The 72089-nt window shown below is 40.6% G+C and overlaps 1 protein-coding gene and 1 pseudogene across 2 annotated transcripts in view; one reads left to right on the forward strand and one right to left on the reverse strand.

Moving 5' to 3' along the window:
• Positions 1 to 26361: 26361 nt before the first annotated feature.
• Positions 26362 to 45390, forward strand: LOC140193930 (eukaryotic translation initiation factor 4E transporter pseudogene; annotated as a pseudogene).
• A 20933-nt stretch (positions 45391 to 66323) lies between these two features.
• Positions 66324 to 72089, reverse strand: part of sptssa (serine palmitoyltransferase, small subunit A) — a 15148-nt gene continuing 9382 nt past the window's right edge. For both annotated transcript variants that reach the window (XM_072267473.1, XM_072267481.1), the window contains one exon: positions 66324 to 66993. In XM_072267473.1, coding sequence (XP_072123574.1) covers positions 66890 to 66993 — 104 coding nt within the window. In that variant the 3' untranslated portion in view covers positions 66324 to 66889. The remainder of the gene's footprint in view (positions 66994 to 72089) is intronic.

Below are 72089 nucleotides of genomic sequence, written 5' to 3' on the forward strand. Positions count from 1 at the left end.
TACATAGTCCAGCTCTCTTCAGCCTCCATAGAAAGTAGAGGCATTGGTGAGCTTTCCTGATTGTGTAGGATGTGTTCTGAGACCATGAAACGTTGTACTAGATGTGTCCTCCCAGGAGTTTGAAACTGCTCACTGCTGCTGATGTAAAGAGGGGAGTGGGTAGTGCAAGTTCTTCTGGTTAATAACCATAACCTTTGTCTTGTTAACATTGAGGAAGAGGTTATTTGCTGGGCACCAGGCCTCAAGCTCTCCCATTTCCTCCCTGTAGACCATCTCATCATTGTTGGTGATGAGCCCACCACTGCCATCGTGTCACTGCTCAACTTAACAATGTGATTACTTGGGCGTTTGGCAATGCAGTTGGGTGTGAGCAGAGTGTAGGGCAGTGGGTTCAGCACACAGACCTGGGGGCCACCTGTGTCGAGGATGTTGGGGAGGGAGGAGCACTTGTGCATGTTGACTATCTGAGGTCTGTTGGTTAGGATGTCCAGCACCCAGCTGCACAGTGAACCTGGCCCAAACACTGCCATACGCCATTCACATGAATAGGAGAGCCAGCCGCTAGCAGTGAAGTTATTTCTCTGTCACTTTTTACCTTATAATTGTTTTGAGTGCAAGTATATTTTAAAATTATGTTTATATTTTTAACAGATTTAAGAGATGATGAAGTATCCTAAACTCCAAAACCTGGTAAGATCCTAGCTTCCTTCACCACTTTCATTTCAGACTAAAGTCCTTCTTCAAAATCATGTCCCCTGTGCACAAATTCAAATCATCAATACATTGCTATGATCAGAAGTGGAACCTATCATTGACCATTCAATAAAATTGCATCCAGCCCTTAAGGTTCCTAGTGATACTCTTATATCACAACCATCTTTCTTGTATGTTAGTTACTTTTCCAGTCATACAAACTCTTATAAGGTATTTGAGTAAAATATACGTGCAGTACCTATGTCCATAAGACATAGGAGCAGAATTAGGCCATTCAGCCCATCCAGTCTGCTCCATCATTCCATCATGGCTGCTCCCAGATCCCACTCAACCCCATACACCAGCCTTATCGCCATATCCTTTGATGCCCTGACCAATCAGGAAACTATCAACTTCCACCTTAAATATACTCACAGACTTGGCCTCCACGGCAGTCTATGGCAGAGCATTCCACAGATTCATTACTCTCTGGCTAAATAAATTCTTCCTTATAACTGTTCTAAAAGGCCGCCCCTCAATCTTGAGGCTGTGCTCTCTAGTTCTGGATACCCCCACCATAGGGAACATCCTCTCCACATCCACCCTATCTAGTCCTTTCAACATTTGGTAGGTTTCAATGAGATCCCCCCTCATTCTTCTAAATTCCAGCCCAAAGCTGCCAAACGTTCCTCATATGTTAACCCCTTCATTCCTGGAATCATCCTCCTGAATCTCCTCTGGACTCTCTCCAATGACATCCTTTCAGAGCTATGGGTCCAAAACTGTTGGCATTACTTCAAGTGTGGCTTGGCCAATGTCTTATAAAGCTTCAACATTATCTCCTTGCTTTTATATTCTATTCCCCTTGAAATAAATGCCAACATTGCATTTGCCTCCTTTACCACAGACTCAACCTGTAGATTAACCTTCTGGGAGCCTTGCACAGAGACTCCTAAGTCCCTCTGCACCTCTGATGTTTGAATTTTCTCCCCATTTAGATAACTTCATTTACAATATAAATCCAATTTCCCAAATATTTAGCTTTTTTTAACAGATTTTTGTTTATTCATTTAAATTATCCTTGGCATTTTCAATGGTAAAATTAAGAATTTTATATAGTGGATTTTGGTTAACTGGTTAATTAAGTGGCTGCCCCAATTAGCCAGTTTCATGGAAATAATTAAAAAGGTGTAAAAAAGAGACTACTGCTTAACTGAGTAACAAAGTATGTATTTAATGAAATACACAACAAATTAGAACACTATAGAACTGTGTATTAGTTCCTCATAGTCTTCCAGTTTATGCTACCCTGTCCATGGAGTGGTAGCACCTCCGGTGAAGGGGCTTGTTATGTCCATTCTGGGGCAGCTCACTCGCCTTCGGTCACCACTGGACACACAGCTCTCACCTGTGGCTTGAAATAGCTGTTTGCATGTGACAGCAGCCGCACCTTGGTAGACTGCTTCAATAGGCATGCAAGTGAGGATAGCCAGCGGGCATCATACCCTGGTGAAGTGGGGACATGCCAGTCCTTGCACGTGAAGGCAGCTCCAGCGTACACGGCAGATGAGATGGACAGTGAGATGCAACGACCAGGAAGGCATTTCTACAACACTTTGTGGGGAGCAAAGGACTTGACAGGCACAGAAGTCATGAGGGTTACCCACTGCATGCAAGGAAGACCACAATTTGTGACGACTACTTGTACCACTGGACCTGGACTTCTGAGATCGAAAGAGTGCAGCCGTCACAGTGCAAAGGCTTTTCCACTTTAAAACTCTTCCGCACAGGTTTCGCTGTTATTGTCGGCTACAACAGACAACCAACACACTGCCATGTTCTATTGATTGACTGAAAATGGACAAAATTAGCACAGACACCTAGTGTAGATAATGGACTGCCCTCAAAGAATGCTTTTGAAGATTATAGCCTCCAAATCTTCATTGTAACATTCAAGGTGATTGTTGATACTTCATAGTTCCCAACTTGTTGAAGAAGTGAAACCATTTCAGTTTCACACCTGGCCGTTTCTGGCATCTCCAAGCCTGAATGCCTGGAAGTGCAGTGAGCAAAACAATTCTAAATGGTCTTGCTGCCTATTTCTTGCCAACTATCAGTGACAAAATCACTGCTTTTTGGACACAAACAAGGAATGCTATTGAAAAACTCTTTGCTCTAAGCACGATGTAATATCAAATGGCCACATAAGTTCACATGACTGACGCTAGTTAGAAACTGTTCGGTGACAGTCTCTTGTCCTCATTAAGCCGCATTGTGTCTCAGATAAATGAAGGGAATCGCACTCTTTTCTTGATTACTTTTGTTCTTTAAGAGTTGTCCCAAATAAGCAGCTGCCCCAACTAACCAGAATCCACCGTATCTCAAATGAATTCTAATTGTACATTCATAACTAAAATTAAATTACAAATCCACTTTGGCTGCAGTTAATTTTTGACCATTAGTTATAGATCCCAGTATTTTTACAAGAAATAGACTGGTTAACAGTTCACCTGATTCCCTCTCCCATCTTCCTTTAAATGGTAGAGACGTGCTAATTTTTAATGCAAATTTTCCCAACTCAGGAGAACTTTGGAAAAATTATAGCATGGCACCTACAATGCTCTAGGCCACTACTTTTAAAATTCTGGAATGGAAACCATTTGACAATGTTTAGACCACAAGACATAGGTGCAGACTTAGACCATTCGGCCCATTCACTCTACTCCGCCATTTTATCACGGCTAATCCATTTCCTCTTTAACCCCATTCTCCTGCCTTCTCCCCGTATCCTTCCACATCCTGACTGATCAAGACCTATCAACGTCCGCCTTAAATGAACCTGGCCTTCATAGCCAACTGTGGCAATGAATTCCACAGATACATCACCCTCTGGCTAAAGAAGTTCCTCCTCATCTCTATACTAAATGGACATGCCTCTATTTTGCTACTGTGCTGTCTGCTCCTAGACTCCCCCACCAAAGGAAGCATCCTCTTCACAATCACTCTAGCTAGGCCTTTCAGCAGGTCCAGAGCCTTCAGTTGCTGCTCATGTGATGTCTTTCACTCCTGGAACCATTCTTGTAAACCTCCTCTGAACCCTCTCCAATGTCAGCACATCCTTTTCAGCCAAGAGGCCCAAAACTGCTCACAATACTCCAACTGAGGGCCTCACAACGTGTCTTATACAGCCTCAGCATTACATAATTGCTTTTACATTTTAGTCCTCTTGAAATTAATGCTAATATTGCATTCACTTTCCTCAACAGTGATTCAGCCTCCCAGTTAACCTGCACGAGGACTCCCAAATCGTTTTGTAACTCAGATTTTTGAATTTTCTCCCTGTTTAGAAAATAGACTAGGCTTTTATTCCTTCTACCAAAATGCATGACCATACACTTCCTGACACTGGACTCCATCTTCCACCTCCTTGCCCATTCTCCTAAATTGTCTAAGTCCTTCTGCAGCCTCTCTGCTTCCTCAAAACTACCTGCCCCTCCACCTATCATTGCTTCCTCTCCATACTTGGCCATAAAGCCATCAATTCCATCATCTAAATCATTGACATATAACATAAAAAGAAGTGGTCCCATCACAGACCTCTGCAGAACACCACTGTTCACCGCAGCCTATAAGAAAAGGCTCCCTTTATCTCCACTCTTTGCCTGCTGCTAATCAGTCAATGCTCTATCCAAGCTAGTATCTTTCCTGTAATACCCTGAGCTTTTATCTTCTTTAGCAGCCTCATGTGTGGCACCTTGTCACAGGCCTTCTGAAAATCCATGTACACAACATCCACTGATTCTCCTTTGTCTATCCTGCTTGTTATTTCTGTCAGGCAAGATATTTCCTTAAAGAAAACCAGGCTGACTTTGGTCTATTTGGTCATGTGCCTCCATGTACCCTGAAACCTCATCGTTTACAAACGACTCCAACATCTTCCCAACCACTGAGATCAGGCTAATTGGCCTATAATTTCCTGTCTTCTGCCTCTATCCCTTCTTGAAGAGTGGAGTGACATTAGCAATTTTTCAGTCCTCCAGAACCATGCTGGAATCTACTGATTCTTGAAAGATCATTACTAATGCTTCCACAATCCCTTCAGCTAATTCTTTTAGAACCCTCAAGCAACACACATCAAAGTTGCTGGTGAACACAGCAGGCCAGGCAGCATCTCTAGGAAGAGGTACAGTCAACGTTTCAGGCCAAGACCCTTCGTCAGGACTAACTGAACGAAGAGCTAGTAAGAGATATTAAAGTGGGAGGGGGAGGGGGAGATCCAAAATGATAGGAGAAGACAGGAGGGGGAGGGATGGAGCCAAGAGCTAGACAGGTGATTGGCAAAGGGGATATGAAAGGATCATGGGGCAGGAGGCCCAGGGAGAAAGACAAGGGCAGGGGGGAACCAGAGGATGGGCAAGGGGTATAGTCAGAGGGACAAAGGGAGAAAAAGGAGAGTGAGAGAAAGAATATGTGTATAAAAATAAATAACGGATGGGGTACGAGGGGGAGGTAGGGCATTAGCGGAAGTTAGAGAAGTCGATGTTCATGCCATCAGGTTGGAAGCTACCCAGACGGAATATAAGGTGTTGTTCCTCCAACATGAGTGTGGCTTCATCTTTACAGTAGAGGAGGCCGTGGATAGACATGTCAGAATGGGAATGGGATGTGGAATTAAAATGTGTGGCCACTGGGAAATCCTGCTTTCTCTGGCGGACAGAGCGTAGGTGTTCAGCAAAGCTGTCTCCCAGTCTGCGTCGGGTCTCACCAATATATAGAAGGCCACATCGGGAGCACCGGACGCAGTATATCACCCCAGCCGACTCACAGGTGAAGTGTTGCCTCACCTGGAAGGACTGTTTGGGGCCCTGAATGGTGGTAAGGGAGGAAGTGTAAGGGCATGTGTAGCACTTGTTCCGCTTACAAAGATAAGTGCCAGGAGGGAGATCAGTGGGGAGGGATGGGGGGGAATGAATAGACAAGGGAGTCGCGTAGGGAGCGATCCCTGCAGAAAGCAGAGAGAGGGGGGAGGGAAAGATGTGCTTAGTGGTGGGATCCCGTTGAAGGTGGCCGAAGATACGGAGAATTATATATTGGACCCAGAGGTTGGTGGGGTGGTAGGTGAGGACCAGGGGAACCCTATTCCTAGTGGGGTGGCGGGAGGATGGAGTGAGAGCGGATGTACGTGAAATAGGGGCGATGCATTTGAGAGCAGAGTTGATGGTGGAGGAAGGGAAGCCCCTTTCTTTAAAAAAGGAGGACATCTCCTTCGTCCTGGAATGAAAAGCCTCATCCTGAGAGCAGATGCGGCGGAGACGAAGGAATTGCGAGAAGGGGGTGTCATTTTTGCAAGAGACAGGGTGAGAAGAGGAATAGTCCAGATAGCTGTGAGAGTCAGTAGGCTTATAGTAGACATCAGTGGATAAGCTGTCTCCAGAGACAGAGACAGAAAGATCTAGAAAGGGGAGGGAGGTGTCGGAAATGGACCAGGTAAACTTGAGGGCAGGGTGAAGGTTGGAGGCAAAGTTAATAAAGTCAACGAGCTCAGCATGCGTGCAGGAAGCAGCGCCAATGCAGTCGTCAATGTAGCAAAGGAAAAGTGGGGGACAGATACCAGATTAGGTACAGAACATAGATTGTTCCACAAAGCCAACAAAAAGGCAGGCATAGCTAGGACCCATACGGGTGCCTATAGCTACACCTTTAGTTTGGAGGAAATGGGAGGAGCCAAAGGAGAAATTATTAAGAGTAAGGACTAATTCCGCTAGACGGAGCAGAGTGGTGGTAGAGGGGAACTGATTAGGTCTGGAATCCGAAAAGAAGCGTAGAGCTTTGAGACCTTCCTGATGGGGGATGGAAGCATATAGGGATTGGACATACATGGTGAAAATAAAGCGGTGGGGGCCAGGGAACTTAAAATCATCGAAAAGTTTAAGAGTGTGAGAAGTGTCACGAGCATAGGTAGGAAGGGATTGAACAAGGGGGGATAAAACCGTGTCGAGGTAGACCGCTTTGCTGAACACCTATGCTCTGTCTGCCAGAGAAAGCAGGATCTCCCAGTGGCCCACATTTTAATTCCACATCCCATTCCCATTCTGACATGTCTATCCACGGCCTCCTCTACTGTAAAGATGAAGCCACACTCAGGTTGGAGGAACAACACCCTATATTCCGTCTGGGTAGCCTCCAACCTGATGGCATGAACATTGACTTCTCTAACTTCCGCTAATGCCCCACCTCCCCCTCGTACCCCATCTGTTATTTATTTTTATACACATATTCTTTCTCTCACTCTCCTTTTTCTCCCTCTGTCCCTCTGACTATACCCCTTGCCCATCCTCTGGTCCCCCCACCCCACCGTCCTTCTCCCTGGGCCTCCTGTCCCATGATCCTCTCATATTCCCTTTGCCAATCACCTGTCCAGCTCTTGGCTCCATCCCTCCTCCTCCTGTCTTCTCCTATCATTTTGGATCTCCCCCTCCCCCTCCCACTTTCAAATCTCTTACTAGCTCTTCCTTCAGTTAGTCCTGACGAAGGGTCTTGGCCTGAAACGTTGACTGCACCTCTTCCTACAGATGCTGCCTGGCCTGCTGCGTTCACCAGCAACTTTGATGTGTGTTGCTTGAATTTCCAGCATCTGCAGAATTCCTCTTGTTTGCTCTTTTAGAACCCTGGAGTGTTGTCCATCAGGTCCAGGTGACTTATCTACCTTCAGACTTTTCAGTTTTCCAAGCACCTTCTCCTTGGTAATAGCAACTGTACTCACTTCTGCCCCTTGACATTCTCAAACTTCTGGGATACTACTCGTGTCTTCCACAGTAAAGACTAATGCAAAATATTTATTCAGTTTGCCCACCATTTCTTTGCTCCCGTAACTATCTCTCCAGCATCATTTTCCAGAGGTCCAATATCTGCTCTCACCTCTCTTTTACTCTTTATATATCTGAGAAAATTTTGGTATCCTCTTTGATATTGCTGGCTAGCTTACCTTCTTGTTTCATCGTCCCCCCCCCCACCATGGTTTTGTTACCTTCTGTTGGTTTTTTAAAAATGTCCCAATCCTCTAGCTTCCCAATAATTTTGCTTTATTATATGCCCTCTCTTTTGCTTTTATGTTGGCTTTGACTTCTCTCGTCAGCCACTGTTGCCTCATTCTGCCTTTAGAATACTTCCTCTTTGGGATGTATCTATCCTGTATATTCAAAATTGCCCCCAGAAACTCCAGCTATTGCTGCGCTGCCATTATCCCATAAGTGTCCCCTTCCTATCAACTTTGGCAGCTTCTCTCTTGGCCCTCTGCAATTCCCTTTACTCCACTGTATTAGTGCTACTCTGACTTTCGTTTCTCCCTCTGAAATTGCAGGGTGAATGCTATCGTATTATTATCACTGTTTTCCAAGGGTTCCATTACCTTAACTTTCCTAATCATATCCGATTCATTACAAAACACCAAATCCAGACTTGTTAATCCCCTGCCTGTGCAGATTGTGTGTCCTTGGATATTAAGCTCCCAACTACAACTGTCTTTCAGTCATGACCCTGTGATACCCACAATGTCATACCTGCCAATCCTTAACTGTGCTACAAGATCAACAGTATCTTATTTTGTATGCAGTGTGCATTCAAATATAACACCTACAGTCCTGGATTTGTCACCCTCTTCAATTTAGTCCCCCTTTTTCATTGCAACCTATCCCACTGACCACAATTTTGCCTTATCATCTGCCTGTCCTTCCTGACAGTCTCACTATACACTACCTCTGTTTGTAAACCAACATCCATACCCTCAGCCCTATCATTCCAGTTACCATCCTCCCACCAGATAAGTTTAAACTCTCCCAGCAACTCTAGCCAACTTTTCCACAAAGATATTGGTCCCCTTCGGGTCTGGTGTGGCCCATCCCTTTTGTACATACAGTTCATACCTTTCTCAGAACAGATCCCAGCCAGAAATCAGAAACCGTGCCCCCTGCACCAGTTCCTCAGCTACACCTTCATCTGCCAAACCATTATTGGCATAGGCAATAATCCAGAGACTGTTACACTGGAGGTCCTGTTTTTCAGCTTTCTTCTTGGTTCTCCAAATTCTTTCATTAGGACCTTCTCTCTTTTCCTTCCTATGTTGTTGGTACCAATATGTACTAAGATATCGGGCTGTTCACTCTCCTCTTTTAGAATGTTGTGGATGTGATCCGAGACATCCCTGGCCTGGCACCTGGGAGACAACATGGCATCTGAGTCTCTCTATCACTCCTCGGACTCTCCTATCTACTCCTCTAGCTATGGAACCTCCTATCACCTCTGACACAGTGCCAGTCTCAGTATCAGAGATCCAATCACTGCAGCTTCCCCTGGTAGGTTGTTCCACACCACCACTCCACCTCACACACACACACACACACACACACACACACACACACACACACACACAATCCAAAATGGTACACTTGTTAGTGAGGGGAATAGCCACAGTGGTACGCTGTATCAGCTGCCTATTTCCCTTCCCTCTCCTGACAGTCACCCATTCACATGCCTCCTGCAACCTAGGGGTGGACTACCTCCCTGTAGCTCCTACCTACCATCTCCTCAGTTTCTCCTCAAAGTCATCGAGTTGCAGCTCCAGTTCTTTAACATGTTCTCTGAGGAGCTGCAGCTCAGAGCGCCTGGTGCAGATGTAATTATCTGGGAGGTTGGAGGTCTCTCAGAATTCTCACATCTCACACAAAGAACAAAAAACATAGGCCCTGGAGCCATTCTTACTGCCTGACCATATACTTACAGATGAAAAACGTGCAAGAAAAAAGCTTATCAGATACTTACGTGGCCCACACCTGTTATTGCCCAAATCTGTTGAGACAAAGCCAAGTCTCCCCATTCCAACACCGTCCCACTCTGACAATAACCACTCAGCTAGACCCTGCCTTATATTTATTTGATCTTGCTAATTAATCCTAAATTCCAAATAGCGCTGTTCAAGCTCCGAACAGAAAACAGCTTCCTCCTCGACCTGGGTGAAGGCACTGTTACCTTCTGCTTCCAAACTCCGATTGGCTGTCGTTCAAGCTCCCTCCTTAGTTGTCTACAGTGCATTTTGTCCATTAAATTTATTTGCCGCACATTGATTTTGTTGAGGCCTCATGTTTATTATATATTCAGTTTCTTGAGAGATTTGCCATGCAACCATCTTCTATCATAAATAGCGATTATCTCATGTGCATATATGCATCATTTACAATATTTCTGTCACAACTGTTCAAGTGCTCATGTTACTTCTGTCCACTCTTAACTTTGAGTGTTGGTTTTGATGTTCATTGCAAGTTACTTTTCATTGTCCTGTCTCGTAGCTCTTTGTTTTTCCACTCTTGGTTTCTTCACTCGTTGTTTTTCCCACAAATGGGTATCTATGTTAGCTTGTGCCTTTCTTTTGTATGTTCCATGTTGTTCCTTATCTCCTTAGTTGTCTATGGTTTTGGGGGCTTCAGGAGCTCTGCCCTATAAGTTTCAAACAGATTGTCGATCACACTAAATAATTTTTGAATACTTGCCATTAATTGTCTGACATTCTACTCATTTTCAGATTTTCATGCTTACCATGAACAGCCTGTCTCATTGATTGGAAGTCACTCATACATAAAACTTTGATTTTACTAGTTTCTTCACATTTTCTCCTTGAGTACAGCAAAAAATGTGATCACATTATGATTGATATTAAATAAATATTCATGCATTTAGTTAAAAGCTAGCTCATTTCTCATCACTAAATCTTACACGACCTTCCTTTCTACCAGATTATACCAACTCCTAACCAGCAGTCCGCTAGAGAAGTCTCATCCACATGCAGTGTGCCTGCCACTGGGTTCTAGATCATCATGCTCTCACACTCAGTAACCAACTTACAGAGTTTGCTGGTGGTCAGTGGATTGGATAGTTACTTTAGGAGCAGTGTGGTAATGTACTGAGCAGAAGGGCCAGATACACTTCATACTTGAACACTTCACTTTAAGCCAGCCATTCAGATGAACAAATTCAGTAATCTTCACTGAAAAGAGAAGTGGTTAGTTTTACTTCATTTATTTTAAATAATAGCAATGTTTAATAGTGGTTTAGAATATTTTTTTCATTATTTTTTTAAATATTTTAAATTATTTTTTGTTATTTTAAACTTTGCATTTGGAAGGTCTTCTTATAGTGTGAGCCTTGTGGAACAGCATTAGCGGTGGTGCAGGCAGACTCCAGTACCCATACAGCTGAGAAAGGTAAGTATGGGCACTGGCATCCTGCAAAGGGAAAACACTGGTCTTATGCCATTCAACCCACTGTTTTAATCTTATTTCAAAGAACTCACCCTTCCTCCAGTCCAGTAGTCCAGGAATCATAGGGCTGTAAGCATAGAAAACAAGACCTTTTGCCCATCCTGTCCAAACTGACCTATTTGCCCATCTATACTTGCACGCATTAAGACCTTTCTCACTCATGCACTGAAATTGACTATCTTGTGAACACTAGTTAACTGGCTTTTTCTTCCGAGAATAAAATCAGGAATTGCTTATTTCCTTGTTTGATTAGAAGTATAATGCACATTTTCTACAAGAAAATCCACCCCCCATCTTTCATGATATGTATTAGTTTAATTCAGTATTATTTAGAATATTTAAAATCACCTACTGTATGTTCTTCCAGCATAGTTACCTTTAGATGTACATGGGTTCTTGTCATGTGATTGCCAATAATACATTGCAAAAATTCTACCAGCTTCTTCCTTTTTCTTTACTTTATCCCATTCTTACTGATCTCCACTTCCCTATTGTTGAAAATCCTGTTACCGGCCTTCACATTGTCTGAAATTATTTCCTGTTCCATGCCCTTTGGGCCTTCAGTTCTGGGATGATATATAGCTCTCTGACCTCAACAGTGAAGTAGGTTTCAGCTATCTTAGCATTCCTTTCTAACACCTATTTGCTAAACTGTCAAACACTGAAATTTTCTCTCCACCTTTAGAAATCTTCTCAAGAGCTGTTGGTCAGATGGCATAAATTTTGCATGGCAAATTGTTGTTTCTTCCTTTTATCTGTAGATATCTTCCTGCTCTCTGTAAAATACCCTTTTGATGTTTCCTTGGTCAGTGGATAAGCTGCTTTTGTACTTGATTTCAAAAGTCTTTGTATAAGGGTGCATGATGATACAATTTATGGCAGGGACTAAAAATCCCTAAAACTGCAGTTGCTTGCTTAACCACAGTCAACCATAAATATGCATGTGATGACACCCATTGACATGTGGCAGCTGATTTAATGAAGCAGTGTATATGTGGTGAGGAGGTCCATTTTACCCAACTTACTGAGATTTCTTTATCATTTTATTTATTAAACAAAACAATTAGATTGACTTGATTATTTGAAGGAGTTAGAATTTATTTTGCCACAGTTTTTATGGAAGTGTTAATTATTTGAGGTACTGACATTATTGAACATGCAGCAGCAGATAAAAGGCTCAGGTTGCTACGGTAACAACTAGTGCTCACCGGTTTTGTAAGCCAGCATACAATTATTTGATTTCATTTTTCAGCTCCTAGCAGCTCTCTGGAAAGTAGTACCCAATATAACAGGGTAAATTGTGACAGGTTGTTTCCACTAGTTGGCATGACAGTTACAAGAGGACACAAATTTAAGGTAATCACAAAACGATTTAAAGAGGTCAAGAAAAATTTCATTGCACAGAAAAAACCATCATTGAAACACAGACCATCATTGGTACACAGTCCATAAATTCTTTTAAAAGAGAATTAGATGGCTTTTTGAAATGGAGGAATATTAAATGCGAGGGTGTAAGGAGGTGAGTGAGATTAGGTGTTTTGCATTGTACAGCTGGGAGAAGATGCACAGAATTGTTCGTTAGTTTGTTTAGATCATGCTGTGCTGTAACGTAATTGGATTCAATGAATTAAAACAGATAAATTAATAAATTCTGCAATCAAATTACAAGGGGTACAAACATTAACACACAAACATGCAAACTGGAGTGGGTCAATCAGACCCTGAAGTCTCTTCCAGAATTCAGATCCATCACAGCTAAGCTGTACATAAGCTGTATTCATCTACCATTGTTCTGTATCCTTGAAGCATTTACTAATAACAGATGATCAAACTTAAACTTCCGCATGTTATTTAAGGGACTGCATTTCATGTTACCACTACGCATGGATAAAATATTTTCACATTTCTCTCTGAAATTTCTTGACTCCAATATTAAAATGATATTTATTTCAGGATTCCTCATGAAGGGAAATAATTTATTTTGTTTATTAAATCTTTTAATAAACTTTCAATTTTATTGAAACCTTTGACCAATCTATGCATCTAGATTGGACCAGCCCTTACACTTCTACATTCAAACTACCTTAATAAATTAACCCTTTGAGCCTTTGTGTAATTTCTGATAATCTGTACTGTCGCCTTCCCAACGTTAATATATCTTTCAGGGATTCAGTGTCCAAAGTGGAACACAGTATTACAACGGGAGACTGAACAACAGGGTTTTGTATATTTGAAACAACACTTTCATACAGTTGAATACAGAATCTTTTTGAGATAATGGCCAACATTTTCAATTAACTTACAGTTATTTTTACAGCTTTTCCAGTTCATAAGCCTTTCACTTTTCTTTGTAAAATATTCGTCTTAGCTTGAATTAATCATTCATATTATCTGTTGTCAAGAGTTAAGATCATAAATGGCTTCTTTTAGCAGTAGAAGTAATTTCATATTGTACCAAAACCTTCCTTGAAGTTGTACCACTCTTCGGTTGTAGATTTACCCATTAACAATTTATCTTAGGTTACAGTGCTGGATTTTTCATCCTTTCTCTGAAATTTTATTCTACTACTTAAACTTAATATCATATGTAATATCAACTTTGTGCCTTTCCTTTCTCTCTTTCTAACCTAATGTAGAGTGTGGTCACATTATCATGACTTTTTGTAAGATTGTTGGCTATATTTATTGTATTATCCATAAGCAGTTTTTCCTAATAAAATATCTCAAACATATTTTAGAACTCCTGTACATTCCTTGCTTGAACTATTCTGTTTCTCCCAGTCTTTGTGAACATTAAGTTTCCAGTATTTCACTAAATGGCTCTACATTTCCCAAACTTAAACTTCCCCCAAACATACCAGTGTATGAAATATCTAGAAATGTGCCCTACCAGAGTCCTGTATGTACTGATGCTGCTTAACTCTTCACACACTATTTCCAATGCTTGTTTACCCTTTCTGAAAACTTGTCCTTCTATTGCTATAAATTAGATTTTTTTAAATCAGTATCACTAATCTCCTCCTTTCCCAATTTCCCTATCTGTGACTTGGGATATTTTGTTCCCGTTAAAGGTTAGATGGCAAATCGGTGCAAACACTGATAGATGACATAAAGTAAGCCAAATGTAAGCTTCGATGGACATACATATTGTGTTCATGTACAGAACTCATAATCTGAGACACCCTGCCAAATGTCATAAATTGTTATGATTTGCAGTGTGGATTTTTTCTCTTGACCATATGGATTAACCATATGCTTTATTTAGCTTTTTTTTATTTACATATTTTTGGGATGTGGGCATCGCTAGCTAAGTCAGCATTTATTGCCCATCCCTAGTTGCCCTTGAGAAGGTAATGTTGAGTTACCTTCTTGAACCACTGCAGTTCCTGAGATATAATTACACCCACAGTGCTGTTAGATTAGATTAGATTATGAGGACATGCAGTCCTCTTTTATTGTCATTTAATAATGCATGCATTAAGAAATGATACAATGTTTGTACAATGGGAATTCCATGATTTTGACCCAATGACAATGGAAGAATGGTGATATGTTTCCAAGTCAGGATGATGCGTGACTTGGAGGGGAACTTCCAAGAGTTACGAGGTACCTGCTGATCTCGTCCTTCTAGATGGTAGTGGTCGTTGGTCTGGAAGGTGTGTTGTTGCAGTGCATCTTGTAGATAGTACACACTACTGCAACTGTTCCTTGATGGTGGAGGGATTGGATGCTTGTGCAAGGGGTACCAATCAAGTGGGCTTCCTTGTACTGGATGGTATCAAGCTTTTTGATGGACTGCACTCATCCAGGCAAGTGGCAAGTATTCCATTACACTCCTGATTTGAGCCTTGTAGATGGTGGACAGGCTTTGGGGAGTCAGGAGGTGAGTTAGATGCCACAGGATATCTAGCCTTTGACCTGTTCTGGTAGCCACGATGTTTATATAGGTAGACCAGTTCAGTTTCCTTCAATGGTAACCCCCAGGAAGTTGATAGTAGGGGATTCGGTGATGGTGATATCACTGACTGTCAAGGAACAATGGTTACAGCCTCTCTTGTTAGAGATGGTCATTTCCTGACACTTGCGTATCTCGAATGTTACTTGCTAATTGTCAGCCCAAGCCTGGATATTGTCCGGGTCCTGCTGCATTTGGGTATGAACTGCTTCACTATCTGAGGTGTCACAAATGGTGCAGAACATTGTTCAGTCATCTGTGAACATCCACACTTCTGACCTTGTGACGTGATGACTGAAGTTTAATGAATGATAAAAATGGAAAGTCAAACTCTATCTACATAATAACGTACTTACTAAGACCAGGGTAACCCCCTCACAAGTTGTGCCTGTGGCCTAATGCATAAGATTATAGCTAATCCAAATGTAACACTAACTCCATGCCTTTGCCTACTCCCAGAGACCTTTCATCCCATTGTTTAAGAAAAATTGGTCAAACTCTCTTTAAAACTATTCAGAAACATTACTTCTATTGCCCTTTGAGGAAGACAGTTCCAAAGACTTAAGACCTCATGTAGAAATATCATTCTACCTCACCTGTTTTAAATGAGCAGTCCCTTATTTTCAACAGTGGCCTTCTTTATAACCACAGTTGCATAAGTTTTGGTATCGTGTCCAAGTACAAAAGTGACTATGCTTAGCCAGACTAATTTATGAGTAAGAAAGTGACAAAAACTTTGCCTTGTAACTCGTAGCTGGAGTTCAATTTTATTGTTTCATTTCTAAACTTAAAGAGTAAGCAATTGGCTTCAGTGAATGATAGCCCCAGCTGCAGCTGAGTGAATTAGTTGCACCTAGATCTGTTCTGCTGAAAGAACTTTTGTTGCTGGCAGAGGTGGCTTGGTCAATGGCCTTGCTATATAACTATGCCGTAAGTTTGTTTTTAGGTGGAATCAAAGACTACAAGTCTGAACCAGGCTGCTTCCACTAAAAATAATAAATATTTTAAATATTGCTCTTGCAACATATTAGAAGTGGGTGACATTAATGAAACCTCTGTACCTCTCACATATGGCAGCAGATCTTCACAATAAAACTTTCCACCCTCAGCTATTACTGTTGTTACCTCACCTAGAAAATGAGGCCATCATGAAGATAAAATGAATAATTTAGAAAGGGAAAAATAAATTAACAAAAAAACAATATTTATGATATATGTGCATTATATCAATTTAAATGAATATATTTGGCACTCTTATTTCTAGACTAATAACAGATTGAACATCCCAAAAATGAATTTGAAAAATTTTGGCAAGAGTACAAAACCTATCTAATTTATTCAATTTATTGAACATGAAAAGATTTTCTCATTATATTATCCATTTAGTGTATACTAAATTCAAAAAATACCTTATGAAACACATTAAATCAAACATTCATCTTGGAACAATGATTTCTGTACAGTTTCAGTTCCTCAAAATCCGTATGATTCTAAATTCAAATTTAAAAAATGCTCCAGCCAACAGAACTGCTGCCTAAAAATATATATCCTTGGTAAATACTTAATCTTTCTTGGACCAGATTGTCAAACAGAAATGGGGAGTGGAATGGTCATATATCCTCATATCCTCATGGTGATTACTGCTTCTGGAAGAGTGGACTATCTTACCTTGGACTTCAGCATCTTCAATAAGTGGAAACCCAGCTCTTCTCTGTAAAAGAATAATGATCCAGCCATTAGCTGGTTGGAGACTGAGAATATTCATCATGCATAATAATTAGCTGAGTCAAGTATGACTTACTGCAGAATTCACTGGAACAGCATGAAGGTGACCTTATTCTTCAGCACAACTCTGAAACCCTATCCTAATGTCATTATATAACTAAAATTAAAAATATAGAGCTTATCTAGAACAATCCCACTGCTTGTTAATTCACATGCAAGATACCATGGCAAGCAAAATTCAGTACAATTCAAATCGTGTGCCAGGAATGAAAGTAAATCATTAAGCTGTGTTGATGGTTCGGTGTTAAATGCAGTGCTCGGTGTGGTTAAACAACACAGGAGCTGGAATTGTCTGCATCGTGTCTGCTCTGTACAGAGTCAGCTGATTCTGTAGCTGAATCTGACATGGGTTCTGATATCCCTGGGCTAGGAGTGGTAAAATTAGCTGGCTCCTGACTGCTAATGCCTTTACTGTCAAGGTTGCATATAAAATTGGGATGTATTTTTGAGTTATGAATTCTCCAATTTTGAGAAGCCTGAAAGCTTTCCCTATAAGAAAATGCAAATAGAAACTTACATTTGACATAAGGTAATTCCTGGTGATTGTCAGGCAGACAGGATTTAGAGTTACTGAGAGCTTATTACTAGAGCTTGTCATGATGTAGACAGGCTGAAGCTTTGTTTACCAAATGATTTAACAATATGAAAGCAAAATAATTATCTAGACATAAAGTGACATGGCAAGATGTTTGTTTCCAAAGCTAGATACATCACCAGCCAAGTTATTCATGCATTTTTACAACACAGGCATCTATTCAACAATATGGAAAATTGTCCAGTTATGTTCACCAAAAGCAGAACAACCCCAATCCAGATAATTATCAGTCAGACTATTCTCAATCAAAGTGATGGGACATGTTGTTGGCAAACTGGCATTTACTGTACTTTCATTCTCAGTGACAGAAATCTGCAGCAACAGATCCATGACCAGAACAGCCATCGTTTTGTTGCTGCTACAACTTCCAGTGGAATTGCTAGGCCAGCAGGTATGTTTTGTAGGACTAGATGTTAATATCCCTTATTTGCACCCCTGAGACATGCTGCCTGGACTCTGTGGGGTGGCCAAGTGAGCAATGGCATCTTCTGGGTTATCAAGTGGGCGCCCTCTTTCCTCAGTGTTTTGCTGATAGGCCCACAACACCTCCGGAGGGTTCAGCAGTGAATCGTGGCATCCTGGGTTCACCCCCTAGATGCCTTTCACTCACTTGGGGGCCCAGATGGAATCCTTTCTCTTCATCCAGAGTCACTGACTACTCTTTTCAGCAGCTCTAGAGAGGTCTTTGACTGCTTGTTGGTGTGTCTTCCCTTGCACTCCCAGCTCCCGGAGTAGCTTTGATGTTGATGTGGCTACAAATCCTCTGCAGCCTACTTCGACCGGTCGGACTCTTGCTTTCCAGCCTTTCCAGTTGTTGCGCATCGGCTGCAAGCTCAGCATACCTCAGCTTCTTGCGCTCATAGGCCTCCTCCACTGCATCCTCCCAGGGCACTGTAAGCTCGATGATGTAAATGAGATGGAGTGAGGCCGACCATAGCACAAGGTCTGGTCTGAGGTTGGTTTCTGCAATTTCAGTTGGGAAGCAGAGCCTCTGGTCTAAGTCTGCCACCATCTTCCAATCACGTACCCCGCCTAGCCACCCGGTGTCTGGTCTCAATGTGTCGAGTCTGGCTTGACCCTCACCTTCCCGGACAAATGCTGCTAACGGCCAGCAGGATGAAAGAGGAGGGAGAGCATTGATGCTCGTCCGCCAACTTCCCAGCACTGCAGGCTGGTCTTGCAGCCCACCAGAATGTGTTTTAGTGTCGTTAAAGTTGGGCAGAGGCAGCATGTGGGGTCCTCTTCATACCACTGGCTGAGATTCATGGGAGACGGCAAGACATCGTAGGCAGCCCTGATGGTGAAGCTCGCTCTGAATGTCCCCATCTCCCACAGCTTCTTCCAGGAGATCTTTCTTTTCTCCACTCCCTCCCATCTCATCCATTATCCTTGCCTTGCCTGAGTGACGGCCTTTGCGCACCTTGCTGCCTCCTCCTGCTGACATTTCTCCTGCGTCACAAGCCTGCATCTCTGAGACGGAGCGGCCTTGTTCCAGGCTGGTGTACTGTCCCCAAGGCCAAGACCGCTCCTGCCTTGCTGCACTCGGCCCACGATGTTCCTGTGCTCGAGTGCTGCCTTTGCTTACTCGGTTGCTTCTGATGGAGTCCATTTCCTCCCAGTATCCAGGATGTGGGCAGCTTGTGCTACAAGTGGATCAATCACCTCTGTTAACATCATCTCCCATCTCACTCTGGCGCACTTGTACTCCTCTGAAAGACTGGAAGTGGGTAGCTCTGGGACTCCCTTGCCGTAGAGCCCTATGCTGCTGAGGCACCTGGGAAGATCAAGCCGCTTCCTTACGTATGAGCTGATCAGTCGCTCCAGCTTTTCCACCTTCGAGATTGGAACTTCATACAGGGTTAGTGACCACATGACGCGTGGAAGGAGCCCAAATTACTTACACCAGAGCTTCAACTTGCCAGGGAGTGTGGTTCTGTCGATGCTGTCGAGGCCACTGACGGCATCCTTCCTGAACTGATCTACCTGCTCTGTGCCTTTGAGGGATGCATTATACCACCGACCTAGGCTCTTCACAGGCTTCTTGAAGACTGTTGGAATTCTCTCATCGCCCATGTAGAAGCGTTGGTCTACCAGATTCCCCTTGACGATAGAGATGCTTCTGGACTTGCTCAGCTTGATCTTCAGCCAAAGCTGCTCGATATTCTCTTGAAGCCTTCTCAACAGGCGTACAGTACAAGCCTTGCTTGTGGTGAGTGTTGTGAGATCATCCATGTATGCTCTGATAGGCCGCAGCCTCAGGCCAGGTCTTATGCGCTGTCCTCCAACCACCAATCGCAGACATCCTACCTCTCCCGGAAGTTCCGGGAGTCTCCGGCATATTGATAGTGGCTCCCTGATGCCCGCAAATTATGTACAATATCCCGGAAATCGATTTTTTTGAGACCGCAAGACCGAGAGAGAGAGAGAGAGAGCAAGAGAGAGCGCGAGAGAAAGAGAGAGAGAGAGAGAGTGCCATGGCAGAGTGTTCCAAAAAAAGAAAATATAAAATGTACTTCACCCCAGACTATACTAAAGTGTACCCCTGCCTAATAGGAGTCAAAAATAATGACAGTGTTGCTCGCTGCACTGTTTGCAACAGTGACTTTTCTATTGCCCCTGATGGGTTAAGACTGTAAAAGACATGATGAGGTGAGCTTAACAGGTGTCATTCATTCATTAGCATAGCTAACGTTATTTAAACTAGCTGGCTAGCTGCTAAGGAGCTACTCTATTGCAGACATCCCACCTCTCTCAGAAGTTCCAGGAGTCTCCCACAAATTGATGGTGCTACCTCCTTGAAATGAGTTTTTGCAGGGTGGGATATCTGCCATCGACCACCAACATGGCCATGGGGAAGGCTAGCAGGGAGATGGTACAACCGGCCATGATTCCCACTTCCAGATGTTGCCACACTGTGGTGTAATCTGCTGTTGTCAAACATAGCTGCACGTCCTAGAAGTGGGCCTTAATGAGGCTTGTGAGGGCCACTGGGACCCTGAAGAAGTCAAAAGCTGTCCAGAGGAGGTTATGAGGGACTGAGCTGAAGGCATTGGTGAGGTCCAGGAACACCGCGTGAAGATCTGTTCCCTCCTTCTTGGTGACCTGCATCTGATGCCAGATGGTGCAAGTGTGTTCCAGACAGCCAGAGAAGCCCGAGATCCCTGCTTTCTGGATTGATGTATCAATCAGATGGTTTCTTTGCAGATATCTTGACAGCCTATGAGCCACCACACTGAAGAAGATTTTGCCCTCGACATTTAGGAGACTAATCTGGTGGAACTGGCCGATTTCTGATGAACCCTTTCCTTTGGGATCAGGGTTCCTCTGGCTCTCTGCCAGGATGTTGGTATCTCCTGTTTATGCCATACCACCTTCATGAGCCTCCAGAGGAACCGCAGGACACCTGGTGCATTTTTGTAGAGTCTGTGTGGCACTCCATTGGGACCTGGGGCTGATGCGGCCCTTGCTCTATGCACAATGTTCTCCACCTCACTCCATCTAGGTGATCTAGTTGGTGTTCCGGTGAATGGATTGGTGGCATGCCAGGTGGGAGGGTGATCTCTTCATGGCATCGGTGGTCTGTGTATAACTTTTCCAGGTGTTTTTCCAGTTCTGCCTTTGATGCTGAGTGACTTCCACTCTTCTCCCCTGTAAAGAGACCCTTCACAAACTTGAAGAGATCTTTATATATCTTTGACATCTTGTTCGCTCCTTCTTCCTGCGCTTCCTTACCAGGTTCTCAGCTCTCCTCAGTGTTGCAAGCCTGCTCCATATGCCTGCTTGCAACAGGTTTATGCCTTCCTTCTCCTCCTCTGTGGCCTTCCTCCATTGTTTCTTCAGCTGCCTCCTCTCTCTGACTAGACGATCTATTTCCTTGTGCCTCCTGGACTTAGTGGGGATCGTCAATGTAGTTCTCTTCCTCTTTACCACTCCAAAACGTTCCACTCTATAGCTATAGATTAATTCCCCCACTCTTTCCAACTTCATGGTGGTGCCTCTGAGCGTCTCTAAGATGTTGGAGAGGTCAGTATTGACCTCCACCCACATTGTCTTCTCGCAGGATTTTGGCCACTTCATCAATGGCTTTCTCCCTGGATCTTCTTTTCCATTGCAGGTCATAATGGGCTGGGTTCGGGTTGCTCTCCTGTGCCTTGTTCTTCCTCCGCTGGGACAGGGGTATTGATTTTCTGCACGCTTTGGGTTTTGTCCTGCTGCTGAACTTAAGTTGACTGACTCGACCTGCTTCTCAAAAAGTAGCTGTCAATGCGAGGTCCCTGTTGCCCCTTCTTCAGGCATCCTTTCCTGCCCTGATGTATTTTCAGGCCTGTAGTGGAAGTAACCTTTGCCCAGCCACATATGCAACTCTGGAGCTTTTGTCCTGCTGCAGCCTCAGGTATGCTGATCATCCAACTCATTGTCCGTTCCCCAATAAATCCCTTGTCAGCATTCAAATAGTAAAAACAAATACATCTTTAGACTCCAGAGATCTAAGTTGTTATCTGTGAAGATGTTTTGGGATAATTTTTTGAGTGACATAATTATAATCAGGCACACTTCTCCTTTCTTTCAGTACTCTTTTCAATGCATTGGTATCTAAGTTGAGTCATCTTCTCAACAGGTGGCCATTTCGGCACTCAGATTAAGAATGGATGCAAGCATTTGTGATCTTCAACTGACCCATCACCTCTCACTGGTGTTGCATTTTCCAACGTTATTAGCAATACTCATCAAGCTCACTTCTTAAATAGAATATACATGATTTTTTCCAATAGATGCCCTGCAGCAAGAATTGATAATTCATGTGCTGTGTTCTTCAACTTGGAGGGGAATACGTGTCCAAATCATTTTAGACTGGAGCTCCAGGGGCAGTCTTAGTGATCTCAGGGCACTGACAAGGGTCTTTGATCTCTTTGTAATGTAAAATATTTTTTTACTATGAGTAGTCTAAAGCATGTAATATGGTACAGGCAAGAAATAGTAAGCTTGAGTTTGCATTTAAAATAATAGTGCAACCATTTTATTAGAGACTCAGATTGGATTGAATCTACATTTTAAAAAATACATGGAAAAGCAGGAAATGCTATACTCATATAAAAGGTGTCGTGCGTGTTGCTTGGATTTCCAGCATCTGCGGATTTTCTCTTATTTGTCATGTAAAAGGTACCCAGTGGATGCACTAGAAAAGTTACTTCATGCTTATTAATGTGCCATCGCTGCAAAATAACTTCCCCAACATTAAAAATTAACATTTAGGAAAATAGCTCCTTAACCCTTCTGAATTACTTTAATGTTGGAGATTTGAAAGTAATTTTGTTGATGTATTTAACACCTTTTTTGTTCTTTTACCTCTCTCTGCCCAATTCCAATTATCTATTTCTCCACTTAATGTTCCGATATTCTGTACACCATTTGGTACTGAACTAATATTGACTTACTGGTTCAGATGCTGCATGACACATCAAAGTTCTATAAATCGATTTGTTAAAGACACACATCACTGATTTACCCGATCATATATATCCCAGATTCAAAACAGGGGCTGAGATTCTGAAATGACTTTCCAGTTAAATCAGGTTCCATTACAGGTGCTGTTTGTCTCACCATAACTACAAAAGCTAAGCCAAAGAAAACACATTACCTTTAATGTATGATTTTTAAAATATATTTCTTCTTGTCAGGATCCCTTCCGTTCACTGGGGTAGTTGCAGGTCTCGACACACCTGAATGTCATTTATTTGAGTTATTGGAGTTGTTAAATAAACTACTTTTATCATTAAACTGTCACTGTGATTTTTGTGATAGTCATTATGTGAATGCCATTTCCATGTGCTTTTCATTCTTAAGTGATTAGTTTTTGATTTCAACCCACCAGGGTTTCCTGTGTTTTATGTTCTATTTAAGGTTATTCTGGACCAGCACTGATCACTGAGTCCTGGTTTTGAGTTCTGTGTGCTCTTAACTTGATTATTCCCTGTATTATTCTCTGAATAAATCTTCTTTATTAATTTTTACTAGTGAGTCCTTAGCTTACTCTGCACCTGGGTCCGTTTGCCTGAAGCATCGTTACACATCTACCTTCCTTGAATTATAAAATCAAGGCACAAATGCCTGTCAATGGGGTCTCGAAAAGTCCAGTAAGGCAGATCTGATTCGCAGCAGTTCAACATTATCTTTGTTTTCCCATTTTAACTCTTGACTGTAAAATAACAACAGTCAATTAGTTTTGCAATATCTAGGAAAATTATTCCAATTCACAGCAGTTCAACATCATATTTATTTTCCAAATTTAATTCTTGAAGAGTTCTGATTGACAAAAAACTGTCATAAACTGTCACTGTTTTAATATAAATTTATACCAATAATTTAAATTACATGAGGATAAATCTTGCTGATAAATGCAAGCAAGTCCAGGAATTTGGCACATGTGCAGTCAAATTTGGAAGTCCCAAACTTATTCACAGATTTCAGCCAGAAACTCTTTCAAAATGCTCCATTGCTGGATGTGAACTGGCTCTGATTTCCCAGCACATACGTTGTTTGCACTAACAAGCATCACCATTTTCTTCTGTGTGTTGTTCGACTAGCCATTGAAACCTTACCCCTTGATATTCATTAACTTTATCTAGACAGGGACACCTTGCTATCAAGGGTAATCATTCTTACTTCACCTGTGAAATTAACCCTTTATTTATCCAATTTTGGACCCAGCCTAGGTTAGAGTCCAATCTCTAGCTTGTTTGGTGAGTAAGTGATGCTCAATGACGGTGTTGACAACATGTTCCGTCACTTGGATGGCTGAGATTAGACTGATTAACTGTTAATTAGCTGGTTTGGATCTGTCCTGCCTTTTCCGAACAAGGCAGACCTAAGCAATTTTCCACCTTGTCAGACAGTGATGCAACCATTCTGGAGCAGCTTGGTAAAGGTACAACTAGTTCTGGAAATCAAGCCTATGGTATGACATCTGAGATGTTGTAAGCCCCATAGCCTTTACTGTATCCAGTACTCTGAGTCACTTTTGTTATCACAAGGAGTGAACTGAATTTGTTGTAGATTTCTATGATAATTGAGATCCCAGAAGGATGTCGAATCACATGGCATTTTTATTACTTTCAATGGAGATTTTACAAGTATGAGAAATAAGTATTAACATCTTACATTTTTAAATAATATTCTTAATTATTTAAGAATTTTAGATGACATTATTTTCAAAAATTATGTTTTATTAGAATGTTTCCAGTAATGTTCAGAAATCCATCAGCTCAATGGGTTTGACAAATGACAATGTTGAAGGTGTGACTTTTAATCTAACAAAGTTTTTCTCAGCTATATCATGGCTCAGTCTTTCTCTGACTACCCATGGGATCTAATTTCATCACAGAAGACTGGCACAGTTCAAGGCTCTGCTTTGTGAGAAAGGGACATTCTCAACCTGATAGACCAGCTGAGTGAATACTAAACAGAAGTGAGGGACGAGGAGTGAAAGCCTCCAAATTTACAGCACAGAAACCCATTGGTCTGTGCTCACATTCATTCCCCACACTGACCTCCAGCTACTCAAATTTTTTGTAAAACTAACCGTTTAATCTCTTATTCTTTACTCCCTAATTTGCCACCCCTTAAATCCATCTATCCTTTATGTCCTGAATTTCTCTTGTCATACTAGTATAATCATGTAAGTAAATCAGGTCACCCAGTTGTATGATGTTAACACATGACGATGTAATCACCGGGAAAAGGAAATCCAGCAGTATCCAAAATCCGCTTGAGGATACATGAAAATTGACAGGAGTAATGGAGATGTTCTTTGACGTCAATAATATTCTTGAACTAGTAAACAGTGTGGAAGAAAAAGCAGGCGTTGAATGATGTGTAAGGAAGCTTTAGCAACTTAAGTTACTCACAGAAAATAGCTCCCAGCTGTAGCTCCGTGGAAAGTTCAAGATATATCATTTGCAAGCATAGTTCAAAGGTTGGGAGAATACTTTTAATCCACAGATGTTTGGCAAAATGAGAGTTATAAATTCCAACATGCAGTTGAAAACTAAGAGTATTATAGTGCTGCATTAACATATTATAACTTTGAAGATATTTTGGATCAGGCACTCAAAAACAAGTTATGCACAAACTAAAATGAAGCAATCCAGTCAAACCCACTGGGAACATAAAGGGCACATGAGGCTGTGACTTCCATGGAGAAGGCAGCAAGAGTGATATGAAATTTCATTCTCTGCCAGCCACAAATATAACAAGAGACCCAGAGACAATGAACTACTCCTAAAACATTGGTCTAGAACAAAAAAAAAACACATCACTGGCACCAGCCTAGTGACCATCAAGGACATATTTACAGAAAAGGGGCAGTAACATCATGAAGGATCTCACACACCCTGCTATTTGTCCCACTCCCATCAGGGAGGAGGCTACGTAACATCCACACCAGGACCACCAGATTCAGAAACAGTTACTTTCCCCAAGCAGTAAGGCTGATCAACACCTCCACCCACTAACTCCACCGCTTCCTGATTATTTCCCATCAGTCATGTTGTGTCAGCCTAGTGTCACCTTATGAACATACAATCAAACTATATACAATACATAAGCTATTTTACATGCTTATATATTTTTTTATTATTGTGTTCTTTATATTTTGTGGGAGTTTTTTTGTGCTGCATTGGATCCAGAGTAACAATTATTTTGTTTTCATTACACTTATGTACAGGAAATGACATTAAACAATCTTGGATCTTTAATCTTGAAGAGCAGTATCATACGACCATAAGTCACTATTATATAATGCCGTGAGAGAGAGAGAGGGACTTTAAGGTTTCAGCCCGGATTGGCAGCAATTAATTACAGATGCAAGCTATTCCATTATGAAAGAGGGCACATATGACAAGCAATTTAGATAGTGACTGGAAAATGAAGCAGGGTTCAGGCAGGCGCATGAAGAACAAATTCAAATGTGTGGAGCTGGCAGGTGTAGCCAGGACAATGGAGAAGGCACAGAAAAGCCCTGAAGAATGGAGCTGGATATAGACACAGATTGTGGCAGGGGAATATCTCCATTATTCTGCCCGTACACAACTTCCATTCCTTGCCTCTGCTCCCTGTTTCATTCCCCTCAGTATACAGAGATACAGGCGATCGAACAGTCGGACAACGGACTGACTGGGGAATGGACTCAGGTATAGGCAGACATGGGTAAATGGAGCTGGGAATAGTCCGATATAAGAGAATGGAGCTAGTAACAGTTCTGTCTGGGAGACTGGAACTGGTAGCGGAGAGGAACGAGTGAAAAGAGATGTGCATAAAGGCAGGGGAATAGAGCCAGGTACAGATAGGTGCAGGGAAACAGAGCTGAGCAGGAAAAAACCCCAGAGAATGGCGCTTGGCAGAGACAGGTTGAGAAGGAAGCTGGAGACAGACGACACAAGGAAATGGAACTGAGTCAGAATCAGAATAATGTTTATTATCACTCACATATGGCATGAAATATGATACTTTGCAGCAGCAGTACAGTGCACTACATAAAGGATTACTATTAGTAACAATAAGAAATATGTACATATAAAAATAACTAAAGTATTGCAAAAAGACAGCAGAAAGTGAGGTGGTTTTCATGGTCCATTCACAGATCTGATGGCAGAGGGGAAGAAGCTGTTCCGAAAACATTGAGTGTGTGTTGTGGAGCTGCCGTACCTCCTCCCTGATGGTAGTAACGAGGAGAGGGTATGCCCTGGGTGGTGAGGGTCCTCAATGAGGCATCACTGCTTGGAGATGTCCTGGATACATTCAGACAGAGCGGCTTGGAGCTGGATGCAGATAGACCGGGGATATATCAGGAGCTCCATATTGACAGATGCAGTAGAATGGAGCTGGGTGCAAACAGAGCAATGGAACTGGATACAAGCAGCTCCAAGGAATGGAACTGAGTGCAGGGGAATGGTGCTACATAAATATAGAGAATCGGAAAAAATGAATAAAAATCCTGGGAAAAAATCAGCGAGTCAAACAGTGTTTGCGGAGGAAGCAGCAGTTACAATTTCAGTATTATAACTTTTCATCGGGGAATTGGACTGGTTATAAATATATATGGTGGGCTGGAGCCAGCTACAGACACAGGAATAGCATCTGACATACAGTAAGTGCCTGGGTATAGACGTGAGGATGGAACTATTTGGAGACAGACAGAACAGATGGGAGTTAGTTACCGGCAATAGAATAGAGCTGTTTATTTTTTACCTCAACTGAAATACACCCTCTTGCACTTCTCTAAAATTATATTGATAAGCATTTACTGCACATAGACATTCAGTGAATTTATTAGCGTTGCTTTGTAGTTTAATAGCCTTCTTCTACATTCATGAGACTCCAATTCTATCTTGCACCTTATTGCTTACCTGCACTGCACTTTCTCTGCAGCTGCTACACTTGATTTTGTATTCTGCTATTGTTTTACCTTGTTCTATCTACCTCAATGCACTGGGTAATGATTGGATCCGCATGAGCAGTTCGCAAGACAAGCTTTTCATTGTACCTCAGAGCATGTGACAGTAATAAACCAATCCAATTCATCTGCAAACTTTGAAATGTTGGAGTTAAAGTGTTGAAGTTCAAATTGTTCATGTATTGTAAGTGATAGGCAACAATGATTCGTCTACCAGTCTTCAACGCCCATCACATCTCATGTTCTGCCAGTCTGAATAATTATCTTCTTTCTGCTTTTTAACCAGATTTCCTTTTGTTCTGCTCCTCTCAACCCCTCATGTTTTATACTTTGCCATGTGTCTGCGCAGTAGCTGTTGAAGGCTATTTGAAAACCCAAATTGATTACTTCTACTGCATTACCTCATCTAATCTATGCATCGTTTCTTCAAAGAATTCAATAAGGTTAGTCAGGCATAACCTGTCCTTTTCAAATCCACAGTGACTTGTATATGGTTTATTTTAAATTTCTAGATTTTTTATTACATCTTTGAATAACAATTCTACTACACTTCCTGCCAACAATTTCATTTAAACTACTTTACAATTTTCATGGACATTCTCTCTCACTTTCTATAAATAGAGAACCTATAAGCTGTTAGCTGTGACAATGATAGAGATTTTAAGGACTATTTATAAATATGCAATCCATATAGACCAATGGTCTTATCTACAAGTTTGATGGCTTTATTATCTCCTCACTTTCTATCTTAAATCTTGCGGTATCTTTTTAAAATCTTTTTTTAAATCTATCCTCTTTGTCTCTCTGGCCAATGTTGAGGCAAAGTAGTTATTTTCTGCGGATTTCTGTTGTTTACCTTCTATGAATTGTATCTTCAAGTGCCACCATCCTTTTGGTTTTTGTGAATTACTAATGCAAGCATTCTGATCTCTGACTGCTATCTACATCTGAGGACACGCCTTTCCTATTTACAGATAAGTTTTCATTTGAGCTGAGGAACCTTTAAAGAGACTATTCGTACCACCTTCACTTGATGTTCTTCAGATCAGAAAAGAAACCAGATATTCTACTAACAGCTTTTAGTTGTTTAATGTTCATGGATCTTAGAAGAGAATACATCAAATAATATGTTAAATCTGATATTCACTTTGTTCCTTTACAACAGCAACTTCCAGCTGCCTTTATAAATAGCTAACAGGGAACTCAGCAGTAAGCATATTTAATGCAATGGTTGGGTAAATCCGTGGATCTGAGAGTTTAATGGAAGTCAGTTTGTGTAACTTCTAGCATGACACATACGCTATCCAACAAGAGCCTGCAATTCAAATTACTGATAAAAATATATTGATAATAGTTTTAAATGCTATTACATATACCACCAGTCTATGTCATCAAACTGTGTCTTAAAAGTCACTGACTAAACCTATTGCTGCTAAATCAATAGCATTGATATCTGATCAGTGTCAGATATCAAATGGCAGAAGATTGTCTTGGGATTACAGGGGACCTCCACAATATGATGGTGAGGGGAGGGTGGTTGTGTTCCTAGAGAACAATCCACTTCATGATTTTCCATTACATGCAATTGCATTATCTATGCGTCTAGAATAAATGAAGTTTTTTCCCCAACTCTTATTTAAGCCTTTCACACAAATTTCATTAGAGCAAGATTTTATTCTGCATCCCATATTTTTGTAAGTGATTTGTGAATTCCAGATGAGTAATTTACCCATACTGATGTAACATAGGGGTCAAATTACTTTGAAACATCCACACTGAAGTACCAAAACTAGGGTAAATCTTTTAAAGATCCAGCTGCACCCAGAGACTCTACTTACTTGTAGATACAATACTTCAAATCATTTAAAAAAGCACATGAAATGTGAGAGGGGAAATTACCCAAGCTAAGTGGCCTTTATCAGCGTAGTGGTGATCCAGGTTGAATTTAGCAAAATTTGTGCCTCCAGTGCACCCTCACCAACTTCTCCAGTGCCCCCAAACCTTTCACGTCCTCCCAAATGCACTAATGTTTCTGTCCCTGTGGCTCATCCAGCAACCTCACTACAGCACTTGAAATAGATTTAAATAATAAATAAAATTATTCCACAAATAAAGACAAATTAAGATCCACCTAAAATCACATTTATCTGTCATCAATTGATTTATACTAAAATAGAAATATACAGTTGAGATTACTTTGTGAAGAGGCAACAATGAATATGAAAAGAAAAATATAAACTCTGAATGTGGCAGTGATCCCCGTCACAGAAGAGTCAATAATAACAACTGTTAAAATAGACCCAAGCTTGAGTCAAGTGGGAGAAGACGCATTAAGTGATTGGACAGATTCAGAACTGAACTGAATGAAGACAGGGCATCACAAAGTGAAGTGGGTGTTAGAGTTGTGAGTTAGAAGGTGTTGTCCAACTCGCCTTCCAAAAGAGGTGAAGAAAATAAATGTTTCCAGTAGAACCAATCAGGAGAGCTGCTATGCCTCATATCGTGTTGTGCTGCTTCGGAGTTGTTGGAGCTGTACTTGTCCTGACATTTTCCCTCAATTCCTTAACAAATATGAAATACGCCATCTGCCTCTAGTTATTGATTCATAACAGGTGAACTATATGGAAAATACATGTGAAATATTAACATCTTTCATTAAAAATTTTTAATCTAAACTTACTGTCTATATTGTCATTTTATTCTATACAAAGACATTTTTACTTGGAAATTGAACCAATTGTTTTCCATTTGTAATGTAGAGGAGACAGTATTCAAGTTATTCTACAAATCCAAGACACGACAGTACTAATCAACCAGCATCTACCTATGCAAATACATGTCAGTGCTCGCTTCCCCACCACCCCTCCACCTTTACTGTAGCCATCACGACATCTTTAGTATGTGCGAGTAAACTAGAGCATGCAGGAGAAACCCTCTCAACTATAGGGAGAATGTGGAAATTCCACACAGGGCACCAAAGGTCACAATCACACTCTGGAGCTGTGAAATCATGCTAACTGTCACTTCACCGTGCTTTCCTCTTTCTCTGTCCCATGATCTGTGCTGCACCCTGGAGCAGATATGGACTCTGGGAAAGTAGTTAATGATTGGAGCTCTTTAGTACTAATGGCCCCTATGGTTTTCTGGCCCCCTAAAACTGCCTCTGTGCTTCATCTAAAGTGTAACAATGTGAGAGGATAACACAGCACTTTTAAATATATCCCAAATCCATCAGTGTCTTTATCAGGTGAACTTCATTTAATTATTCTCATTAAGTTACCAAGATTCTCAGAGAATACATCACACTATATTCTACCCATTTCAATTCTACTTCCCATTCCTATTCTGATAAGTCAGTCCATGTCCTCCTCTACTACCACAATAAGGTCACACTCAGGTTGGAGGAGCAACACCTTATATTCCATCTGGGAAGCCTCCAACCTGATGGCACAAATATTAATTTCTCGATCTTCCAGTAACTCCATCCCCCCTTCACCATTCCCCATTCCTGTTTCTGTCTCACACCTTCCCTTTCTACCTGCCAATCACTTCCCTCACCTATCCTCTCCTATCAGATTCCTCCTTCTCCAGCCCTTTATCTCTTTCACCAATCAACTTCCCAGCTCTCTACTTCACCCCGTCCCCTCTCCTGGTTTCACCTATCACCTACTACCTTGTACTTCTTCCTCCCCTCCCCCACCTTCTTACTCTGACTTCTCCCCCTTCCTTTCCAGTCCTGATAAAGGGTCTCAGCCCGAAATGTTGACTGTTTACTCTTTTCCATAGACACTGCCTGGCCTGCTAAGTTCCTTCAGCATTCTGTGTCTGTTATACTATAGTCTACTTCCAACATTTCCATTGATATCACAATTCTGTTTCTTCATGACTTTTTGTGCTCTAAGCAATGAACAGGGTTAAATTCACTAACCAGTCTTCTGATAATAATTGATTAGGTTCTTATGGCAATTTATTTTAAAAAAGGGCTTGGCATGCCTCCATTGATATCATAGGCTGCTTTTGTAATTTGGAACCAACAGCAAGCTTCTTTCCAGGGAGAATCCTTTCTCCTACGCTTGAGAAATATACTACTAGTAGTCTTTAACTGTTCTACAGAGTAGGGTATCTTTGATTAACTCAGCAATTACTGTTGCATATTAAATTGCTCTGCTTCACTAGATTCTTACTATATTCTACAGAACTTCTTTTTAGTAATCTTTGAGTTGGTTCTTACCTAACTGAGAAATTTCTGATCAGTGCAGCACTCTGTACAGAAAAATGTTTTTAATTCTATTCAACCACAGAAGCAAATATCAAATCATTGGCTTTAAGACTGGGTTGCCATGGAAACATATATTCTGGACAATATAAGTGAATTACTATGAGTCCATTTTTGGAAAAATAGGTTAGCTTTGGGAGGAATTCTCCCAAGCTATTGCTTGAGGATTTCAATGCGAGAAAAGCTAAAAGATAAGGATAACCAATCCAGGAGGTTTACAGAATAAATATAAGCCAGTTCAAGCACAGGCTTTCGTATTTAGTCACATGATGGAGACTGTAAAAAACATACTGGGAAACTGAGAAGACTTGTACCCGGAGTCCTGATTGTGCATGTACAGCCTAAACCGACTTGTCTAAATTGGAAGATTAAGGAAGCTGCAGCTTTTCCCTTTGGGGCATCAAATCTTTGGAAAGGTATTAGTTGAGCACTTGTGCATTGCAGCAAGTGAGATGCTATTTGATACCTGTTCCTGAAGGACTGTTGTATTTAATCCCTGTATTGTGAACAAACAGCCTGCACTTTCTATCTGATTCAATCCTGTATTGCTTCACTCCAAAAATAAGCTAACCATCACCATTTGGATTAGTCTGTGCAACAGACAGAGTAAATTGTTGTGATCATTACCAGACCAAGGACATATTGCATGATGAAGACTGAAAGTGGATAATCTCACTTATTACTGCCCGTGACATTAAATTGAAAGTCAGACACTTCTACTTTTCTACTAACTAAAAGATAGCACGTTAAAGCTGTGACAAGTCTAGGATAAAGCAGCAAATGCTAATTGACAAGGTTGCTTCTGTCATAACTGCTTTTAGATCGCGATTGCACCCTCATTCTTAGACTCTCGTGAATATACAGTTTCACACACCAATTTTATTCAACTTGGACAACACTGTTTCAGAATCCTTAACTTACTAAATTTCTTCTTCTGCATTGAAGGTGCAAATCCTGTCAGGTATTTGCAGGCTATTTGACTATGAACCCTACTCAATGTGCAGTGCACTTGATATGATCTCTATGAATTTTAGCAAGGCTTTTGATGAAATCCTATGTTGCAGGTTGATTGAAGACTGGAAGATTGCTACCAGTGAATTGCACAGGGCTGTGTTAGAAACATAGAAACATAGAAAATAGGTGCAGGAGTAGGCCATTCGGCCCTTTGAGCCTGCACCGCCATTTATTATGATCATGGCTGATCACCCAACTCAGAACCCTGCACCAGCCTTCCCTCCATACCCCCTGATCCCCGTAGCCACAAGGGCCATATCTAACTCCCTCTTAAATATAGCCAATGAACTGGCCTCAACTGTTTCCTGTGGCAGAGAATTCCACAGATTCACCACTCTCTGTGTGAAGAAGTTTTTCCTAATCTCGGTCCTAAAAGGCTTCCCCTTTATCCTCAAACTGTGACCCCTCGTTCTGGACTTCCCCAACATCGGGAACAAACTTCCTGCATCTAGCCTGTCCAATCCCTTTAGGATTTTATACGTTTCAATCAGATCCCCCCTCAATCTTCTAAATTCCAACGAATATAAGCCCAGTTCATCCAGTCTTTCATCATATGAAAGTCCTGCCATCCCAGGAATCAATCTGGTGAACCTTCTTTGTACTCTCTCTATGGCAAGGATGTCTTTCCTCAGATTAGGGGACCAAAACTGCACACAATACTCCAGGTGTGGTCTCACCAAGGCCTTGTACAACTGCAGTAGTACCTCCCTGCTCCTGTACTCGAATCCTCTCACTATAAATGCCAGCATACCATTCACCTTTTTCACCGCCTGCTGTACCTGCATGCCCACTTTCAATGACTGGTATATAATGACACCCAGGTCTTGTTGCACCTCAGCTTTTCCTAATCGGCCACCATTCAGATAATAATCTGTTTTCCTATTTTTGCCACCAAAGTGGATAACTTCGCATTTATCCACATTAAATTGCATCTGCCATGAATTTGCCCACTCACCCAACCTATCCAAATCACCCTGCATCCTCTTAGCATCCTCCTCACAGCTAACACTGCCGCCCAGCTTCGTATCATCCGCAAACTTGGAGATGCTGCATTTAATTCCCTCATCCAAGTCATTAATATATATTGTAAACAACTGGGGTCCCAGCACTGAGCCTTGCGGTACCCCACTAGTCACTGCCTGCTATTCTGAAAAGGTCCCGTTTATTCCCACTCTTTGCTTCCTGTCTGCTAACCAATTCTCTATCCACATCAATACCTTACCCCCAATACCGTGTGCTTTAAGTTTGCACACTAATCTCCTGTGTGGGACCTTGTCAAAAGCCTTTTGAAAATCCAAATATACCACATCCACTGGTTCTCCCCTATCCACTCTACTAGTTACATCCTCAAAAAATTCTATGAGATTCGTCAGACATGATTTTCCTTTCACAAATCCATGCTGACTTTGTCCGATGATTTCACCGCTTTCCAAATGTGCTGTTATCACATCTTTGATAACTGACTTCAGCAGTTTCCCCACCACCGACGTTAGGCTAACCGGTCTATAATTCCCCGGTTTCTCTCTCCCTCCTTTTTTAAAAAGTGGGGTTACATTAGCCACCCCCCAATCCTCAGGAACTAGTCCAGAATCTAACGAGTTTTGAAAAATTATCACTAATGCATCCACTATTTCTTGGGCTACTTCCTTAAGCACTCTGGGATGCAGACCATCTGGCCCTGGGGATTTATCTGCCTTTAATTCCTTCAATTTACCCAACAACACTTCCCTACTAACATGTATTTCGCTCAGTTCCTCCATCTCACTGGACCCTCTGTCCCCTACTATTACTGGAAGATTATTTATGTCCTCCTTAGTGAAGACAGAACCAAAGTAATTATTCAATTTGTCTGCCATGTCCTTGCTCCCCATAATCAATTCACCTGTTTCTGTCTGTAGGGGACCTACATTTGTCTTTATCAGTCTTTTCCTTTTTACATATCTATAAAAGCTTTTACAGTCAGTTTTTATGTTCCCTGCCAGTTTTCTCTCATAATCTTTTTTCCCCTTCCTAATTAAGCCCTTTGCCCTCCTCTGCTGAACTCTGAATTTCTCCCAGTCCTCAGGTGAGCCACTTTTTCTGGCTAATTTGTATGCTTCTTCTTTGGAATTGACACTATCCCTAATTTCTCTTGTCAGCCACGGGTGCACTACCTTCCTTGATTTATTCTTTTGCCAAACTGGGATGAAAAATTGTTGTAGTTCATCCATGCAACCTTTAAATGCTTGCCATTGCATATCCAATTGTTCTGATCCTTACCTTCTGTAATATTAAATAAGTGATTTAGACATAAATGTAGGGGCATAAAAATGAAGTTTGCAGGAACAAAAAGGTCGACATCATTACGAAAGCCATACACTGCAATAGGAAAGTAGCAAATGGAATTGGATCTGGAGAGAAAAGTGCAGTTAGAGAGAGACAAAAAAGCAAAGTAATACACAGTAAGTACAAACATACTGAGGTACACAAATCATAAAAGGTAGCAGGAGAGTTAAATATGATGGTTAAAATATAATGGGTTGCTTCCTCCAAAGAGCTGAAGTATAGATTAGAACAGCAGATTGTGGTACAATTATGCAGAATAGTAATTGAATGGTAATTGAATTTTGTGTATGTTACTGTTCATTGCATTGCAGGAACTATGAGATTAAAGTGGAGAAAATGGGGAGGTGATTAATGAGAATGTTGCCAAATCTACAAGTCTATAGTTAAGAGGTAAGATTGTATAAGTTGGGGCTGTTGTCTTTGGAATGGGGAGGCTGAGGGACTTAAAAGAGATGAATTGAATTATAAGGAGCCTGGATGGCAGAGGCTCAAAAAACAGAAGCACAGATGTAAATTAATTGATACAAAGATTAGAGGAGAACAGAGGAAATCTTTTTCACTGACAGGGTGATGGGGTCTGGAACCTGCTGTTTGAAAAGGTGGTAGAGGCAGAAACCCTTTTAATACAAACAGTACTTAGATACTATGTACTTTGAGCCTTAAGTGCTTGGCCCATTGATGTTGGTGCTCCATGATTGGGTTTGAATAACACTAACACATGAGCTGAATGGCCTTATTCTGTACCTTAAGTATTCTATGATACCTGATGATCATATGTTGAATTACTAGACAGCAGAACAAAACAAACTCTCCAAATCTTCTATTTCCAGAGAAAGATTGATTAACTCAGTACCGAATGAAAATCTAACCTGGGCCTTCATCAAGATAACACCGTGTTGTCTCTAACATATTTTTAAGAAGTTCTGGTGGCAAACACTCCCGGATCTTTCATCTCTGTGGAAAGAGGATGTTGTCATCTTTACAGGAGCTTAGATTTATCATATGCAACCCTGTTAAAATTCTGCTCAGCGGATTGAAACCTGACTGATGTGTTTCAATAATTAGGCTTGCAACACTTGTGAAGCTGTTCCTGAAATTAGAGCCTATTTGTTTACTGTAATAATGCAAATCCTAATTTACTCATTCCAGCTGGCCAGTCATGCATGTACCATTTCCATTTCTCATTAAGTCCACTAGTTGGAAAGCTTTACAGTATAAATAAGAAGATACGTTTTTACTATTTTAAGCTTCATATTACTCACTCCCACATTATGCATTTGATGATAACACCATATATCAACATAAATTTTAATTTCTCTTAACTACTAAATATATTAAAAACCTTTGAAGGGTTTCAAGCTGGTAGTAATGCTTACTAATTAAACTCAGGCAAGTGGAAGTTATAGCCATTTTAAAAAAATGTGCTTTCACCAAGAGCTTATTTTGCAAGTCACATGCTAGTTTAATAGAGAATGTCTTTTAAAGATTTTATGAATCACCTTTATATCCATACTGATCTTGTAATTATGATCAATTGACATACATAAAGTTGTATTATAGATAATACTTGGATCAGATATTAAATAACTTGCCCAAATACAGAATCTGATTAATAGTTATGCTACTCAATTACTCAAGGGTCAACGTTCTCATGTGATATGCTGCAAAAGTTATGTTACATTAATGCATTGATAGCCCCTGAGGGATAGAAGAAATGATAGCAGCCACACCCTGCTGCCAGGCCACCAGTGTGTTCAGGTGGAGGAGACCAGGAAACAACCCAAAAAGGCTTTTAGTCTCTGATCAGGATGTTTTTGGCGCTAGGCCCGTGAGCACCATGAATAAAAAGTAATCATGTCATGCAGTGGAATTAACTATGAAAGAACACAAGAATGTGCAGCAGGCTTTAGTACAAAGCCACTCATTTTATCCCTATTATTCAATCTTTAAATTGCTATCTATTGTAGTAAATATAAAAATGCACAGCGGCTCCAAATACTCATAAAGTACTTCATAAAAGACCCATTTACACATGAACTATGCTGGGGAAGCTGGGGGTTTGTAATGCGTGGTGCAGCAATAGACCACAGACGGTTTTCAAGGCTGAAGCTGGTCCCAAGGTCGTTCAAGGACTTGGCAGGCCCACTGTGAAGGAAGTCTAAGAGCAAGACTTGGCCATAGGCTTGCCATAGAAACAGTGGTCAAGCTGGATAAAGAATTGATCCATGAACAGCAACCACCACACATGCAAGCAGAGTCTTAATTATCTTAACATTAGACTCTATTACTAAAAGAAAGCACCACTTGGGCAAACACAAAACAAGTCAATCCATTACAAGAATATAACAAAACAATTTTGTAGCCTGTTCCTTGCACATCAAGCTATTTATGTAAATGAGGTTTGTTATAGCTGAATGTCACCTGTATTAATCGCCTTGAACTTCAGAGCTAAATGCCTGCACTGAATTCAAAGGTTAACACTGCCATCTACTGTTAGCAGATAGTAACAACTTGCTGCTGACACAAAAGCGGATTTTTAATGTCAAAGCTGTGTTCAGTATTGTTGACCAGTTCTTTATTAACATTGCACTAATATTATTTGTATAAATTTTAAGCATCACTTCACAAAACTATTACAGGCCCAAACATTAAGAATTACAGAGTGTGTGAAAAAATTTAAATTTTCCGGCATTTCAAGAGGTGGCATATGCAAGTCCTTAACTCTGTTTGTATGGTGTACACACATCCATTACCTCACATTGAATGTTTTTCCTATGTTTTGGAGCTGGGATCCATGCTCCAATTCTCTATTTAGCTCACGTCACTGAGTTGAAACTAATACCTACAGATGCTGGGGGACAAAGAAATGGCAGATGAACTTAATAATTATTCGCGTTGGTCTTCACTGTGAGGACATTAGCAATATGCCAGAAGTTTGAGAGTGTCAGGAGGCAGAAGTGATTGTTGTTGATATTACTCAGGAGAAGGTGCTTGGGAAGCTGAAAGGTCTGAAAATAGGTAAGTCACCTGGATCAGATGGACTGCACCCCAGGGTTCTGAAAGAGGTAGCTGTAGAGATTGTGGAAGTATAAGCAGTGATTTTTCCGAATCATTAGATTCTCAAATGATTCCAGAGGAATGGAAAATTGCAAATGTCAATCCACTCTTTAAGAGGAAGGGACCAAAGAAAGAAAATTATAGGCCAGTTAGCCTGACTTCAGTGGTTGGGAAGATGTTGGAGTCCATTATTAAGGATGAGGTTTGGGGTGCTTGGAGGCACATGATAAATCAGGCCAAAGTCAGCATACAAAATAAGAGCCCATGGTTTTACAGAAAAAATAATAACGTGAATGGAAGATAGGCTGTATGGCCGGAGGCAAAGAGTGGGAATAAAGAGGGCCTTTTCTGGCTGGCTGCTAGTAACTAGTGGTGTTACGCAGGGGTCTGTGTTAGGAATGCTTCTTTTCATGTTATATGTCAATGATTTGGATAATGGAATTGATGGCTTTCTGCCAAGTTTGTGGAAGATACAGGCAAAGGTGGAGGGGCAGAAGTATTGAGGAAGCAGAGAGTCTACAGCAGGACTTAGATGAGGAGAACTGGCCAAGAAGTAGTGGCAGATGAAATACGGTGCAGGGAAGTGTACGGTCATGCGCTTGGGTAGAAGGGATAAAGGCACAGACTGTTTTCTAAACAAGGAGAAAAAAATTTAGAAATCAGAGGAGCAAAGGGAGAACTCATGCAGGATTCCCTAAATGTTAACTTGCAGTTAACAAAGGCAAATACAATCTTAGCATACTTTTCAAGAGGACTAGAATGCAAAAGCAGGGATGCAATACTGAGGCTTTATAAGGCATTGGCCAAACTGCACTTGGAGTATTGTGAGCAGTTTTGGGCTCCTTAGCTAATAATTGATGTGCTGGCATTAGAGAGGGCATAGAGGAGGTTCACAAGAATGATTCTGGGAATGAAAGGGTTAATGTACAGGGAGCATTTGATGACCCTGGGTTTGTACTCTCTGGAGTTTAGAAGAATAAGGGGACATCTCATTGAAACCTATTGAACATTGAAAGGTATAGATAGAATGGAGGTGGAGAAGATGTTTCCTGTAGTGGGGATGTCTAGGACTAGACGGCAGAGCCTCAGAATAGAAGGACGTCCCTTTGGAACAGAGATAAGGAGGAATTTCTTTCACCAGAGGGTAGTGATCTGTGGAATTCATTGCTACAGCCAGCTGTGGAGGCCAAGTCATTGAGTATATTTAAAGTATATGTTTATAAGTTCTTAATTATTAAGAGTGTCAAAGGTTACAGGGAGAATGCAGGAGAATGGGATTGAGAGGGATAATAAATCAGCCATGATGAAATGACAGAGCAAACTCAATGGACCAAATGGCCTAATTCTGCTCCTATACCTTATGAGCTAAAGCCGAAACGAAAGAAAACTGCTGGAGATACTCAGATGCTTTGGGCAGCAAGCTCCTGCTTAATATGCTGAGTGCCCTAACATTTGCAGTTTTTATTTTACACACCTATGAGTCATCACTTCAGCCCATAAAGGATAACGAATTGTTTTAACAATTCATATGTTAAATTTTCTATGTATGTCTGTGTATTAGACTGATAAACATAACAGTTGACTACATTGCTTAGCTAGGTCTGAGGACTACTTTGACCAAACTTTGTCCCTCAACCACACTAATCCCAGTTTTGGAGAGTATTTTGAGTTATGAATAATTTTGCTTCCACTGGCTCACCCTATTTGTATTATTTTGAACTTTAGAACAGGTCTTCGCTATTATCCATCCAAATGTATGTTCTCTTTCTGTTTGCTAAACTGCATATTCTCTTGTCTCACTAGTCTATTGTGCTTCAAAAACATTGCTAAGTTTACCCTTTTCATTTTATTTTAATCATTTATATTGAGCAAGCTTTATCCTTCAAGTTCTTGTAGAATGTTCCATTGAGCTTTTCTGAACTTTCCTCATCATTTGTAATAAACACAAAAAGAAGCAGAGCAGCTGACAGTAAATATATCCACTTCCCAGAGAAAATCTATTGACAAGTGTTTTCACCTACAAACTGAATACAGTTTTTTTTAATCTGAGCTACAAAGAACTTCCTTAAATAATATTTGGAATCTTGCATACAGTTTTTGAGATACAAGAGGTTAAGAAAATATTTGCAAAGAATATAGTGAATTGAATTGTTTATTACTAAAGATTAAACAAGTTGAGGCTTTTTCCATAGAAAATGTGGCTTGAGGGCAATGAATTGATAAAGCAGTACTGACTATGATTGGGCTTTGTGAGATAGATACAGCTACATACATATACTGTTATGTGCTGGTGCATGGGACTGTGTGTATATACATTGTATAATATATTTTATATTTGTGTTATTATATAACATTTTATATTATACTATTACTGTTGGAGTATACATATATTATACAAATATATGCTGCAATGTTCTTTTGATTGACTGTGAATGAACAAATTCAGCATAGACACCTAGTGCAGATAATGGACTGTCTTCATATAATGCTATTAACAATTGCTTCCTTCCAATCTTCATTTTCATTGTAACGTTCAAGACGATTGTTGATACCTTCAAATTCTTCATTCTTCCTAATTTGCTGAAGTAGTGAAATCATTTCATTTTCACTCCCGTCCGTTTTTGGCATCTCCAACCCTGAATGACTGAAACCGCAGAGAGAAAGCAGTTCTGAATTGTCTTACTGCTTATTTCTCGCCAACTATCAGTAACAAAACTCACTGCTTTTTGAAGGTAACTGCATGCAACAGATGCTATTTAAAAACTGTTCACTCAAAGCATGGTGTAGTGAATAACAACCACAAAAGGGCATGCAACTGACAATAGTTAGAAACTGTTCAGCAACAGTCTCCTGTCCCAATTAAATGGTACATGTCACAAATAAATGAACAAAGCCCTGGCTATTTTCTTGATTAGGTTTTGTTTTTTAAAAATTGTCCCAAATAGGCAGCTGTCTTGATTAACTGATGGCCCAATTAAGCGGAATTCTCTGTATTTAAATGCACAGTAAGATCCACTCAAGGGGAAGGAATATTCACATGCAGGAGAGATGAATGTCATGGAGGGGGTTACATGAAGAAATAGGAAAGGAGGGTCGTAAGGTGCATAATCCCCATACTGAACCAGATGGGTCATAAAACCTATTTGTAATCTCAAAATTCTGGGTACAGGGGACCATACAACCATTGTGTTACTGTCAGCAAAACTGATTCCTCAATAATTTGCTGAGGTGAATCTAAATCCTTATGCTTCTATATCAAGATAACAAATCTGAATTGCTAAAAACACTTTAAACTGATAACTTATACAAGAATAGCATCAACAATTCTGCCTTTCAAAATCAAATCAATGTAAAATCGCAAAACAAATAAAAATTTAACATGTTGACCTTTTCTTGCAGTTTCAGTCCACTACCACATTTATGTCAGAGTTAGGCCCAGGACTAAGAATTAATCAAATCTTGGAAAAATGTTGTAAAAAAAACTCAGCTATTGCTTCTGCTACCCGAGTTAAAATAGTTGTCATGCTCTCTAGAATGTTCTTATCACAGGAAGGAGATTTATCAAAGGGCAACCTGCACTTAAAAACCAAAACGTTAATTCATTATACTATACGCTCCTTTTACACACATTCCTACCCACAGCCCATCCCTGCACAGAGTGAGCCAAAGTCAACATTAAATCCCACAGCAAAAACTTCAGAACGTTTCATCCTGAACCATTAATTTTAAAATTATCTCCAAAAAAGCATAGCAGGATAAGTTTTTCTATTACACATTATGTACTAGTGTTTATTTTGACCCTTACGGATTGCCGTCAGGCTTCCCTGTGTGTTACGTGCTGAACGTATTGTGAGAGGGCATTCTGGGTAGATGACTTACAGGTAAAGTAAACAGCAACACATTTGTTCCTCGGCTTTCCCGCCTCTCGTCTGTAATTCACGGCCACCCGGCTTCCCAATACTACAGACATAACAGCTGGTGACGAGGTGATGATTCCTCACACGATATTTATTGTTTTGTTCCCTTAAGCAAGACAGGTTCGTGTGCACGCCACGAGAAAGACAGCCGCAGGAAGCGTGGTGAGTGAAGAATATGAGGGCAGAGAACGAGAACTGGACAGTTAATCAAAACAAATAGGAGAGAGAGGGAGGGAGAGAGAGATGGATAAGACTAGTTAACTTTTCTGGAACGTGACTCTGTTTGAAAATGCAACAATGTTTGTACGTATAGGTCTGTATGACAAAACGACAGAGCAATGGACTGAAAGATCTGAATATTTTGCACTGGCAAATATTGTGTTCCAACTCTTCTGACCGTAATGGGTACAAAAATGTTTAATTATTACTCAGTCTAGTGGAAGACTGAAAAGGCAGACTAACATTCCAGAAGGCAATTGAGATTAGTACTGTACACCTACGGAGAGAGTGGCTAAAGAATCACGGCTATTAAGTGCATCTTTCTACGTACATAAAGTTTTGACAGACTTTAAGAATAAGACACCTATTGGCAATCAATGTTACCATTGTGGAAAAACTGGGCATTCAGCAAAAGAATGCTGGCATAAGGACCTAGATTGCTGAAGCTGTGGCATACTGAACGTGCCTGTAGAAGTAAAAAGACACTGTCAACCAATAACACTGTAATACAGAAAAATGACTTTTGGAAAAACAAGTAGAAATGTGAACAAGGTGGCACATACTGAGTGATTCTCACTCTGTGGCTGAAGAAGTATTAACCATATAACCATATAAGTGTTGCATGTTTATCTGTTTCAGGATATAAAGGTAGCTATTGGGTGACTCCATGGCTGGATGGAGCCACAGTGTGGTAGCAGGTGGACACGGGGGGCTGCAGTATTGCTGGTGTCAGAGACAGTTTACAAGAAGATATTGCAGATCTCACCCCGGAAGGGACAAGGTTGACTTTAAAGACTTACACTGGTGAGGTTGTTCCAGTGAAGGGAGTGGTACATGTCACAGTGGAGATTAATGAACAGTAGTTGTTAAAGATAGTTATCCACCGCTTCTGGGCCACTGGTGGTTGGAGCAGCTCAAACTCAACTGGCACAAAGCACATTTGATTGGTAGGTGCACTGGTCTCCAAGGGCTGTTGAAGAAAGACGCAGAAGTATTTTACAGAGAACGGCGCAGTATCACTATTAAGCTGGCTGTTAAGGCTGGGTTGTTAGCCGAGTGACAGAGGTACTGCTGAACCTCGTTGTGGCATAGATAAAAAAGAATGGATTGAAAGAAAAGTTCAATTAAACAATGCAATAAAAATGTGTGGCATGAAGAAACCACATAGATATTCCAAGGAAAAACTGCTAGAAATCAAAGAGTTACCCATATGTAAAGCAGAGACTGTCATTTCTTTTCGGAAAATATGACAGTGAAGGCATCTGGGACCCTGAAAACTGACATGCACCTTTCTACCTGGCAGGAGTTTGTCACTGGATAGAACGAAGAAGGACTATGCTTCAGATTTGGAGAGAGCAGTTCTCAAGCAAAGAATTGCAGATCCACAAGGGAGAATAAAGGAAGCAGATCTTGGTGCTGTACTTAGTCCTCAGCGCCAAGGCTTTGGGATGGCTGTCATGTGACCATCACCTCCAATAGTTAATAACTGAAAGCCCATTGGACAATAAAAAGAATGAAAATCTTTGTGGGAAAACTTGAACACCAAGAGCCTTTGATCGTGATGGCAGAGACAGAGACTTGCGTGACAGACATGCTCAAGAAGGAAGGAAATGAGACTTTGAGGAAAAGTGCTTTAGGAGAGAGCTTGGTGATGGTAAACACATTTTTGGTGAGCAGAGGCGATGTGATTCCTATACTGAAAAGGAGCCACAATGGTTTTCTCTGGCCCTACTAGTCAATCAGAAACAGTAAAGCTGACAGGCTTTGATAAAGTGTTATTGGAGAATCCAAGATGGACAAAGGGGTGGAGGAGGCAATCAGAAACCCTTAAAGAAGGTGTAGAATGCAATGGTGCTGCCCAAGAAGAGATACTTACTGCTTCTGCATCAGAAGCTGAGCAAGAAGTTCCATGAGAAGCAGTCTTAACTGAACCCTCATTGGGGAACCTTGACTCCAGTGAGTTCTTCAACATGAAACAAGTGTACCTGGACTAGCACTGATGATTGATGAGGTGCTCGGTGAAGGATCAGTGTCATCCAGCCAGTTCAGTCAATGGCTTTCAAATAACTTAAGTAGACCAGATTGTCGCTCCAGTAGCCTGCGGCCTACCCTACATGAAGAATTTGAGAGACTTGCTAGTCTGGACCAAAGGATCCCAACTCTCGTTTCACAGCTTGGAAACTACTTTTGTTTCCATTCCAGCACAAGAAGATAATAAGGAGATTAATAAAAAGGTTGATATTTTAGAAATACTGTGAAAGGGAAATGTGGATGTGAAAACACTGCTGTCCAGTCTCACTGCCAACAAGAAGAACCTGGAGTTCATGGGCGGAGTGGTTTTGTCTGTGGAAGAGGTGGAAGCAGAACTGAAAGGTCTCGAAATGGAACCTGAGAGGAAGCTTGTCACCCTGTTCATGGTGGAACATCTGAAACAGACTGACTGCATCATCCGGTCCTAAACAAATACAAAAAAAAATCACAGATATGACTGCTTTCAATAAGCTTTTTAATAGTACAAAGGAAAGTGGCACCTTGCCTTTGCAATCAAAACCCTCTCAAATTCTACTGCTCCTGTAATGCGGCCTCCATCCCCAGATGGTCTATGTGAGCTGCTTGGCAGTCAGAATCATCACACACCAGTCCTTAATCAGCAAGGCCATTCATCCATCACCTGGTTGTGCCTCCTACTGGCAATGTAACACCCAAGTTCAGATCTATACATACACCACCAAGAAATAAAATGACTTCCACAACATCCCCAGGTTGTTGGTACATTCACAGAAACAGGCGGCCTCCAGACTAGTTTAGTGACTAACCCTCAGCATATGGGTTATAATCCCTAGGGTTATGTCCGGAAATAGAGCCATTCTAGCCTCTTTCTCTAGTTTATATAAATGTCTTTTGTTGCCTGTTGAATTTAATGAGTGCTCCATTGAATGTTAATGGTTCAGTAGCTGGACTGTGTATGGGAAGGTGAGAAACCTTTAAGATAAGCGGGGGGATATGTTATGTATTCATGTATATTTTGACCCTTACAGATTGCTGTCAGGCTTCCCTGTGTGATACATACTGAATGTAACGTGAGAGGGCATCTGGGTAGCTGACTTACAAGCAAGATAAGCAGCTGCATGTTTCTGCCTCACCTCTCTGTCTCTCGTGTGAGTCATTCACGGCCATCCGGCTTCCCAGCACCACAAATGTAACACATTCTTTTTCTCTCAGTTTTAGTTTGTCTTCATGATAATGAAAACATATGTCAAGTGTTTAAGGATTCCTTCCCTGCCAAACTTCTTCGCCATACCCAATTTACAGAGTAATCATTCCTAGACAGAAGACTATAGCTTGATGCTTTTGGTTCTGATTAGCCAACTGGCTACCAGCCAGAATTGTACTCACCTGCCATACTCAAACCGCTAAAATTTAATCCTAATGTACTGGATATAAATATATTCAAATTCATAAGGTAAAGGTGTAAACAGAAATTTTATTTCAAAATATCAGCAATATTTTCAGAATAGCTATTATTTCAGCTGTCAGAGAAAGCACTCACTATTGAAAACAATGAGGTAGGTTGGGTAATGGAAGTCTCTTGGAGGCGGAAACATTGAGTTCTTGCTCGGAACCCAGCCAGTCAACAATATTACTGGGGTCTAGAAAAGACCTGATGCAAAATGCAGCATATAGCCCTGATAATAGTGCTATCTAAAATCCATTGTGCAGTCAAAGAGAGGATACAGCAGATTTGTTTCAGAACATCTGAAGTTACATTATAGTCATAAGAACATTCGACGTGCAATTACAGGAACATTATAGGAGGTTAGTACCAAAGTAGTAGCCAGACAGAGATGTCGAGTATCCTTTCTACCTACTGAACTGTTCCCTCAATCTATGAACTCACTTTCAAAGACTCTTCATCTCATATTCTCAATATTTATTGGTTTTTTTCTCTTTTGTATTCGCACAGTTGGTTGACTTTGCACATCGGTTATTTGTCCATTCTGTTGGGTGCAGTCTTTCATTGATTCTATTGAGTTTCTTGGATTTACTGTGTATACCCACAAGTAAACGAATCTCAGGGTTGTATATGCTGACATATTCATATGTACTTTGATCATCTTTACCTTCCCCCAGCTTTCTGCAGGGATCACTCCTACTGTGATTCCATTGTCCATTCATCCCTCCCCATTAATCCTCCCGGCACTTAACCCAGCAAGCAGCCTAAGCACTACACCTGCCCATACACCTCCTCCCTCACCTCCATTCGGGGCCCCAGACAGTCCTTCCAGGTGAGGCAACACTTCACCTGTGAATCTGCTGGTGATCGTCAGTTGTGTCCAGAGATCCCGATGAGGCCTCCTCTGCATTGGAGACACTCATCGTAAATTCGGGGGCCACTTCATCGAGCACCTACGCTCCATCCGCCACAAACAGGACTTCCCAGAGGCTAAACATTTTAGCTCCAATTCCCATCCCTGTTCCAATGTGTCGATCCGTGGCCTCCCTCAGGGTGGAGGAGCAACACCCTGTATTCCACCTGGGTAGCCTCCAACTTGGTGGCATGAATATCAATTTCTCCCCCCACCCCACTCTGATCTTTCACTTCTTCTCCCCTGCCTATTACTTCCCCCTGGGTCCCCTCCTCTTTCCCTTTCTCTTATGGTCCACTCTCTTCTCCTATCACAATCTTTCTTCTCCAGCCCTTGACCTTTCACATCCACCTGGCTTCATCTATCACCTTCCAGCCAGCCTCCTTCCCGTCCCCTAACCTTTTTATTCTGGCACCTTCCCTCTTCCTTCTCAGTACTGATGAAGGGTCTCGGCCCAAAACCTCGACTGTTTAGCCTTTTCCATTGATGCTGCCTGACGTGCTGAGCTCAGGATCAGAATCAAATTTCATCACCAGCATATGCATTGAAATTAGTTAACTCAGCGGCAACAGTACAATGCAGCATATGATAAATATAGAATAAGATTAATGAATTACAGTAAATACGTATATAAAATGGTTAAATTGAGAATAGTATTGCAAAAACAGGACTAATTTTTTAAAAGTGAGGTAGTGTTCATGGGTTCAATGTCCATTTAGGAATCATATGGCAGAGGGGAGGAAGCTGTTCCTGAATCACTGGGTGTGTGCCTTTAGGCTTCTGTACTTCCTACCTGATGGTAACAATGAGAAGAGGGCATGTCCTGGGTGATGGGGGCCCTTAATAATAGATGCCACTGTAGAAGCATCACCCCTTGAAGATATCTTGGGTACTACGGAGGCTAGTACCCATGATGGAGCTGACGAAATTTGCAACCTTCAATCCTGTATGGTAGCCAGCACCACTCCCCCCCCCTCGCCCCATACCAGACGGTAATGTAGCCTGTTAGATTGCTCTTCACAGCACATCTGTAGGTTTTGAGTGCTTTAGGTGACAAACCAAATCTCATCACACTCTTGATGAAATATAGCCACTGTCTTTCCTTCTTTATAACTGCATCGATATGTTGGGACCAGGTTAGTTCCTCAGAGATATCGACACCCAGGGACTTGAAATTGCTCACTCTCTCCATTTCCGATCCCTCTATGAGGATTGGTTTGTGTTCCCTTGTCTTACATTTTCTGAAGTCCACAATCAGCTCTTTGGTCTTATGACAATGAGTGCCAGGATGTTGCTGTGACACCACTCATCCAGCTGGTATTCTCATTCCTGTACACCCTCTTGTCTCCATCTGAGATTCTACCAATGATGGTTGTATCATCAGCAAATTTATAGCTGGCATTTGAGCTGTGCCTAGCCACACAGTCATGGGTATAGAGAGAGTCGAGCAGTGGGCTAAGCACACATCCCTGAGGTGCACCAGTGTTGATCATCAGTGAGGAGGAGATGTTATTACCAGTTCACACAGATTGTGACAGTTCCTCCAGCATTTTGTGTGTGTTGCTTTCGATTTCCAGTATCTTCAGACTTTCTCATGTTTGTAACTTTGATAATAAATTTACTTTGAATTTTGAACTATCAAGCTCTGAAAGGACACTGCTGGCTAGAGAACTGCTGGGAACCAAGAACCGTGAAGGAAGGTCAAAGTGAGAACAAGAGTGAATTACTTTTACAAACCTGTGAATTATCCCACTACCTGGAGAAGAGAACCAGCAGATAAGAATGTTTTGGCTACTGACATCTTGTGAAAATGACAGTCTGATAAAATGTAAAAGCTCAAATAAACATTTTATATTTAAAGAACCAGTGGCTGAAGTAATTGTGGAATGGTGCTAGCAGGAATTTGAGGGTGTTAAAGAAACATCATACTGATATGGATAAGGTCTGAACTTGTAGCAGTATAATTTTCTGTAAATTATTTAAAGAAGTGTACATAAAGGTACCTTATGAGATGACAAGACACAATAACTGCAAAGACCAACAGTCAAGAAGCCTACACTGAGTCAAGGACTCAGGAAAGAATTTCCCATGTCGAGTCCTGGCCGCGTTTACCTTGAAGGTAATATCTAAATGCAAATTGTATACAGAGTTGTGTAACTAAAGAGTTAAGTAAATGTTCAGACTATGTAGTGAATCTGAGTTTGAAGTAATCATGTTAAATGTAAGCACTGGGCAAAGTTATTCTCACGTGCTGCATTTAATTAGCAACAAAAAGAGTGCTGGGGCCTCTGATGTTTGCAATATATATTAATCTAGGTGGTCCGGTTCATAAATTTGCAGATAACGTGAGAGTTCATTATAACTCTGGTTTGGAAATCAAAGGATATAGCAAGATAGCAAAACACAATGCTGGATTCTGGAGTAATACACAAAAACACTGGAGGAACTCAGTGGGTCAGGCAGTATCTGTGGATGGAGGTAGACAGCTGGTATTTCAGGCCAAGACTGGTTCCTGACCAGCTGAGTTCCTCCAGCCTTTTGTTTGTTACTACAGCCAAGATATACAGTAGATCAGTTGGAAACTTAGAAAGAGAAATGGCAGATGGAGTTTCATCTGGACAAGTGTGAGGTGATGTATTTTGGGAGGTCAAGTACAAAAAGTTTATAGTAAATGTCATGGACCTTTAGGAGCATAGATGCACAGAGGAATCCTGGGGTATAAGTCCATAGCTCCCTGAAGTGAATAGGGTGCTAAATAAGCACTAGGATACTTGCCTCTATCAAGAGTATAAAAGTTGGCAAGTAATTTTGCAGTTGTATAAACTGTTGGTTTGGCTACATTTGGAGTATTGTGTATAGTTCTGGTCAGCACACTATAGGAAGGACATGGAAGATTTGAAATGGGTTCAGAAGAGGTTCTCAGGACCTTGCCTGGATGAGAATGTATCAGAATGGATAAACGTGATTGGTTTTCTCTGGGGTTTTAGAGGCTGAGTGACAATCTCATAGAGGTGTAGAACATTATGAGGGGCATACATAGGATAAACTGTCCGAGCCTTTTCCCCAAGGTGGAAATGTCAAATATTAGAGGGCAAAGATTTAAGGTGAGAAGGCAGAAGGTTAAGGAACATATAGTAGTCATGTTTTATTTCTACACAGAGAGCAGTAGGTGTCTGGAACATGCTGGCAGGGGAGGTGAAAGAAGCAGATAGAGCCACTTAGACATGAGCTGCCTGTTTCACAGATATAGTGGCCAGATATACCATTCCCTAACACCACTGAAGAATTGGCTGAGTACAATGCGACAATGGCATGTTTCGTAGAATCATGCAGCAGAAAGAATGCATTTGGCCCATCGTTCCAGTACTAGCTCTTTGAAGGAGTAGGCCAATTAGTTCCATTCCCCTAGTCTTCACTAATAACCTTGCTGCTTTCTCCCCTTTGCTCAGCACTAATAAAAAAAATAAATCAGTTTGAAAGCAATAACTTAACATACAAAGAAACTGGATTATTCAATCTTCTTTTTAAGTAAATTTATTTGCCTGTGGCATCTATTTCCAAACAAGCTACTCATCAATTTCAAACTACCTTAATGTATTCAAAATCAGCCAACCAGTGATTTCTGTGCTTGCTGATTGATTTCAATGTGAAACCTCCAGGAAGCATGTTACTGCTGTAAAAGTTGAATAGCTCCTGAAGAAAATCATGCAAAATAACCGCAGAGTTCAAATATATTAACTACCTGAAGACTGTAGAAAAATGCTGACTGACAATATGCTAATTTCTGAAATGCAAGGACAGATAAGGCAAGTCCAACCAGTTATTAATTGCCAGAACACAAATATATAAAAAAAATCACATACAACTATTAAGTTTTGGGCTTCTCATTACTAAAATAATGATTTATTTTCTATAATCTGATGTAGGCTTATCAGAATAATAGGAAAGAAATAACTCAGTTTCAAGACAGTTCTTAACAACCATACTGCACTGGGTATACTTGTTCAATCTGTTCGTGCTGCCTGCCTTCCACCTTCCATCACAGAACAACTACCCAACCCGAATGTTTTTCAAGTCATCCTTTCAGACAAGAGAATCAGTGAAATAAAGAACAAATTTACTGAACCTGAAGCTCAGCAAACAGAATAATTAACAAAAGCTTGAGGAGTTTTCAGTTTTTTTTAGAATTTGTGATGAATTTTAAAAGAGTGGCAAGAGAAAGACCATTATCTCTGGTTAGGGAGTCTCATAGAGTCATAGAAAAGTACAGCACGGAATCAGGCCCTTCAGTCCATCTAGTCCATGCTGAGCCATTTAAATTGCCTACTTCCATCGACCTGCACTGGGACCATAGCCCTCCATACCCCTATCATCCATGTACCTACTCAAACTTCCCTTAAATGTTGAAATTGAGCTCTCATGCACCATTTGTGCTGGCAGCTCCTTCCACACTCTCACGACCCTCTGAGTGAAGAAGTTTCCCCTCATGTTCCCTTAAACTTTTCACCTTTCACCCTTAACCCATGACCTCTGCTTGTAGTCCCACCCAACCTCAATGGGAAAAGCCTGTTTGCATTTACCTTTTCTGTATCCCTCATCATTTTATATACTTCTATCGAATCTCCTCTCAATCTTCTACGTTCCAAGGAATAAAGTCCTAACCTATTCAATCTTTCCTTAAAACTCAGGTCCTCCGGACCCAGAAACATCCTTGTAAGTTTTCTCTGTACTCTTTCAACTTTATTTACATCTTTCCTGTAGGTAGGTGACCAAAACTTCACACAATACTCCAAATTTGGTCTCACAAATGTCTTATATACCTTCAACATCCCATTGCCCATCTCATCAATTTAAAATTGCCACAAAAAATGAAGGAAATATTCTGAAAGTCATTTTTTAAAAAATAAAAAGCCCTGGTAGTTGCAGCACAATCCTAGAGGAAATTATTGTGTAAACTTTCATCAGATAACAAAATCTCTCATCAGATCTGTGCCTATCATAACAATATGTACATCCTGTCTCTGAAAAATCTTTCAAATTACCTCCTCCATCTCAGCTTCCAGAAGCATTGTTTTGTTTTAAACACAAATATCTACAGATCTTCCTTCTCCCTCCCCCACCCCATGTTAAGTACAACCCATACATATGAATGCACATTTGGGAAACCCAGGGGATGGCTGCTGTGAGCCTGCAGCATCTTCTGCCAGGTGGGATCTCGGTTTGCAGAAATATCATTGCATCTTGCAGAGAAACTTGAATGACTGAGTTAAACAAATATTTCTCTGGAACGGATCCTACAAAAAGTAGTGGATACAGCCCAGGCCATCACAGGTAAAGCCCTGCCAACCATTGAGCTCATCTGCATGAAACGCTGAAATGTAGCATCATTCATCAGGGACTCCAACACCAAGAACATGCTCTCTTCTCACTGTTGCCATCAGGAAGAGGGTAGAAGAGCCTCAGGACTCACACCACCAGGTTCAGGAACAGTTACTACCCCGCAACCATCAGGCTCTTGAATCAAAGGGGATAACTTCACTCAACTTCACTTGCTCCATCATTGAAATTTTTCCACAACCAATGGACTCACTTTCAAAGACTCTTCATCTCATGTTCTCAATAATTATTGCTTATTTATTTATCAGTGTTGTTTCTTCTTTTTTGTATTTGCACAGTTTGTTATTCAACCAGAATGCAGGCCCTAGTTGGGCTGTCTTTCACTGAGAGGTAATGATAGAGGACAAAGATATGGTGGACAAATTGAGTAAGTATTTTGTGTTAGTCTTCACTGTGAAAGACACCAGCAGTGTGCCAGAAACTCAAGTGTCAGGGGACAGAAGTGCATGTAGTAGCTGTTACGAAGGAGATCGTGCTTGGGAAGCTGAAAGGTCTGAAAGTTGATAAATCACCTGGACCAGATGGACTACACCCCAGGGTTCTGAAAGAGGTGGTTAAACAGATCGTGGAGGCATCAGCAGTGATTGTTCAAAAATCACTAGAGTCCAGAATGGTTCTGGAGAATTGAAAAATTGCAAATATCCCTCCACTTTTAAAGGAGGAAGTGGCAAAAGACAAGAAATTAGAGGCCAGTTAGCCCGACTTCAGAGGTTGGAAAAATGTTAGAGTCCATTATTAAGGATGAGGTTTCGGGGTACTTGGAGACATGATAAAATAGGCCGAAGTCAACATGGTTTCCTTTAGGGGAAATCTAATCTGACAAATCTGTTGGAATTCTTTGAGGAAATAACAAGCAAAATAGACAAAGGAGAGTCAATGGATGTTGTTTACTTGGATTTTCAGAAGACCCTTATCAAAGTGCCACACATTAAACAAGCCCATGGTATTACAGGAAAAATACTAGCAGAGAAGATTGGCTGGCTGGCAGGAGACAAAGTGGGAATAAAAAGGAACTTTTGGTTAGCTGCTGGTGACTAGTGGTAATAGGTCCACTGCTGTTCACAATATCTGTTAATGATCTGTGGCCAAATTTGCAAATGATATAAAGATACGTGGAGGGGCAGGTGGTGTTGAGGAAACAGGGAGAATGCAGACGAATTTAGATGAGGAGAATGGGAATAAAGTGCAGGAAATTGTGTGGTCATGCACTTCAGCAGAAAGAATAAAGGCATAGTTTATTTTCTAAATAGGCAGAAAATTCAGAAATTGTTTGTGCAAAGGAACATGAAAGCCCTTGTGCAGGATTCCCTAAAGATTAGCTTGCAGGTTGAGCCAGTGGTAAGGAAGGCAAATGTAATGTTAGCATTCATTTCGAAAGGACTGGAATATAAAAGTAAGGATGTAATGCTGAGGCCTTATAAAGAATTGGTCAGACAGCATTTGGAGCATTGCGAGCGGTTTTGGGTCCTATATCTAATGAAGGATATGCTGCCATTGGAGAAAGCCCAGAGGAGGTTCATGAGAATGATTCCAGGAATGAAAGGGTTTACATACGAGTAGTGTTTCATAACTCGGTTTTTACTCAATAGAGTTTAGAAGAATGAAGGGTGGGTGATCTCAATGAAATCTGTCAAATATTGAAAGGCCTGGATAGAGTGAATGTGGAAAGGATGTTTCCAATAGTGGGAGAATCTAGAAGCAGAGGGCACAGCCTCGGAATACAAGGGCATCCCTTTGGAACAGAGGTGAGGAGGATTTGCTTTAGCCAAAGGGTGGTGAATCTGTAGACTATGTTATCATAGACGTGTAAGGGGTTTCTTCTTTTATGTTACTGCAAAGGCTAACAAAATGGCTTCTTTGTTATGTTATAATCAAAATGGCTTTTCTGTAATAATAATTGCGGTGTAAGGAGTTCTCTCTCTCTCTGCTTGTTTGGATTATATTATTGATAAGAGGAGGAACGAACCAATTGGGATAGACGTTATTCTTTCTTATGTGTCTGTAAGCGGTTGCTTTTCGCGGGCTGTGGGGCAGAAGGTGGATGGGGGCAGAGAGAGAAGACACGATGCTGTAAGCTGAGCGGCGGGACAGACCCCGAGCAGGAGTCCGAGGCCCAGGGTGGTCGGCGAGGAGAGGAGACAAAGACAGACTAGTGTGGAGCGTCTGTTCGACCACCGTGGTTGGTCCCAGGCAGTCAGAGGGGATTGAATGGTGGACAGAAGACTCCGTAAATCGAGCTCCAACTGTTGTGCATGAAGTGGCTCAACTTTGATAAGTTTGGCACCTTTTATTTTCCTTTTATATTTTATCTCTATTAATTACATAGTTCCAGTAATATCTATAAATTATAATCATTTAATTGCATGTGGTGTAGTGTCTGTTATTTGGCGTGGTGGGGTACATCACACAGCATCTACACAAACTTAATTACAGAGTTTGGCGGGGCCGAAGGCTGCTCCCCTAGACGAAAGCGAGTTGAGTGAGCCTGAGGTTCAGGGGGCTACAGACAGCTACGGACCCCAAGTCACTGGACATATTTAAAGCAGAAATTGATAGGTTCTTGATTGGTCCGGGCATGAAAGGTTACAGGGAGAAAACAGGATAATGGGATTAACAAGTAAACTAAATTAACCATGATCAAACGGTGGAGCAGACCCGATGGGCTGAATAACCAAATTCTGCTTCTATACCTTATATTCGGAATGAGCTGCCAAACAGTGATTCAGGTGCGCACATTAGCAACATTTTAAAGTCATCTAGATAAGCAAATGGGTAGGAGAAGTTTAGAAGTCTAAAGGCCCATACATGGGCAGATAGGACTAGCTCATTGGGTAGTACAATAAGCACGGACAAGTTGGGCCAAAAGGCCTGTTTCCATAATATAGGACCAAGACTGAGATCATGGGCATGTCATCTTGTGATTTCTTCAGAATTTACTTATTTTAGTTTTGTTATATTTTTTAACATTGCTTGGTTTTAATATGGCCTATACGGATGGCAGAGTTGTCCTATGGGTAATTCTCTCTCACACACACACACACAATTTACTCGTAAGTGCATCATCAATATTCAACATATGATAGATCACAATTCACATGAAGTTTAACACAGCAATTTAAGAAAAATGTTGACAATGTAAACAATGTAAATGGAAAATTCCAATTTTAGTCAACATACTATGTGCTAACTAAACACTTTTTCTGAATGACTAGGCGTACCAATCCCTCTCTTATTTAGGTTTACTTTTAGTTATTTTGATCTAGATTACACAGGCATAGATAGGACTGATAATTGGTCTCCATCAGCCTGCTGAAAGTAACATAACATGGAATGTGGTTGAGTTTAGTGCTAATTATGTTCTACCTTTTCCAGCAGCCACTGAAAATGATGACGTGCCATTATAGTTCAATGTAGGGGCATGCAAGATAATAAGTAAAAAGTACAGCCATGAAAGTAAAGATTCAGATTTACACAGAGCTGAGATAGAAACAAAGATTTACATAAAAGACACTAGCGCTGTTAACACAAGTGACCTCAGGCTAGTTCAGAATAATATTTTTCACAAGTTGTCACTTAGGGTTATGAGCCTTATAACAGCTGTTCCAATTATTGTTTCTCCACAAACATTAGTGGCAGCAATGAGTTTCTTCACAAGAATCCCTTAACTTGCCTGTAAAAGAACAGCTAAGAGGGATGTCATGCAGGGACAGTTTGGACCATACTGTGCATGAGTTAACAGACGGAAGAGACGTTTTACTTTGGCACAAGTTGCACCTATGGTGGAAACAACCATTCAATTATTCAGCAGCAATGCAAAAGTTTGCACTACAGTATTCAACAATCAAGGGTTTGCTTTGCACTTTCCTAGCAAGAAATGTTTGATCAGGACTCTGCACGTCCATTTATCACTGCAATTGACCTGTTTACTGTTCTTTTTTTTTCTCTCCCCTATGGTGTTTCAGGGTGTCTGATAAATGCAAATACTTCCTTTAGGTTTAGTTTATTATATTTCAAAAGTCTGACTACTGCAGAAATCATGGCTGAGTACTGCCTCGGACTGTGATTAGTCTCTTATGGTCAGCGTTACCTCATTTTCATTCAACAACAGAAACAGTATGCTGGACAAACTCAGAGAGTTACCCAGCCTCTGCGGAAGCAAAAGGTGCAAGTCAAGTCTACATTTGGAGTCAATGCCTTGGATCAGGACGGAGGTGGAACACAAGATTGTTGGTATATAATAGTGGAAGGGGAGGCTGGGGCAGAGGCTGATTGGTGACAGGTGGAGCCAGATGAGGATCTGGTTTTTGGCATATGGGACTGGGGGTGGGATTGGGATGGGGGCAGGTAGGAAGATGTTAAGGATGAACAAACAGAGAAGAAAACTAGGCAGACAGGGAGGTGGGTGTGAAAGAAAAGTGTGGGTTACATAAATTTAAGTGACAGCTGGTGAAAACTACTGAGCTGAAATACCCTGAGGTCACTTATGCTTTCATCACTATTGTCTCTGGCCTCTCCTCTCCATAACAAAGGAGAAGGTTGAGGACAGACAATTCAGTGTGGGAATGGAACAGGGAGTTGACATGACATGCAAATAGATGCTCAACATGGCTGTTGTGAGTGCAGCACAGGTACTCCAAGCAGTAGCCATGCTACATAGGTTTAAGATGCAACAGCTCATGTGAATCAACTTGTTTCTAATATCTTTCCAATGGAAGCTGCATTATAAACCCCCCACTCCAACCAGAATACAGGGATATGTGAGTACCATATTATGCATAATTGGGATTTATCTCAGTAGATTGCAGATCAGGGTTATTTCTGAAAGAAAAATTGTTGAGAGTTTGTGCAGTGTGGTTACAACTATCAAGGTACCATAACCCATTGCTTCATACAAGTTCTGATCTCACTTTGTGTCAATGAATACTGAGATTTTAGCTCCCTGGCTGATCTCCAGAGAGCTGGATGACATCTGCTGCAAGAATAGCAGTGACAGTCATAGAGCAGATGGTTGGCACGGATGGGGACAACATTGTTTCCACCACCAGCCCCCACCACACCTCAATAGCTACTTAAGCAGTTTCTTTCAGGCTTGTAAAAGCCAGCTGCGATGAAATGCAATGAACTAAAGACCCTCAGTACTTTTGTCAAACAGTGATATTGCTTTGTGATAACAGGCAGCTAGGAGTTTCTCCACCATTTGAATTTCCAGCAGCCTGCTCCCTATATTTGTAGTAGTGGTTAACATAAAGTTATTATAGCACCGATGACCCGGGTTCAATTCCAAGCATTGATTAAGGAGTTTGTATGTTCTTCCTGTGACCACACTGGTTCCCCCCACCCCTCAAGTGCTCCAGTTTTCTCCCACATTCCAAAGATGTACAGATTAGTAGGTTAATTGGTCATATGGACATAATTGGGTAGCTTGGACTTGTTGAGCTGAAAGGGCTTGTTAGAGTGCTGTATCTCTAAATTAAGGTAGATTTTCAGTAATGATCCAAAGAAAAAAAAAGAAAAATTAACTAGAACTATGGTCTCCAGCAACTCATATTGCATCTCAAAATAACATTTTCTGAAATAGTTCCAATTTGCATTTGAAGGTCATGGTACATATTGGTACCAATGAAAAAGGCAGTAGAGGGGTAGAGGTCCTGCACAGTAAGTTTAGGGAGTTGGGAAAGAGGCAGAAGAGCACAGCCTCCAAGGTGCAACAAGCTAAGGAAGGTCAGAACAGGAAGGCAGTGCAGACGAATGAGTGACTGAGGAGATGGTGCAGACGGCAGGACTTCAAGTTCTTGGATCATTGGAACCTTTTCTGGGGAAGGGATGACCTGTACAAGCGGGACGGGTTGCACCTGAACTGGAGGGGAACCAACATCCTGGGAGGGAGGTTTGCTCATGCTATTGGGGAGGGTTTAAACTAGATTTGCAGGGTGGTGGGAACCGAAGTGAAGAGGTAGAGGGTGGGGCTGTTAGCATACAAGTAGAGACAGCTTGTGAGGAAGGATAGGCAGATGTTAGAGCAAAGATGCACTCAGCTTCATGGTTTGAGATGTGTCTATTTTAATGCAAGAAGTATCATAAACAGGGCAGATGAACTTAGTTCCACATATTGATCCATGCTCTATGATGTTGTGGCCATTACATAGACTTGGATGTCTCAGGGGCAGGAATGGCTGCTGAGTGTGTGGGCTTTAGATGTTTCAAAAAGGACAGGGAGGGAGGCAAAAGAGGTGGAGCATGGCACTGCTAATCAGGGATAGTGTCACGGCTGCAGAAAAGGAGGAAGTCATGGAGGGATTGTCTACTGAGTCAGTGTGGGTGGAAGTAAGAAACAGGAAGGGGACAATTGGGTGCCTTTTTTTTAGAGACCCCCTAATAATAAGAGACATTGAGGAACAGATAGGGAGGCAGATTCTGCAACTGTGCAATAGGGTTGTTATGGTGGATGATTTTTCTTTTTCAATATTTTTATTGATTTCTTACATAAAAGAATGCAGAGTACAGTAAGATATAGAATATATATATCAATTACAATATATTGGAATCACAAATGTAGTTTCATTACCCCATATCCATATACAGTAAATTTAAACATAATATTGAAAAAATATACTTTTATTATACGAAAAAAGTCTAGACCCACTACCAGAAAAAGAACAGCTGTTTGGTTAAAAAAAAAAGGAGAATATCCTTATCATATAATAAAACATATTGTTAGCCAACATTTGTGCTTAATAGCAAAGTGGTGGATGATTTTAACATTCCTGACTGGCATCTTATTAGAGCAAGGATTTAGATGGGGTGGAGTTTGTTCGCTCAGGAAGGTTGCCTGATGCAATGTGTAGATAAGCCAACTAGTGAAGAGGCTGTACTTGATCTGGTATTGGGAAATGAACCTGGTCATGTGTCAGATCTCTCAGTGGAAGAGCATTTTGGAGGAGGTGATCACAATTCTATCTCCTTTACCATAGCACTGGAGAGGAATAGGAGCAGACAATTTGCGAAAACATTTAATTGGGGTAGGTGGAAATATGATGCTATTAGGCAGGAACTTGGGAGCATAAATTGGGAGCAGTTCTCAGGGAAATGCATGGCAAAACTGTGAGAAATGTTCAGGAACATTTGCATGGAGTTCTGCATAGGTATGTTCCATTGAGGCGAGGAAAGAATGGTAGGGTAGCCATGGTGTACAAAGGACATAGAAAGTCTAGTTAAGAAGAAAAGAAAAGTTTACGAAAGGTTCAAGAAACTAGGTACGGTTAGAGCTCAAGAGAGTTACAAGGTTGCCAAGAAGGAGCTTAAGAATGAAATTAGGAGAGCTAGAAGGGGCCATGAGAAGATCTTAGCAAGCAGGATTAAGGAAAACCCCAAGGTATTCTGCAAGCATGGGAAGAGCAAGAGAATGAGCCATGTTAGAATAGGACCAATCAGGTGTGATAATGGAAATGTGTGCATGGAGTCGGAGGAGGCAGTGGAGGTATTTAATGAATATTTGCTTCAGTATTCACAAAGGAAAAGAACCTTAGCAATTGTGAGGATGAGTTACAGCGGACTGAAACACTTAAGTACATAGACATTAAGAAAGAGGATATGCTGGAGCTTTTGAAAAACATTAAGTTAGATAAGTCACTGGGTCTGGATGAGATATACCCCAAGAAGCGAGGGAGGAGATTGCTGAGCCTCTTCCGATGATCTTTGAGACGGGAGAAGTACCAGAGGACTGGAGGATTGCAAATGTTGTTACCTTGTTCAAGGAAGTGAGCAGAGATAACCCAGGGAATTATAGACCAGATTAATTAATTCAGTGGTGGGCAAGTTGTTAGAGAAGATCCTGAGAGCCTGGATTTATGAGCATTTGGAGAGGTGGTGTTCCACAGGGATCTGTTCTGGGACCCCTCCTCTTTGTGCTTTTTATAAACGACCTGGAGAAAGAAGTAGAAGGGTGGGTTAATAAGTTTGCTGATGACACAAAAATTGGGGGTGTTGTAGATAGTCTGGAGGGTTGTCAGAGGTTACAACGGGACATCAATAGGATACAGAACTGGGCTGAGAAGTAGCAAATGGACTTCAACCTAGATATGTGTGAGGTGGTTCATTTTGGTAGGTCAAATTTGAAGACAGAATATTAATGGAAAGACTCTTGGCAGTGTGGAGGATCAGAGAGATCTTGGGGTCTACAGCCATAGGACATTTGAAGTTGCTGCACAGGTTGACAGCGTTGTTAAGAAGGCTTATGGTGTGCTGGCCTTCATCAACATGGGACTGAGTTCAAGAGCCATGAGGTAATGTTAAAGCTAAATAAGACCTTAGAGGAGGAGGAGAAGATGGCGGCGCAACGTAGTGTGCAGCGGCCACTCCAGTAAATATCTGTTATCTGTCAAGTAGGGTGCCGTGCACAATCCTGATTTGACGGAGACAGACATGAGAGCATGGAGGAACATCTGGAGAAACTTCTGAAATGCCTTTTTCGCTGCCACTGCTACTGTGTGATCCAGAATCTCTGGAGAAGGCCCCGAGTCCTTGGCTTTGCTTGTTGCTCGGTGGCTGGGGCAGGGTCGAAGCACTTGGCAGAGATAGTGCTCGGTGCTCAGTGTCGGAGGGCTGGTCAGAGGCTCGAAGTTTTCCGACAGACTCAGAGTCGACTGTGGTCAAGTGCTTCCAATGCATCGGCAGTCATCACTGCCTGGAGGTTTATGACAGGGAGAGTTTCTCCCTTTTGGCGCCTGCTATCGAGACTATCAGGAGTCAATTGGACCACTGAGACTTTTTTTTTACCGTGCCCATGGTCCGCTCTTTATCAAATTATGGTATTGCTTTGCACTGCTGTAACTATATGTTATAATTATGTGGTCTTGTCAGTGTTAGTCTTTGGTTTGTCCTTTTTTTTTGTGATATCACTCTGTATTCAATGGAGAGGAAGGCATCATCTTTGATTGTATCAGATCTTTGAGTCTCCTGGGGAAGTTGGGCCCAGTGTTTCAGAAGCCACAGTCCACAGGAGGCCAAAAAAGATGGGCTGTCCTGTCGTTAGAGACCTCTACGTGTGCGTGGGAGGGAGGGAGGGAGGAAGGAAGGAAGGAAGGAGGGAAAGGTGCTTGTTTTGCTGATGTTGCTTCATATGTTCTGCTTTGTTGTATTCTCCTGAGCATCGTGGGCATGCTGTTAGTACGGAATATCTGGCAACATATGCGGGCTGCCCACAGGACATCCTTGAATGTGTTGGTTATTCATGCAAACATATTTCTCTGTACATTTTGACATATGTGATAAATAAATGTGAATCGGAACCACTTTCGCATCCTTTTCTGTCTCTGGGCAGTAAAGTTTCATAACAAATTTGGGAATGGTATAAAAGTAATAAGTCTTGAATAATTAATGGATCGGTTGTGAACAAGTACCTGAATCACTGAACAACATTTAAGGTATGTTATGAATTTGACAAGCCAAGGCAAGAGTTTACTTATGAAGCATCAAGATAATGTTGCACCTGACCATATATCAAACACATACAGCTAGGAAAGTTTCAAGAATGAATTTGCATAATAAGACTTTTTATATCATAAAAAAGTTTAAATCAATTAAGTGAAATAGTTTAAATCAGAGGTTCCCAACCATTATGCCATGGAGCCCTACCATTAACCGAGGTGTCCATGGACCCTAGGTTTAAAAAAATGGTGCATGCTAGACACCTTGAAAATATGCAAAACACATGCTACATGTTATAATTTGTATTGTATTGGCTGATGCTGTGATGATTACAGTGAACCTGCTACTTCATTTAATTTTCTTTTAACAGGACATTCCATTTTAATGAAACACAAGTTATTATGAGCATTAGACACACCCTGTTTTTGCATACATCAAGCAACAGCTCCCCGCTACAAGCAAGCCCGGAAATATATTTTAGCACATTTCCTCTACCATCAAAAATTCAATACCAGCCTTGGGTATTCTGAGTTGAATTTGCTACTTTTATAAAACCAGCAAGGCTAGATCAAGGTCCACCATTGTTCCTTCTGGGTTTACTTCAAATTTGAAATGCAGTTGTTAATAATTCCTTCACACTATTGAGAGCCACAAAATATCCTTGAATATAGCAGTAGTTTTTGCAGAATTTCATTCTTTGGCAATCCTGCTACCTTTCTCACATTTTCAAATGCATTAAAATAACAATATAACATTTGTCACTTTTGACAGCATTGCAACCGATATTATCCCAACTTTATCTACCCAACATTCAGTGGCAGTCACTGAATAAGAATCAGGAACAGAAAGACTGGTTGCTTAACTAAGATGAACTAAATACACTCTTGTTTCCATAACATAATGGAACATAGAAAAGTTCGGCACAATAAATAAAAGGCCTCTGTGGCTTGAATGACTGAATTCCAAGCTGTGTGAGACATTCCATCTTTGACATTTAGGACTGTCTACTTGTTAAAGCACCCAAATGATTTTTCACCCCATTGAAGTGATAGTTTTACATTCTCACCTCCAAATTCCTTCAAGTTCATAGTCAAGTGCACAAGTATGGTTTAATATGGGTATAATGGAAAAAAAACTTGCTTGTATCAGTATCACAGACATGTAGGTTCAGGCAATACACAGAATAAAAATTATACAAAGCAGTTAAGAATCAATTCTTAATAGCCATGAATTCTTCTTTATTGTCCTTTTATCTCAATCACACTTAGGATGAACACTTATAAATTCACTAAGTTAAAAAATCAGAGGAACTTAATAGATAATATAAACCAAAATTATATTCCACTTCTTGATAAACAATGAGATAAAAGAATGAAGGACTTTAAACTTGGACTTGTTGTGCCTGCTCTACGGACCAGAACTGCTAGTGATTCTCCTCTGGGAGTAGCATGACAAATAAGAGATGGTAATCAGCATGATGGTAAAAATACCCATTGTACATGGAACTGCTTGTGTATCTTGTGCAGCCAGCGCAATCAAGCCAAATTACATGAATACTTATTTGGAAGTTTGCCCATGATCATGTGAACCAAAATACTGTGAGTAAATTTACTGAAATCAATGTGTGCCTGATTGTTTACTGAAGTCAAAGTGTACTGTAAGGGACGATCTTAGTTAATTTAATTTTCCATTGAGAGTAGAGGAGATTCAAACAAGAGGACATGAGTTGAGAGTTAAAGGGCAAAAGTTTAGGGGTAACATGAGGGGGCACTTCTTTACTTAGAGAGTGGTAGCTGTGTGGAACAAGCTTCCAGCAGAAGTGGTTGAAGCAGGTTCGATGTTGTCATTTAAAGCTAAACTGGATAGCTATATGGACAGGAAGGGAATGGAGGGTTATGGGCTGAGTGCAGGTCGGTGAGACTAGGTGAGAGTAAGAGTTCCGCACGGACTAGAAGGGCCAAGATGGCCTGTTTCCATGCTGTAATTGTTATATGGTTAAACCAAGTTTTGAGTTCTAATGGATGGCCACTGACCTGAAGCATTAGAACTTTTTCCACAGATGCTGGGCAATCTGAGCATTAATAGGACTGGTCATTATATCTCAGTTAAACTTATCGACACCACTTCAAGTACAGAAATGCAGCGCATTGATCAAATAAAAAAGGGTACTGTATCTTAACTACAAAAGGACAGTCAAAAGAAAAATCCACTTAACTATTTCTCCTAGTAGCAGACTTCATAAAATCCATGCTAAGTGATTGTTTTTTTTTTTAAAAAAAGATCATGAGCATAGTTCAAGAACTATTAATGAAATTAACCCTGTAAAAGATTACCTGACAATTTTCTTGATGGCCCTGGTTAATTCCTATTTTTCAAGCCACTATCTCATAATAAAGAGTATTTAGCTAACACAGGAGAAATTGGGATAAACAGAATACTAGTGATGAGTACAGCTTACAAATTTTCATAGATCAGTAATGTTATATTTGAACTACCTTGGTCAATTTTTGTCACTATCCCCACAAAAGGTTAATCCTTATGTGAAGCAAGAAAAATTATTTGGGATTACTGTTTGAAAGGCACAATTGAAATTCTTAAAGTCTGTACATGAATATTTATGTCAACTTTCCATATTTAACTTCAAATGATTTAGAATTAAATCACATTGGAAATTATAAAAATTCACCTTGGTCTACTTTGCTTTTAGTTACACTGTAGTATCTATTCAAATAACTTTTAAACTTTTTTTTTTAAAAAACAATCACAAGACCCTGCTGGATACTATGAGCTTTAAGTACTGCAGGTTTATCCATCGGTGAGTTGCTCGTTGGTGGAGGAACTGAAGGAACTAGACGGTGCAGATCGCGCTGCTGTCTGTGTCGCAGATATGTCAGAGGAGTGTCAGCATGCAAAGGTAGTGTGCAGTCTAACAGTAAGTGATCGTCTTAGTCACTTTTCTTGGATCACAAGACCGTGTTGGACATTGTCAGTGGAGTGCTGCAAGTACGATTAACTGGATAGATTATCACTTTTAATGTGATGGTCACTAAAGTATAGATTAAGAGAACCATACCAATCAATAGAAATGATCCAAAGGATCAAGTTGTGAGGTTAGACGTTTTATAAATGTGTCTGATATAAGTATTATCATGTCTCAATTTGGTGGTTATTCCAGTAAATCCAGTCACAATACTCAAGATTAGCACAAGCTATAGGAACTTAGTAGCAGACTGGAAGACAAGAGAAAAATCATTCAAATGTACTGTATATCATTAGTTCAGCTTGCATACAACTGAAATTCTTTCTAACATCCTGACCATTGAGTAGGCTTTATTATAGCTTATAGGTACAAATTAATATATCCTGTTCAAAACTGGAACATCAGGGTGGACAGCGGTCGGATTGCCACATTAACAAATGTAACTACAAAAGATGACAAAGGAAATGTCTAGTTGTTCAACTGCATTTTAAGTAGAGCCATTTCCTTCCAGACTTGACTATAAATACCACTCATTCCCATACTAAATAGCAAAATCGACATTATAAGTGAAAGAATCAGGTGACTAGATCTGGCAGGTTACTACCAGCAGTGATTAACAACTACTACCATAGACTCATGCAAATTAACTCCTAAGGAACCCACAAAATAAATAAAATTACTCCCTGATCAAGGAAATCTTGTTTAAAACTGGGGCAAATTTCCTCCGGACAGGAAGATACAGCAGGAACTATAATGAATTCTACAATACAAGGCACAAATCAACAATAAAGCTACAGTAATTATCTGTGGCTTCTTCAGCTTCATATATCCAATGCTGTTTATGACTGATTTCCTTCTGAACAAGTTCAAATTTAGTTTGTAAATTTTTGGCATAAAGTATTGTCCAGTTGATAAATACCTGGCCATTCAAACAAATTTGGGAGTTTTCAGGAAAGTTTCCAACTAATCAACCTCAGAGATTTACCTCACTGATCTACCCAGGTGAAGGCACTTCACAAGACCACTTCTTAGCAGGTGAAGTAAGCTGATAAAAGGAGAGCAAAAAAAAACACTGCATTTGGGAGTATGTACCACGTACTATGCTTAAAGCAAGCAAATGGTATTAAACAAACGTTTTGGCAACAATCTTCTAGCCAAACCCAGGGAAACTGCAAAACAAGGAAAAAGTACTCATTATGCTATTGGCTGCACTGGCAATAAAAAGACAGTTATCAATGATGCTGTTGATAAAACAGACAATAGACGACCTTTGGCAAACCTTCAAAAACTGGTTAGTTTAACCAACAAATACACATGCAGTCAATATCTGTTTACAATATACATACATCATCAATGTCATTTAGAAGTCAACAGTGGAAAATTTGCATGGGTACTTTAATCTGTTAATATAGAAAGCTGAGTTGCATTGTAATTTATCTTATACATGATGAATATTGTCAGAAATAGTAGCATCAAGAATGTGCGTCTTTAAGATTAAGTGGTACTAAGTGCATTGGCCAATCTCAAATCTAAATAAACAAAAACAATGGAAAGTCATCATAGGAATTTTATATTTAATTTTAGGACACCAAAAATATGACATCTATACAAGTCTTTACAGGTGGTCATTTTTAAATGGTACTAAAAATGATACTTCAAAATATGCATCTCATGAAATTCCAACTAGGTGCCAAAAATTCAAAAAAGTTAAAAATTTAAATTCTCAGACTTTGATATATTATCAAATATGGCATTTTACCAAATATTTAATTAATGAGACCCAAGATATAGTTGAATTACATGTAGAACGTTCTACAATAGTGACATTTATATAAAGATACAATAATGCATTCACAGTGCAATATGCACACTGTAAAAAAAGGCAAGTACTGTTATCAGTAAATGCATTAACTAGGTTAACAAGGGCAGTTCAATGTTGAAAGAATGTATATTAAAACAATAAATACAAAACCATGAAATACACTCAATTCTATTTTGGTTGCAAACTTCTAGTTTTGTAATCCATTCAAGCTGATCTTCACCAACATTCTTAGTGCAGTTACTAAATAGAGATCTTCCTTTTCCCCTGTGTACTTCTGGTCCTTGGTCCAGGCTTAAGGTAGTCATTGTACAATCTCAAAGTAGTGCAATATTGCCATAATGTGCTGAGGCATGAATACGTAACCTGTATACACAGCCATTCCAACAATAGATATCAATAGGGAGTCTAAGTAGTAACGTTAAGGAACAGAATTTGATAAAAGCATCGCACTCATTACCAAAAATGTATACATGAACTTAAGAGATTGTACTGGTCTCAAGTTCTTCTACATTGCCATTTAGGAAGATAATTATGCATAAAAGGAATTTCTAAACAACTATTTTGATTGGAGAACAAAACTTAACAGCAGAAGCAGACTTAGTTTATCAAAACTTATACTACATAAACAAAGATTCTGTAGATGCTGGAAATCCAGAGCAATACACACAATATGCTGAAGGATCAGTCTACCACACCACTGAACACATCTACACAAAGTGATGTCACAGGAAAGTGGCATCCATCATCGGGGAATCCCACCACCCAGGATATACTCTCTTCCCGCTGCTGCCATTAGGAAGGTGGTACATGAGCCTCAGAACTCACACCACCAGATTCAGGAACAGCTATTACTCCTCAACAACCAGGCTCTTGAACCTAAAAAGATAACTTCACTCACCCTACCACAACCAATGGATTCACTTTCAAGGACTCTTCATCTCATGTTCTCGATATTTAATTATTATTACAACTACTTTTTGTATTTCCACCGGTTTTTTTGTCACACTTTGAACAAAATGCTAGAGGAACTTAGGCATCTATTGAAAAGAGTAAACAGTTGACATTTCAGGCCAAAACCCTTCATCAGGCCTTATACTACATGTTACAATTCTTAAAATGCATATGCCTAACAAATTGTAAAGAATTGAACTTCTGGAAAGAATTGCTGCAGGGGATGGGGAAAAAAATCAAATATTTTGAACTTTGTGACATAATAGACCTCAGTGCAATTAATTCATCTGATATCAACAATATTAACTGTAGTTAGCACTGAAAATGTATGAGTGAAATTAAGTTGTCATTACTAGGAAGAAGGTGCTTTGGAAGCTGAAAAGTTTGAAGGTAGGGGATAAATCACATGGACCAGATGGTCTACACACCAGGGTTCTGAAAGAGGTGGCTGAAGAGATTGTGGAGACATTAGTAATGATCTTTCAAGAATCAACAGATTCTGGTACAATTCTGGAGGGCTGTAAAATTGCAGATATCACTCCACTCTTCCAGGGAGAGAGGCAGAAGGATATTATAGGCCAGTTGGACTGACCTCAGTGGTTGGGAAGATGTTGGAGTTGATTGTTAATGATCTGGTTTGGGGTACTTAGGGGCACATGATAAAATAGGCCAAAGTCAACAAGGTTTCCTTTAGAGGAAATCCTGCCTGATAAATCTAGTGGAATTCTAGTGGAAGCAAAGGAGAATCGGTAGATGTTGTGCACTTGGATTTTCAGAAGGCCTTTGACAAGGTGCTGCACATGAGGGTGCTTAACAAGTTAAAAGACCATAGTATTACAAGGAAGATACTAGCATGGAGAGAAATGGCAAGAAAATTCAAATATCCAAGGTGCAAGGGGACTTGGGAGTCCTTGTGCAGGATCCCCTAAAGGTTCATTTACAGGTAGAGTCAGTGGTGAGGAAGGCAAATGAAATGTTAGCATTGATTTTGAGAGGACTGAAATATAAAAGGATGTAATGTTGAGACTTTATAAGGCACTGGTAAGACCTCACTTGGAGTATTGTGAGCAGTTTTTTGGGCCCCTTATCTCAGAAAAGATGTGCTGCTATTGGAGAAGGTTCAGAGGAGGCTCACGAGAATGATTCCAGGAATGAAAGGGTTACCATATGAGGACTGACTGATGGCTCTGGGCCTGTACTCTGTGGAATTCAGAAGAATGAGGGGGTGGATCTCATTAAAACCATTGAATGTTGAAACTCCTCAATAGAGTGGATGTTTCCAATAGTTGAGGGTAGTGTACAACCAGAGAGTAGAATCAGGTTTATTATCACCGGCATGTGTCATGAAATCTGCTAACTTAAAATGGTATTACTGTGCAGATGCAAATTTCCTGAGCTCAGCTACAGTTAAGTGCCAGGTGAGAAATTATACAACTTCCTCAAACTCAAATGATAAACTTTGGAATGTGTGTACTAGACTTTATCAATAGTATCTGGCCCAAATGTTAATAACATACAGTGCTTTGTAAAAGTATTCAGCTGCCAACCCTATGCTCACATAAATGAGTATTACAACCAGGGATTTTAATCAACTTAACTGAGAATTTTTATTTGTTAATTAAATGCTCCTTTTCTTCCCCCCACATTAGAGCCCAAAAAACAGGGAAAAGTGTAAAGCATGAAAAACTCAATTCAAAAACTGAAATGGCAGTTCAAACGTATTCAACCCCGTTGCTCAGCACTTAGTTGAACCACCTCCCCCAGCTATTACAGCCAGTAGTCTTTTTGGAATAAGTACTATTAGCATTGCACAATGTGATGGGGCAAGATTTGCCCATACCTCCTTGCAAAATTCCTCAAGATGAGCCTGGTTAGTTGGGGAGCAGTGGTGAACAGCAATCTTGAGATCTTGCCAAAGTTACTCAATCAGGTCAAGATCAGGACTCTTGACTACGTCACTCAAGGACATCAATTTTCTTCACTGAAGCCACTCAATGGTTGCTCTTGCTGTGCACTTTGGGCCAATGGCCTGCTGAAAGACAAATTTCCTCCCCAATTTAAGCTTTCTAGCAGAGGCTAGCAGATTTTTAATCCAGGGTCTCTCTGTATTTAGCACAATTCATCTTCCCATCAATCCTGACCAGATTTCCAGTCCCTGCTGCCGAAAAGCTTCCCCATGGCATGATACTGCGTCCACCATACCTTACAGTAGGGATGGAGTTACCAGACTGATACGCAGTATTGGATTTATGTCACACATACTGCTTAGTGTCGAGGCCAAAAATTTCCACTTTAGTCTCATCTGACCACAAGACTTTCTTCCATATCTTTACAATATCTTCGAAGTGATGCTTTACAAAGTCTTGACAGGCAGGGTATGCTTTTAGTTTTAGCCAGAGCTTCCTCCTTGCCACTCTTCCATAAATACCTTAGAGATTGTGGAGCCATGAACTTCATCGCCACTTGCAGCTACTGACTTTTGCAGCTTATTCAGAACGACTCTTAGCATCACAGTAGCGTCTCTTACAAGTACTATTCTTCTCCGTCGACTAAGATTAGAGGGGTAGCCTGACCTAGGTAATATGGCTCTGGTTTCATATTTTTGTCCACTTTTCCACAATAGACTGCACTGAGCTCTGAGGTATACTCAGTGCCTTTGAGGTGGTCTTGTACCCTTCCTCAGATTTGTGCTTCTCTCTTATCATTTCCCTGACTTGTCTTGAATGTTCTTTTGTCTTCATTTTGATTTGGTTGTTGAAAATCTACCATACTGTTGAATCATACAAAGAGAAGAGGCATTTATTCTTTTGAATTCATTGAAAACAGGTTATCCTACAATTTTCTACATCAACAAATTGGGTGAGTCGGTAAGTTAATATAGAGTATTGCACCTGAGGAAAATTAGCATTGTAATTACAAAGGGGATGAATGCTTTTTTCAGCCTAAATTTTGATTTTTAATTTTTTAGTAAATTTTTGAAAGGTTTGGAAAATTTATTTTTGATTTGGCATGATGCACGTTTTGTAGATTAGCTCAAAAAAACTGTACTTTAATACATTTTAAATTTAGAAAATGAGGCAGTAAAATGTGAAAATAGTTGCTTGTGCTGAATACTTTTTGAAGGCACCGTATACTCCCTTGAAAATCGAGAAAGTACTGCCAGCAACTTAAATATTTCAGTTTTCTACTCAAATCTTCAATCTATCTCCCGGTATCACAAACCTTTGAGCTAAGAGGTGGGCACTAAGTTGATTGCCAAAACCTACAGTAGCACAGGATCCCACCAAATGGCAAACCTGAAGAATTGTAATTGTTGGTGAAGCCAAGTCACTTACCCTGAATGGCCCACCAAAGCCAACTGTACCGAAACACCTGGCTGGCACCAATACTCAAAACCATTTAATTATTAAATCTATTAAAACAGATATACAGACCTATCAACAGTACAATTAGAATTTTTCAAGATTCTGAATTCGGTTTGCAGTTCAATACCCAGTAAATCAGTTTCTCGATTATATAATGCACTCTCCCATGCTAAAAATGTAAACACATTGTATATTAAAGAGAAGTGGGAGAAAGAAGCGGGGTTGGTACTTTCAGAGGAGGCTTGGGGGAAAATATGCAGCTTTCAGTGGTCTTCGACTAATTCTTTGACTTGGAGAGAACATTGTTGGAAAAATAATATAAGATACTTCAAGACCCCATATCAGGAAAAATATAAAGACACAAACGTGACGTGTTGGAGAAGGTGTGGCTCCAAGGAGGCAAATCATTTCCATATTTTCTGGGATTGCCCTAAATTAAGTTTATATTGGAAAGGTATTCATAGAACATTAATTAAGGTACTTAAGACCCAGATACCTCTGAACTTTGAGATGCTCTATTTGGGGCATGTATTGTTTCTTGAACAGAAGAAAGATATAAAGTTGCTGCAGGCCCTTTTAGCGGCAAGTAAGAAATCAATCACTAGAAAGTGGCTAAATCCAATACCACCTACATTAGAAGATTGGCACGAAATTATCTTGGAAATATTTAAAATGGAAAAGATGACTTACTCCCTGAGAATTCAAAAAGAAAAATTTTATCAAATCTGGAATAAATGGATTGAATATATAACCCCAAAGCCAGCAGACTTTAGATGACTCTCCTAATGATTTATACCGCACTTCTCATCAACACAGTAATATTGCTAATGTAAGCACCCCGGTCTAAATGTTTACTGCTTTTGTTTTTTTTGGAAAATAGAGAATTAACACAAGTAAAGGAAAAGATTTGGGAAAGGGATAAAAAATGATAAAATTAAGTAAATAAGTACATAGGGATTGGATAATTATGTTTGGGGGCAGGAGCAAGCATGAACAAGTTAGGATATAAACACCTACAATGATTGTTACATAGGCTTACATACAACATTTTGGACCAGAAGAAATGGTCCAGGTAATAATAATGGAAATTATTATTAATCCACTATTATTACTATTTTTCTTAACAACTAAATATCATTACTTAGCCTAATAGATTAGAATTTCAACTGTACATAATTATCTATT

Source organism: Mobula birostris, chromosome 1, assembly GCF_030028105.1.
Source record: "Mobula birostris isolate sMobBir1 chromosome 1, sMobBir1.hap1, whole genome shotgun sequence".
Taxonomy (NCBI): Eukaryota; Metazoa; Chordata; class Chondrichthyes; order Myliobatiformes; family Myliobatidae; genus Mobula; species Mobula birostris.